Source organism: Hyaena hyaena, unplaced genomic scaffold (assembly GCF_003009895.1).
Source record: "Hyaena hyaena isolate Hyena2069 unplaced genomic scaffold, ASM300989v1 scaffold_66, whole genome shotgun sequence".
Taxonomy (NCBI): Eukaryota; Metazoa; Chordata; class Mammalia; order Carnivora; family Hyaenidae; genus Hyaena; species Hyaena hyaena.
This window is the reverse complement of record NW_024080696.1, coordinates 3,199,421-3,271,275: the sequence shown is the minus strand read 5'-3', so window position 1 is coordinate 3,271,275 and position 71,855 is coordinate 3,199,421. Positions and strand designations below refer to the sequence as shown.

At 38.7% G+C, this 71,855-nt stretch overlaps 3 protein-coding genes across 4 annotated transcripts in view; 2 read left to right on the top strand and 1 right to left on the bottom strand.

Moving 5' to 3' along the window:
* Positions 1–5,136: 5,136 nt before the first annotated feature.
* Positions 5,137–8,911, top strand: PNRC1 (proline rich nuclear receptor coactivator 1). Its single transcript, XM_039232170.1, has 2 exons — positions 5,137–5,826; positions 7,813–8,911. The coding sequence occupies exons 1-2, from the start codon at positions 5,287–5,289 to the stop codon at positions 8,254–8,256; spliced, it is 984 nt and encodes a 327-aa protein (XP_039088101.1). The 5' UTR covers positions 5,137–5,286; the 3' UTR covers positions 8,257–8,911.
* Positions 8,912–21,845: 12,934 nt separating this feature from the next.
* On the bottom strand, positions 21,846–38,573 carry SRSF12 (serine and arginine rich splicing factor 12). Of its 2 annotated transcripts, none has more exons than XM_039232180.1 (5): positions 38,385–38,573; positions 30,042–30,148; positions 28,644–28,745; positions 28,351–28,492; positions 21,846–22,401 (listed from the first exon to the last, which is right to left on the bottom strand). In XM_039232180.1, the coding sequence occupies exons 1-5, from the start codon at positions 38,447–38,449 to the stop codon at positions 22,032–22,034; spliced, it is 786 nt and encodes a 261-aa protein (XP_039088111.1). In that variant the 5' UTR covers positions 38,450–38,573; the 3' UTR covers positions 21,846–22,031. The 2 variants fall into 2 exon arrangements, with proteins under 2 accessions (XP_039088111.1, XP_039088112.1); XM_039232181.1 differs by lacking the exon at positions 38,385–38,573 and adding an exon at positions 37,936–38,292 and having other exon boundaries at positions 28,644–28,747; positions 30,044–30,148.
* A 21,413-nt stretch (positions 38,574–59,986) lies between these two features.
* The window catches only part of PM20D2 (peptidase M20 domain containing 2), a 12,133-nt gene continuing 264 nt past the window's right edge, over positions 59,987–71,855 (top strand). The window contains exons 1-7 of the mRNA XM_039232165.1: positions 59,987–60,546; positions 62,604–62,752; positions 66,112–66,254; positions 67,302–67,456; positions 69,433–69,568; positions 71,330–71,437; positions 71,651–71,855. The exon at positions 71,651–71,855 is cut by the window's right edge and continues 264 nt beyond it. Coding sequence (XP_039088096.1) covers positions 60,091–60,546; positions 62,604–62,752; positions 66,112–66,254; positions 67,302–67,456; positions 69,433–69,568; positions 71,330–71,437; positions 71,651–71,805 — 1,302 coding nt within the window. The 5' untranslated portion in view covers positions 59,987–60,090 and the 3' untranslated portion in view covers positions 71,806–71,855. The remainder of the gene's footprint in view (positions 60,547–62,603; positions 62,753–66,111; positions 66,255–67,301; positions 67,457–69,432; positions 69,569–71,329; positions 71,438–71,650) is intronic.

Below are 71,855 nucleotides of genomic sequence, written 5' to 3'. Positions count from 1 at the left end.
TGTACATAATGCAAGAAGGTTTTCAAAACTGTTTGGGAGAAGGGCTGAAGAGACAGCAGAAACATCTTAAAAGGACTTTCACTGGCCAAGATCTAAAGATTTAATCAAAAAAGGAATATGATTATACGGAATTGAAATTATGTTCATCTATGAAAGTCCAGGTTGATTCTCCAAAGGAAAAAAGTTTACAATTTAGTAAAAGGTAGTTTGGCTATAAAAGATAGTGAATGTGATACTATAGAGATATTAATTTTTTAAGTTGAATAAATACAGAGTTAGATGTGTTGGGTTATTTAAAAATCTAAAGCATATATTGGTTTCTAAAGTGCAGGCAGGCCTTTTTTCTAATTGCAAGAGTAGGGAGGGATGAACAAGAAGAAATTGGGAATCAGCCAAACAATCCTGGAAAAAAATATTAACTACAGCAAGAACAGAAAGAACTGCTCCATACCATTTGTCACACATAACAACTGGGTAGAAAAGAGATCCAACAGTTAATCAGCACTAGGGCAGAAAAATGACCAAGTAGAAAGAGAATTCCATAGCATGTTTCAAGATGATAACTTGCCAAATGTCTTAAAGATAACTAATTGCATAGATTCTCTCCCTGTCTTATGAAAGGTGAAAACTTTCAGTGAGGCTATTGATTATAACAAATTAATCAGAGAAAATTAATTTGCAACAAATGAACAATCACCTCTATATAGATTAAAAAGAAACTGGGTTCTATAAGGTGGCCAAATGATGGCACTTGGGTGGCTCAGTCGGTTAAGTATCCAACTCTTGATTTTGGCTCAGGTCATGATCTCCTGGTTCATAAGATCAAGCCCCACATCAGGCTCTGTGCTGACAGTGCTGAGGCTACTTGGGATTCTCTCTCTCCCACTGTCTATACCTCCTCTGCTCACCCACTCACTTTCTCAAAATAAATATATTTTTTAAATGCTTTAAAAAATGGTGGCCAAATGAAATTTTAAAAAATGCATCATTTCAGGAGAGTCATTAGGCTGCATTCTGTGAATGGTAAGGATTTAAAAAGTTTTATATGAGGGGTGCCTGGTTGGCTCAGTTAGGTAAGCATCCATCTTCAGCTGAGGTCATGATCTTAGGGCTCGTGAGTTCAAGCCCTGCAAAGGGCTCTGTGCTGACAGTTCAGAGCCTGGAGCCTGTTTTGGATTCTCTCTCTCTCTCTCTCTCTCTCTTCCCCTGCCCCATTTGCACTCTGTCTCTGTCTCAAAAATAAGTAAACATTAAAAAAAATTTTTTTTTAAATTTTATATGAAAGGAAAGCCAGCCAGGAGGCACAACTAAGCCTATGACCCAACTAAGATTAAGTTGGTTGAAACATCATCTGGTCTAAATTATATGCTTTTTCTTTTGGTTTTATAGGTAGAATGAAATAGTATCATGTATCTATAATATTGTACCCAATATTGCCACTAGCCCTTCTGACACCTTAATAACAATAAGGAAAAGACATCTCATCCTCCAGGTAGCTCCTGGAAAGATGGTTTTTATAAGCAGAGTGACAGCTGTATTTCAGTCACTTGCCCCTTTGCCTAGGCACCTTGTGCAAAGCAGAACCCACACAGGCCTGCTGCCCTTCTTAGGAAGGTTTAAGAAATAAATGTGGTAAAATTACTGCCACCTCAGAAAGAGGTAAGTATAGAGATAACAAAGACATTAACTTCAATCTATGGTAATAGTACTTTAGTAGCAGTATAAGCATCAATTGTGAAATTTTGTGCATATTGTTTGTATCTAAATATAAACCATATAATTATTTTCTTAAAGCTTATTTGTTTATTTTGAGAGAGAGAGAGAAAGAGAGAGAGAGAGAGAGAGGAAGGGGCAGAGAGGGAGACAGAATCCCAAGCAGGCACCATGTTGTTAGCACAGAGCCCTACATGGGGCTCGATCTTATGAACCATTAGATCATAACCTGAGCTGAAATCAAGGGTTAGATGCTTAACTGAGCCACTGAGGTGCCCCTAAACCTTATAATTCCACTTAAACTTTAGAGTATGTTGATAAGGTTTGTGATCAATGCTTAAATGTCAGAGAAATTTTTACTTGTTAAGTTTAAATGTTTTGATTTGCTGGTTGTGTTCAGTGGTTAGAGCAATATTATTTCATAGATATGAAAGATTAATAATTTGAGTTTATGCAAAGTATAAATTGGAGGGTTCTTCTTTTCACACAAGTGACACTTACCCATTTAAGATCTAAGCAAAAATAGGCAGAGGAAAAGGAAATAAAGCCACGATAAGGGGGAAAGAAAAACACTGAGAGCAGGAGGAGAGAATGATAATAATTAAGGCAGAAAAAGGGAGAGAAGGACAGAAGTAAAATGAAAAAAATAAAGGTAGATAGGAGAGAGAGTAGAGAAATTCAGAGGGCTCTGAAATGTTTATGCAGATAAACTACTTATTTCAAATATGGCTTTAGCTCTTTTTCCTGCTCTTTAATACCAGGTTTTCTTTTTCTTTTTTTTTTTTTTTGTAGGCTCCACCCCCAGTGTGGAGTCCAACTTGGAACTTGAACTCATGACCCTGAGATCAAGACCCGAGCTGAGATCAAGAGTCAGATGCTCAACCAACTGAGCCACCCAGGTACCCCCAATTGTTTATTTAAACAAAAAACAAAACAAACAAAACTTTCTCTAGATAAACTGTTGACTTAAAAATAAAACCAAGACATGCACTGGAACAAAAGTTTTCAAGAACCCTGAGAGTCCTCCCAAAACTTACTTTATCCTTGGAATGTCTTGCTACCTCCATGATTAGCGCTTTGGGCCCAGACATCTGACCTTTTCCTTTATATCATACAGCACAGATGAAAACAGGTTTGAGTACTAAATGTAGGCCTTCCTAAAGGCTAAGGATCTATAGGAATTATACACAAAGAGTGACATGACGCAAAGACTAATAATCTGGTTTACAAAACCTGGATTGCTCTCTTCTGGTAATCCAGCTCCCCGTCTCTTCATGGTGGGCACCATCTTAACACCCATCACCCACGTGGCCGCATCTGCAAGGCTACCCGTCTTAAAGTACAGAATCCAGGGTCTTACATGAGGCCTACCCTTCATGTCACAAAAGTATAAACTACATACCACATAATAACTCCACCATTCACCCAAGAGATACACCCAGACAAATTGGTGTTCTCCATCCAGGGCCTCTATGAACTGACTAGCTGTTAGCAGCCTCCTGGAAGGTAAATTATTCTCTAGGACAGTGTAATATTACCCCCAGATAAAGCCAAACCTTAGGCCTTGGGATATAGTTAAAAGAGGGCTATGCATTAGGAGTTCAATGGACTTAGTCGCTGACTCATTCTGTTACTCTTAGGTAAGTTATTTTATCTTTAGAGCTTTATTTACATCATAAGTGAAATAGAATTTATCTCTATTCTACTTTAAGGGATTGGGGTAAGAATAAAATGAGTTCGATGAAAAAGTGCTTTGAAGTATGTTCTTACAAAAACAAAAGAACAAACTACATCATTCCAGAGTCTCGGTAATCTTTCCCTGTTCTTTTCCACCAATTTTTTTCCAGGCTATTCTCCTTACCTGATCTTGAACCCGTCATTAATTTGCAGACCAGTGCATTCGAATTAAAGGCTATGAAGGATCTTTTACAACTCTGAAAGTATACTATTTTCTTTCATCCAATGAACATGAGCACTTAGTACACATCGTGTTGGAAACACAAAAATGAGTAAAATCTAGCAAAAAAAATGATAAAACCTAGCCATCAGTAATGATGGAATGTCATATGAAAAGTTTATACAGATAGTCCTTAATTTACAAGGGGGTTATACCATCTACGTACAGTTTTGGATGCATTATTCTAGACATTCTCTCTGTCCAACTTTGTTAACAGTTATAAAACATTTATTAAACACTACGAACCTGAAAAACATTGGCTAGAGGCTGTGAGGATAGAAAGATGTGTAAGATTATTGTGGTAGTCTAAAAACCTACCATCTAGTGTGGCAAGTAGTATGGACGATGTTAAAACTCTGGTCTTGCCATCCCTGGACTGGAGTCCAATTCTGCTATTAACTTACCGTACTAAGTTTGACGAATATCTTTTGCCTTTCTAAGCCAGTTACCTCGCCTACAAAAGGGGTTTAAAATATAGTACTTATTCCTTAGGGTTGTTGTGAGATTCAAATGACATAATTTATGTAAAGAACAGTTTCTGGCACAAAAGTGCTTGATAAAAGCGCCACAATTTTGTGTGTGTGTGTGTGTGTGCGCGCGCGCGCGCAGTGAGGAGAGATGATGAGCGTGAGATTTCCGTAACACACAGCTAGCAAAATACTGTCATGTTGCAGAGCTGTTTCACTTTCTCCTTTTCGAGAGGAATCCTCCTCCTTTGCTTCCTCCTCTGTCAGGCACCATTTCGGATCCTAAACCTTCAGGTAGAAAGGCAGTAACATTTCCAATGCTCAATTACGTATTTATGGGGAAATTCTTTATATATGAAGGGGCCAATTTCAATCAGTAAGTCACTCCCTTAATTCTTACTCTGGTTATCTTGGCTAATGAGCAGCATTGGTAGCTTGAGTAATGAAGAAAACGTAAGCCACATTTCTCCAAATATAATTTAAATGTGGACCGATTGTCTTATGATTGCTAAGAACGAAATCCCTATAACGTTCTTTGAAATCTCAAAAAAAAAAAATGTAATAGTGCTGGGCTTGAAATAAAAAACACTTCCCCAAGGTCAGTGGCTGAGGAGGCATTAGTGGCCTTGATGTTTCTCGACTCTGTCTCCCGCCCCTTATCTCCATTTCCCAATTCAGCCTAGATGATCTACTAGAGTCCGACCACTGCCTTCAGGGCAAGGTGCGGGGGCGAAAAAGAAGGGTGGGGGGAGGTGGGGCTGAAACGGAACTTCATTGTTCGCGGGACCGACTCTTCCCGAAAGAGCCCGTTGGCAGCGCCTGCGCAATGTGCGCTCTTTGTGCGGGGCTGCAGCAAGCTGCTTGTTTGTGTGTGTCTCTTGGAGGCGGTGGAGGGAGAGCCGGAGGGGCGTGGTCTTCTCTGTCGCATCCTGATTGGGCTCTCGCAGGAAGGTGGGCGGGCATAGGGCGGAGCTCCTGATAACAACACTAGGCGCTGAGGCAGAGGCTATTTGTTGCTGCGCCGCCACCGCCCGAACCATGATCCGCGCTCCACTCGGGTTCTCTTAGCAGCAGCCGCCGCCGCCGCCCTGTGATCGCTGGCTTCACTTCCTCCTTCTCTTCTTGCTGAGCCACTTACCTCCTAGAGCTATGACCGTCGTCTCCGTCCCACAGCGGGAGCCACTTGTTCTGGGCGGCCGTCTTGCGCCGCTGGGCTTTTCCGCCCGCGGTTACTTCGGGGCCCTCCCGATGGTGACTACGGCCCCGCCGCCTTTACCCCGGATCCCGGACCCCCGGGCACTTCCTCCCACCCTTTTCCTCCCTCACTTCCTAGGGGGAGACGGTCCCTGTCTGACCCCTCAGCCTCGCGCCCCAGCACCTCTGTCCAACTGTAGTCTAGCTACGGCGGGAGGCACCCCTCGGGCAGCGCCAAAGAAGCGGCGAAAGAAGAGGGTGCGGGCCAGCCCGGCGGGGCAGCTGCCCAGCCGCTTCCATCAGTACCAGCAGCACCGGCCGAGTCTCGAGGGTGGTCGGAGCCCCGCGACGGGCCCGAGCGGAGCGCAGGAAGTCCCGGACCAGGCCGCCAATGTGGCCCCGGGTCCTGCGGCCGCAGCCCAAACTGAGGAAGCGAGCCCTTTCCCTGGCCCGGTGCCGCCCGCGGCGCCCAGCCAACCCTCGTTCAGAAGAGAGGTAAGAGCCTCGATGAGGACTTGGGGACTGTTGGACTTACGGCCCTTAGGCGGGTCCGGCCGGGTTCTGGAATTCGGGGCCCTGCACTGAGGGGTCGGGAAGGGGGGTCCGGGGTGAGGGGCGGCTGTTGACTCGGGAGGGAAGTTTCCGTGACGCCCGCTCCGTTCTAGTCCGGGGAAGAAGGGGGAGGGGGAGGCATGCGCTGGCGCTGCTGATTGGCTCCCGGAAGCCAGCCAATGAGAAGAGCAGCTGCGCCCCAGCAACAGCCCCGATTTAGAAGCCTGGCGGCGTTCCAGGGGGTTTCGGTGTTCGCGCCCGCGGTGGGGTGGGGTGGGGTGGGGTGGGGAGGGAAGGGGCCCGCGGGAGGCTGACGTCAGCGCGCGCTACGTGCGCCGCGCTCCGGCGCTCTTGAAGGCGGCGAGGCCGGCTGGAGTCGTAGGCGACCGCTCTCGGCTCCCAGACCGTTGGTAGTTCCAAGACTAGTTGGCGGTGCGCGTGCACTGTCTCACCGAGCGGTTGTGGAATTGGGTGGGCCACAAGCAGCTCCCTTCTGTTGGGCTTGCTTTTTGCGAAGATGAGAGGTGCCGCGTGTGCGGCGCCGGCCCACCTGGGGCTCTGTCCCTCGCCCGCAGACCTGCGTAGCTGTACTTTTGTTTTTAAAAAGTCGGCAGGAGCGGTGGCAGTTCTTGCCTTTTTGAAACGATAATATTTGCATACCAGTCCATTAGATAAATGGAATTGTTATGTACACTCTATACTGTATTGGGCTTTATTATTGAAAGGTAGTTTTATGCTTGTGTCCAGGATGATGAAATTTTAGAAGTTGTAAGGTGAATTGACGTTAAGCCACCCAATCTCCGTAGTGTGAAAGCCATTTCTTTAAAACTCATTTTCTTCAAAAAGTTAGAGCCATTTTTTGTTAGAAAAATACTGTAGAGATTTGTAGCTTCTCGCTGTGCCTTTGGGAAGAAAACTCAAATTTGCCCGCCGTGATTTCTTAAATTATCTTAGATTTTGGTTTTAAAATTCCCTGGTTCTGAAATATTAGTGATGATGTAAAAGCGAGCTTTTGTATTTGTTTCCTGGTTACCAGTGATACTCCGTTATAGAACTGTTAAAACCAGGGAACGCTGTTGGCAGTTAATTGACATGGAATATTACCTTGTGCCTCAGCTTTCTATTTTTGTGTCCCGCTACCCTACTATATTTCAAGTGTTGGAATGGCAGTGATACTAATAAATTACCTTCTACTTTTCCATCGGGTAATGGCTTCCTGTAAGGATCACTTGAGTTAACGAAAGTGATTAGAATTGGTGCCGCAAAGTTATTGAAGCAGTTAAACCAGGAAGTGGCAGGCGGAAGCAATTTTATGATTATGTATTTGCTATAAGTATGTATACCTGAAAGGTAGTGATCAGTGTTTAAATTTTTGATATTTAGATTTCTGAAAGTTTGTTCTAAGAACGTGGAAGATCATGTTTCTGTGTACTTAGTAACCATTATCGAAACATTTCCTCACTTAAAATAGTTCTTATTAATCAAATTATTTTGGAATGATTTTAAAAGGACTTGTCTAAAAGGTAAATAGTAATCTGTGAACATAAGGTTTTATTTTTAACCAGATTCAGCGAAATGAAATTATGTGAAAATTTCTTTTGGCAATATCCTACTGTAAAACCTCTGGCTTTTGTCAAAGAAAGGAGTTTGCATATGTTCTTACAGTTACCGAAAGATGAATTTGGGGTTACTGGTTTTTTTCCCCCCTTGTTAGAACTCATACCCTACGTTCCATATTGGTGGCAGCAGTGATTATATTTTTAGTAATAAGCTTAGATGTGTGCTTATTTGGTAAGTGCAGTGAGCACAAACATTTAATCAGAACAGGAAACTAAAGTCCAGGAGAAAATATATTAGATACATGGTGTGAGGTTCGTGAGTAATTTTTATCATGGACTGTATTCACTTTTATGTTCCTTGTCTTTGTAGGTTTTAAAATCAAAGATGGGAAAATCGGAGAAAATTGCCATTCCCCACGGCCAGCTTGTTCATGGTATACACTTGTGTGAACAACCAAAGATAAACAGACAGAAAAGCAAATATAACTTACCACTAACCAAGATCACCTCTGCAAAAAGAAATGAAAATAACTTTTGGCAGGATTCTGTTTCATCTGATATAATTCAGAAGCAGGAAAAAAAGCCTTTTAAAAATACCGAGAACATTAAAAATACGCATTTGAAGAAATCAGCATTTCTAACAGAAGTGAACCAAAAGGAAAATTATGCTGGGGCAAAGTTTAGTGATCCACCTTCTCCTAGTGTTCTTCCAAAGCCTCCTAGTCACTGGATGGGAAGCACTATTGAAAATTTCAACCAAAATAGGGAGTTGATGGCAGTACACTTAAAAACTCTCCTAAAAGTTCAAACTTAGATCTCAGATTGCAGTATGTCTGTAAAACCGTTTTTTTTCAAAATCCCTGGACTCTTGAAAAGAAAATTGGTACAGAAATGGAAGTCTGCCCTGTAACATACAAGTGCAAAGGAGGAGTTGAAAAAATTACAAACAACTTGTATTATATTTTATATTTTGTAAATACTGTATACCATGTATTATGTGTATATTGTTCATACTTGAGAGGTACATTATAGTTTTGTTATGAAAGTATGTATTTTGCCCTACCAAATGGTAGGTGTTTTGTATATATACAGTGGAGAAATTTTAAGTGTGCTGAGGCACATGGAAGACCGATTTATTTGCACAAGGTACTGAGATTTTTTTTTAAAGAAACAGCTATCTAATCTCAAGGTGAAGATCTAAATGTGAACAGTTTATTAATGCACTACTGAAGTTTAAATCTGTGGCACAATCATTGTAAACATGGGGTTTGTCTGTGTTTCTTCTAATTGATTTTTGCCTTCTAATCTGTAATTACTGGAAAACTCCTATTCCCATTTTTACCAAACTTAATTTCTGGTTTTTGGTTTATCCATTCAAATTTAAAATACCTCTAATCTTCATGCCAACAAAATTGGTTGTAATCAAATTTTTAAATAATAATATAATTTGGCCCCCCCCTTTTATACTAGTCTTGACTCTTTTTGTGTGACCTTCATTTTTGAATGTGACTAGGAGATGGATTTTTAACTTTCCATTTTACTGGCTAAATGTCTTAGTATTATTACTAATTGTCCTTCTGATTTTTAGAGGGTCCAGTAATTCCACCCTGCTACCTCTAAGGGGAGGATTTCCCCATTTTGCAGTGGAAATTGTTGTGGTCAAAAGTAAAGCTAAGTTTATAACTTAGAATATATTTTTATACATGAACTATTTTGTAAAGTACCATTTGACCTATAATTTCAATGAAAGAAAATGACACTGTTTTGGCTTATGATATTGAATGGTGGTACATGAACCAAAGGAAGCATAATTGTTAAAGTAGGTGGAGATGTGGATGCTAGAGTTTGCTGAAATATAGTAGCTTATATATTTTTAGTTTGAATTTTAAACTTTGTTCTTTTAAGATTCTAAAAGCAGGAATTTTCCCTGTGCTGTTTTTAGTTTTACAGAGCTAAAGTTTATTTTGAATAACAGAAAAGGTTTTTGTGAGTAATTAGCCAATACTTAGACATGAAAAGGGTGTTAAGAAGGTATATGATTCTCTAAGGTGGAATAGGTGAGAGATGCTGTTGTCTTTTCAAGAAAAGATAAATGGAAGAGTCTTAGGTCTTGCACATTTTGGTTCATGCTAGAGGAGATACACTCCAGCTGTACAAAGGCAGGTGGTGTGGATAACCTTAGAATCACTGTTACTGATGAGCTGTGCCAGGAGGGTATGATAACTTGTTATATATAGCCACCACAAAATCTGAGAACTAGTTAACAGAAGTGCCTGCAGTCTTGTTTACACAGTTCATACATAATCCAGCCAACCATTCTTTGGCCCTGGCTATAAAATGCCTCATTCTTGCATGTATGTAGAAGAAAGCTTATACTTCATTATTATGTGTTATACATAGCTAGCTGTAAAAAATGCATTTAGAGAAACTAACAAAGTAACACTAAGCTTTCAATCTTGTAATTTTTTAAAAGATTTTCCGAGAAGTGTTAACACACTGGTAAAGGAAATAAGATTATTATAAAGTAGAAATAGGTTTTATACTAGAAAGCGTGAATAAAGTTGGCTAAATTACTTGAAAGTTAATAATTTTGGCATTATAGTAGAATACTATTCTGCAGCCTTAGTCTCTTCGGACTGCTGTGACAATAGGAGGGGCTGAGTATCTTATAAATTTTTCTCAATTCACTTAGCCAGAAAGTCTGAGATTAAGGCACCAGCTGATCTGGTGTCTTAAGGGCCCACCCACTTCATGGCCCGTAGATGGGAGTCTTTGGGGTTGGAGGTGCTTTCTTGGGCTCCTTTTGTAGAGGTAGTTAACCCATTCATGAGGGTTTTCACTTCCTCCAGTGTTACTGTCCCTGGTTTTGTGGGTGTATAAAGCAAATACTTGGCAGTCACCAGCTTCAGGCCTAGATTTTTACCTAGTATCCTGGTAAAGGGGGCTTGTAATTGTAAAGGAGTGAAAGGTTTATATGTGAGTGGAAATCATTCTATGAACTTCACTATAGAACGTATCTGTGAGGTATTTTATACTGAAGTTGCTTTTAGATAAGAGTACTATTTGATACTACTACTCATAAAGTGGCATATACTGCTGGTACAGTAACAAAGGACTTTTATTTGCGTTGATCTTGGTGCTAAGTATTTTAGTGTCCTTTTAGGCAGATAAAGGAAAAAGAAGGTAAAAGACTAAATTGCACTATTAAAGGTTGACAGGAATCATTCTTTTCAAACTTAAAGGTGGTTTTTAAGTTAAAATACAAATTTTAAGGTAGTTTATCTGATTTGTGAGTTAAAAGACTAGAATGTATTAGGCAAATAATGGACACTTTATTAGGACCAGAATTCAGATTTTTAGGCATCCTGTTGACCTTTGAATAACTAGGTTTAAACTGCTGGTCTACCTAGACATGGGCTTTTATAAATAACATATATAAATAGTACCATAAATATTTTTTTCTCTAGCTCACTTTATTGTAAATACAGTATATTATAGACAATATGTGCTAATGAACTCTTCCTAAGCTTCTGGTCAATAGGCTATTAATAGTTAAGTCTTAGGGAAGCCAAGATATATGTGGACTTTTAACTGCATGGGAGTTGGCACCCCTTGCCCCCGTGTTCAAGGGTCAACTGTACTATGTAATTACCCCCTTCCTTCGTAATATTTTAGTATAAATCTTGCGCATCATAGAAATGTGGAACTTAAATGGCATCCAGTCATGCCACACTTGGGGAAAACCACTTGTATTTCTTTTCCCTAGTACATGATCAAGCTAGTTAAAAAATCCATTGTTTGCTTTTGTCTTACTTGCCCTCTATCAAGGCCCTAACTCAACTTTGTTGATGAGAAGGAACAAAACCTAGGCCCTGTCCCTGTGCTTGTGCCCCTCAGCATCAGGCTCCAGAGTGAGTCTGGGAGAGGACAGCTGGCAGCCCACCCAAGACAGGGTGGAATTGTGAGAAGCTGTGGCTGTGGTAGATGGCCTAGACTCTCAGATGCCTTGTTCTTTAACTGTCATGTTCTCAAAAGCATTTAGATGTCTGAGGGAGGGCTTGAGTTGTTCTGACTCAAAGCCACCCACCTCTGCCCTATTCCTGGTTCTTCCAGACATATTTGAAGAAAACCGTATTAAATGGCATAAGAACCCAAAAAAGGGGCTGCTTCTGAGATTAAGGAGGCCTTCAAGAGGTAGTATAAAGGCAGGCACATTTTGAATGGGGACACCAAACAAGCAGTTCTAGAAAGGAAGGGAAAGGGTTTAAAGATGCAAAGGAACTTCTTGATGTTTGCATTTTCTATGAGTCTCCATTCCCGCTCACATAGATGCAAATAACTTTCACAAATAATTGGAAAATTCATTTTAGAAATTAAGACCATAGTTTTGAGGATTGCCTCAATATTTAGTCATTATTTCTTAGTTTTTTCTAGTAATGTGTTGTAAATATTAAAACCATGGGTTGGCTTAGATTTGACGTCTCTCCCGGTCTGACTCCAGAAAATGGTTCATTCTTGCACAGCTTTGATAACACATTTCTGTATAAGACTATAAAAATTCTAACAATGAAACTAGTACAGAGTCCCAGTCTTTTGGAAAATAAAACTGTCTCAGATACCCCTTCCCCCTTGTTTGACATTTCTCAGCTCCTTTGTGACTTCTGAGCAGCATGTCTGCAGTTTAATGTATGGGGGCTTACGTGAGAAGTATGTTCAGGAAACACAAGGATAAATGGCAGAACTCAGAGTTAACAATACAGGTGGCAGAGGAAGAAATGACAAATATAACTAAAATACAAGCTGCATTCCTCTTCCCTACAACAAATGGCCTGAAGGGATGAAAACAAAAAGTCAGTTTCTTTCAGAAGGTAGTGACTCATTCTGGTGAGTAGGGATTGTCTAGTTTGCAACTGGATACCTTAGAAGTAGCACTGAATTAGGCCTTAACATATTTGACATAGTATTTGACATGTTAAGGGAAGGAAAATAATTGTCAGAGTAAAAGTCTACATGGACAATGGTGTAAATAAAGATGTGGAAGGCTTGCACAGAAGATAGAGTATATTGAAGGGTGTACTGGAATAAGAACCTGAAGGGCCTTGAGTGTTGTGCTGAATAGTCTCAGCTTTATTCTGCTAGCATGGCAGAGCCATCAGGTTAATAAGCGGGAGAAAGATTTCCTGCTTTAAGAAGAAAACCGGTGTAAATATGGAGAACAGCTTGGAAAGAAAAGCTGAGGGTAAAGTATATAAGAGAAATGAGCCTTAAGGACATTATCAGAGGGAATACCAGGCATGGACTTACTTGGGTGATGTTTTGAAGGTAGAAATAAGAGTTGAGCAACTGCATGGAGGGTAAGAAAAGTTTTTAAACTGCGCAGTTAGGAAGATAAAAACTAGCAATTAGAGAACTCAAGGGGGATCTGAATTATAGAGGAAGGTAATTTTGATTTGCATGTTGAGCTCTGAAGGGTGTTTAGGATATCCACGTGGAAATACACAGCAAGTAGAAGACAGGTCAGGCCTACAAAGTACAGCTTTTGGTAACAGTGCACAGAAGCACTAATTGCAACATGAAATGGAACTGAAGTATTTTGTCTTCCTGTAGCCTTTTTTCCTTCACAAGGCTCAACACTTCTACCAGTCCTCTTGACCTCATTCTTTCTGCCTCCCATGGACTCTGAACTTCACCTAGGACAGTAAATTAGTTTGTTGGTATTCCCTCTGAAAAAGGGGTAAATGGTGGTTGGTTCTCAACCTACCTGTAAAAGTCTATGTTAGGAGACAGATTTCCGATTTAAATTCTGAATGCTGATACTGGCAGCCCACTTGATTAAGGGAGAAAATACAAAGTTTACTTCTCTTTTGTTAGTCCAAGATTTCAAGCTGGGTAAAACTGACCTTTTATAATTTATATTTTATTTTTAAAGTTTTGTTTTTGTTTATTTTGAGAGACAGAGAGCCAAGTGGTGGTGGCAGGGGGAGGGCAGGGGGGCAAGGCAGAGAGGGAAGGGAGTAGGCTCTGCACTGTCAGCACAGAATCCATGTGGGGCTCAAACAAACTGCAAGATCATGACCTGAACCGAATCCAAGGGTTGGATGCTTAACTGACTGAGCCACCCAGGTGCCCCTCTTACAATTTATTTTAAAAGTAATCTCTTGGCCCAAAATAGGGCTCAAACTCATGACCCCAAGATCAAGAGTTGCATGCTCTACCACCTGAGCAAGCCAGGCACCCCCAACATTTTATACTTCTATTACTCTTGTGCTCTACCATCTCCAAATGACCCTCCATCATACTGCTGAATACATTATCGTTTATTTAGAGGGTGGAAGGCTCCCCAATTTCCATGTTTTCTATGCCATTGATACCTGCTTCAGGTTAAGGGAAACATATTTACTTATACGTACTCGGGTATGGGAAGGCTGATAGTTTCATCATCCTCCCATATAAAAGACACTTCTGAACTAAATACATTGTAAAATCACAGGCCTGCCTTGCTGAGTATCTGATCCCTGAGCTAACGCCTCTCAAAAGTTTTGGGTTCTTTTGTACATTTCTCCTGAATCGATAAATCTTTCAAAAACCACCAAATACAATGGTTTTCAAATGGAAAGAATATGTCTGTTTTGAGATGAGATGGCATAAGTGTGTAGGTGCAAATCATGTATAACTCAGGAACTACTTGTTTTTAAATCAGAAAGGAAATTTAAGAGTACATTTTATAGAATGCTTTTTATAAACACAAAATTTAATCTTTAAAAGAAACTTTCTTTAAAGTTTTAGATAAACTTCTTTGTAGGTACGGGGTGGTTTTTTAAGAATTAGGGATAATCTTATATTAAATCTCTTGGATTACATTGTTTTGAATTAAGCGTTGACAGTTCAGATTGTTACTTTTCATATCCTTTTAATTATCTTGGAATTCAAATATGCTGAAATGTAGAAGTAATATTCCTAACACCCAGGAACTTTATTTGTCATGCTTAAAACTTGTGCTGTAATCCCAAGTAGAATTACAATTTAAGATTTATAAAAGGTGTTGGTTGCATTTACTGAGGGTTCATTGTTGAGATCTTAGAATTATTTTATTTTTTTGAGAGAGGCAAGGGAGAGGGGCAGGGGGAGACAGAGAATCTTAAGCAGGCTTCATGCCCAGTGTGGTCCTCAATCCCGTGACCCCAGGATCATGACCTGAGCCAAAACCAAGAGTAGGATGCTTAACTGAGCCAACCAGACTCCCCTTAGAATTCATTTTCTAAAGCAGAGTTTATAGTAATTTTCCCTTAGTGTACAACTGGTGACACAAATGTAAAGTTCTTTCTGTTCAAGGAATAATTTATCATGCATTAGGTGGCATTAATTCCAGTCTCTGAATTAAGTCTCGTTCTGTAATGGTAGAAACAAAAAATGGGAGGATTGGCAGAATGGAAAATTATATGCACATTTGTCAAAGGAAGCTCTATGTTCTATTCAAGTTTCATTTAATTAGATCGTGTATCTTGAATATACAATAGTTTAAAAGACATTGATAAACAATAATAACGAAAATACTTCATTCTCTAGTAATTCACACAATAGTTTTTATGGATAAGAAAGGATTCAGGAGGGGCGCCTGGGTGGCTTAGTTGGTTAAGCATCCGACTTTCGCTTAGGTCATGATCTCGCGGTTCGTGGGTTTGAGCCCCGCGTCGGGCTCTGTGTTGACTGCCAGCTCAGAGCCTGGAGCCTATTGCAGAGTCTGTGTCTGCCTCTCTTCTGAACCTCCCCTGCTCACGCTGTCTCTTTCTCTCTCTCCTAGAAATAAATAAAAATACAAAAAAAAAAAAAAAGATTCAGGAAAGTAATTTTTCTAATCTAATACATAAAGTGGCAGAAAATATGTGGTATTTCATATCTGGTGGTAAAGATAATAGATTCTAATCAAACTTCTCCATAGCTACTTCTAAATTTCAAATAGTTTATTCTAAAATTAGAAATTATCCTGATTAGTTGCCAAAACCAAATTACAACTGGGTTCTTAGCAGTTGAGAGTCTTGCAGAGGGTATGGAAGGTAGGAAACATTTCGATGACTTTTGATTGTTTCCAACATGGGAATGTCTGATTTAAATTGAACTCAAAATTGCCTTCTAGAGTGATCTTTTTTTTTTAAGGTTTTATTTCTAAGTAATTGTCACACCCAACATAGAGGTTGAACTCAACCCCCAGACCAAGAGTTGCGTGCTCCGACTGAACCAGCCAGATGCTCCAACAGTAAGATCTTTAAACAGGAAGATCTATATTATTATACTGTACTTAGTAACAGAAAAAGAGGGAGCTTTGGTTCTTCCTATCAAAACCTTGGACATCTACCATCCCAGGGGATCATTTTGCTATAAAATAAGGGTTATCAGTGGTTCAAATTATCCTTACTCTTTAAGTGATCATTTACTGCTCTCAAGTTTTAGAATGAAAGGGTTAATATCAACGATCAGATTGTCCTTTTCCATTAGCTTTCCAAAGTCCTACTCATTGTGTATTCCTTAATCATCTGTGTCTATTAAAATTCCTATAATCTGTTGCTTGAGACTACAACCTGAATTTCCAAAGAAAAATTAGGTTTATAAAGTTATCTGACCAAGGTTTTCTTATCACTTTTTAGCTAACTGAAATACTCTACTTATGAACACTTTGGCTTTCAAAATCTTACACTTAAATTCAACATAATTGGAAAAGAGATGGATATACTGTATACATATAATATATATAGCAAGCAAGTACAATTTACTGTTAATTGTAGAATTTAGGTAGTTGGTATATGGGTATTCACTGTAGAATTATTTTTTTACTGAAGTTTTATAACAAAATGTTAACAGAATTAGGGAAGATGAAGGCTACTTTACTAGTTCATTCCAACATTATATGTAAGTTAATTAATATGCCGGTAATTCTAAAAGCTTACATGTACCATACAGGACAATCTTTTGAGGTTGCAAACTGTAAATTTCCTGTTATGTTTTTCTTTGCACTTTCAAGTAGTCTGGTTAGTTGGTTATAACAACTCTAGTTAATGACTGAAACACCAAAGCCTTTGTAAATAAGAACTGAAAGATTAGAGAGAGGATAATGTATTTAAGCATTGGCTTATTTTGGAAATGTGACAGTTGACATTAATGTTAATATTGACATAAATGTTAATGCTTGAAAAAGGTTTAATTAGGGGAGGATGAAGAGGTAGATGGAAACTATATAAAGATTCTGAAGGGGCCTTATAAATGCCCATGGTTTGAGAGCAAAGCTAATGAAATTATAGTAGAACAACTTTAAGGAAATGTGTGTATGACTCCCAAAAGAGAAGAAAGGAGATGGCTGAAGGGCTGGTTAGCATTGAAGTGACTCAGGAGTCGGAGGGCAAGGGAGTGTAAAACTTTTAACTCTTGGTTGGTTCCTACTCTTTAAGCCTTTAATGCTGAATTAATACTAGTGGTGCCAATGGAAAGCTAAAAGTATTTAAAATTATTCCTTAAGAGATATAATTCCACTTTCAAAGACAGACATAATTCAGATAAAAACCATCACCTTTTAATCAAAATAAAGAGTGGACAAAGTATGGTCAACAAAACCTCTTAAAGAAAATCAGTTATATCTGACTACTAACAGGCAGCTTAGAGCTCTGTATAAAGTACTTTTCATGAGTTATTTTAGAATAAAAAATTTTCATCCATCATGATTTTAAGTGGCATTTAAAAAAACCCATTTAGGAGATTATACGGTAAGAGGGAATTACAAAGTATAAAACAATACCAAAAATGGTTCAATATAAATACCCATTAAAAATTGTACAGAAGAATATCCTAACAAAACTAGACCTTAGTATTTCTAATTCAGCTACATTTAATGTTTTAAGGCCAAAATCTGGAGGTTTATTGACAATGATGGATATCTGCTTTTCTGCAAGTTTCTTAGGAAAATCTATAAATATTTCGTTCATAATGTGTTAAAGTAAGCTTAACTAAGTCCTTCTCATTTTTAAAATGTAAGACTGCCTAGAGGGCGCCTGAGTGGCTCAGTCAGTTAAGCATCCAACTCTTGATTTTGGCTCCAGTCATGATCTTACAGTTCATGGTATCGAGCCCCATATGAGGATCTGTGCTGACAGCGCAGAGCCTGCTTGGGATTCTCTCTCTCTCCTTCTCTCTTGCTCTCTGCTCCCCCAATTGCACACCCTCTCTAAATAAATATTTAAAATATTTAAGTTTTCCCAGAAGAGTCTGACCAGTTGTATAGCTTATGTCAACTGTGAAAAGGTCTTCAACAGAATACTATTATTCTTAAACTGTAAACTATTACTCTCACAAAGCAGATACTGCCTCACCAACATAATAGGAATGATTCTTAATCCCTTCCCCTCACAAAAGCCATTAAAATTTATTTACTTAATATTAATTTACCATTAAAAGAAAGACTATCACCTGGGGCTTAGAAGACTATTTTATATTGAGATTTGTCTTGAAATTAAAGTCAACAGCATTTTAAGTCTATAGTATTAGGATAAGCTAAGAAAACTAGAATGTAGTTATTTTTTTAGAAAACAGGTGACCATAGCAAAGAATTTTGGTTTTCCTCAATCTGTGTAGCCCTTTCTAAAAAGTGCATAGTACTTCAGCATTTAGTTCATAGAAGTACACACATAAACTAGAGTAGTAGTAATTTTGCTTTTGTGTTTCAATTACACTTTAAAAAAATTTCTTTTTTGAGAGAGACAATCTTAAGCAGGCTCCACACTCAGCAAAGAGCTGGGATCATGACCTGAGCCAAATTCAAGATTGGACGTGCAACCAACCAAGCCAGCAGGTACCCCAAGATATCCTTGATTTTAATTTGTAATCTATTTACTATAAACATGTAGGTTGGATATGGTGTTTTGAATTAAATGAACCATATACTTAAAATTATCTTTTATAAAAGAGTAACCATCTACTCAACACCCATCTACCTCCACAAATTGGTACTCTTCTTAAGTTCACAGTTGGAGCATATTCCTAGAATATAAGATTCATATATCCCTTTTGCCTAAACAGAATAAAAACATTACAGTTCTGGAGAGAAAATACTACTGATGTGGTATAATAGTCTATATTTTCTATTTCAATCTTTTTCTCATAAGATTCCTTGAAGTAAAAAAAAAAAAAAAAGTATGTCATTATTGTATTGATTTAACTTGAGACAAATTGAATCAATCTGGAATATCTAACACTTCTATCAGAATACGTTTCTAAAAAACGTTCTTGATTCAATTATATTTGCTTAATTTTATAGGTATATAAGAAATACATTTTCCAGAGGGCCTAAATTGACCTCATAAACCAATGCCAAAGTTCATGATAACGATCCTAAATACCCCAATCATCAAGGGAGTGATTTAGATGCTAAGGTGTACAATCTCATTTAATACTCATCAATACTTGAAAGTGTTTCTGAGTCTAAAAGTCATGTCTCACTGAACCACTGGTCCTTAAATTCTTGGGAGTCATTGACTTGTTTGAAAATCTACAGGGGCTAGACCTAAAGCTTTGGTTCTATGATGCCAAGTTAACATCTCTCCACCAGACCATATTGTGTAAGTCAGTAAGTATATGTATGTAAACTCTACCCTCAACATGATACTTGAACTCATCACCCCAAGATCAAGAGTCACATGCTCTACCAAATGACCCAGCCAAGTGCCCATAAGTAGCATATATTTATCTACATACAAATACTCCACAAATATTCTACTGTTTGGAAAACAAATTTAATTTTTTAATTCTAAGAAAATACAATTTTAATATAGTTTAGAGGAATTGTAAAAGTATTTCTAAATACTTTTTCCTTTAAATTTTTACTATGTTTGCCTTTTGCAAAGGGATGAAAATAAAGGCAGACATCCTTATTTGTAATATAATGGTATGTCTTAGAATAGCTGTATCTCAAGTAAATATTACAAATGATATATAGTCTTGACATTAGTAATTTTCATTTAAAAATAAGTTAGCCCAGTGACAAAAGATTAAATCCTAGGCTCCAAATAAAAAAATCTGGCATATTCCACTGTTTGCAGCTGCAAAATATCAGCTGCTACTTGGAAATTATTCATGAGAAAAACAAGCTGTTGTAGTGGCCATTTTTATTTTGACATTAACTTCTCCAATCCTGAACAAATGTGGATAGGTAGTGCCCCTACACTAAACTTGAGAAGTACCTGAGTAAATATATTATCTTTAAAGGAAATGATCACAGATGTGTAAAACATTTGCTTTATTAACAATCTTACCCCTAAGTATTCTGTCTTAAATGGTCCAAGAAACAGTTGTGTAACAAAGTGAATCTTAGAATAGAGAAATACCCAGAAGACAATTTCTCAAGGAACTAGCACAAGTGTCAATTTCCACTAAGACACAGAACCCATTTTCACTTATAATCATTTATTTTCCTAATTCTATTTTCTCCTTTTCCTCTAAACCTTATCTTAGTTCAGCATATTATCTGTCACAGACTTCTTACAAAAAGCCTAACAGTGAGAAGCAGTTTGGAGTCCAGCCACCTACAACTCCAAAGTCTAATAACTGTATGATTTAGTGCATATCACTGAACCTTTCTGCATCTCACCCTCTTTATCTGCAGTGGTATTTTTCTCATACAGCTGTTGTGATGATGAGTGAATAATGTAAAACTTATAAAGCAGTGCCAAGTCAATGCTCAAAAATGTCTGAACTATTATTCCAGTTTTTCCATCAAAGCAAATAGTATCCACCTAAGAAGCCTAAATATTACAATGGAAAACCGAATCAGAGGTAAATCAAAGGATAAGCATGTTCAGAGACACTGCCATATTAAAAAATAAAAACAAGAAAAAGGAAACACTGCTGTATTAACTTTTTACTAAGATATAATTAAATGAAAAGTAAAGACACTATAATCAAATTCTACTTAGCATTTTGAATGACTGCATATATGTGTGGATAAAGCCAAACATTTAGAAATATAAAACATTACTATTAATAGTTGTCTGTTCTTCTTTGGACTATCCTTTAGATTTTCAACATTGCCATGTAATTTTATAACTAAATTTTATTACAGCTGAACACTTCAAAGAGTGTTCAAAGAGAACACTGAACACTTGAAAGAGAAACAAATTTTGCTGTGATCAGAGAAAACGTATTCAGAGAGTGCTGTACAGTATACATGAATTTATGGTACTTGTCCAAATATTACCAGCATATTATTTTGTAAAGTTGTTTCTTACATAGGGTCTAAAATGCAAAGAAAAATGGAATTTGTATTAAAAAAAAATAGAAGCAACACTGGCTTCTATATGCCAAAAATATAAGACAGATTTTTCTTACGCATTCTAGATACAAATATTAATTGTATGGACTGAGAACTTTTAATTTTCAATATAATTCAACAAAGTACACAAGTAGAACTCTATAAATATATCCCCTATAATAATCATATGCAAAACCATTTTATCACAAATACTACCAAAACCCTCTGAAAAACAAACTACAAACACATTTTTAAAGAAATTCTCAGTTTTAACAACTACAAAAGCAATATCAATAAAGTTATTTGGTTTATAAAAATGAAGGGCAGTGTAAAGTAAATCTGAATACCACAAAGCTTATAGAGGATGCAGTCTTGGATTCCTTACTACAAGTTACTAAACACTTTCAAAAATAATAGGACTTATTCTATACAATTTAAAGTCTTGAGCTAGAGCTCTAAGAAGAAAAAATTTAGTGGATGAAAAGTAGGTATGTAGAAATAATGTTATAAAATATGATTTTTATACAAAATGTACCACTACTCTTCAAATGTATAAGGCTTAATATGTGTATTTTTGGATTATGAGTGCTGTATACAATTTTTAGAGTAGTCTCCAACCATTCAAAATTCAGTATTTTTTATATGTTTTGATATTTCTGAAGTGAATGAACATGGTACAGGATGCAATTTAATGTCAACTTTATCTATGCTGTTCCACACAGTAAAAAGAAAAGCTTTTTTGAGCTCAGGAGATAGTTATCTTTTGAATTCTTGATCTCTATATAAATTCTTCTAGGAATGTCAGAATTTTATAATATGAACAAATATCCACAAGGAATTGGCCCAAGTTTAAAGAGAAGATACAACAGACACATAAGGTGTCAAATAGTTTAAGTCTTCCCTATGCAATTATACAGTCATAATTATTTTTTACATGAAAGTAAAAGTGCTTTAAAGTAAAAATCTTTTTGTAAAACCTATCAGTATTACTAATACTTAATTTCCAAGTAGAATTTTCTGTATTAGTTCCATTTTACCCATTTCTTTTGAAAAGTACCCTTTTGCCATAATATAAACAAAAAAAGGTCCATAAAATGGTGACATCAGACACATCATAATTTGTGGTATGGGCCGTTCAAATTGAGACCAAATCTTTATTAACCCAAAGCTAGAGAGATTTTATTTGTTGCACATGCCCAAATTAACTCACATTTTCTATAAGCCTTGAAGAATTTTTATTTAACATAATGAAAGGTTTAATGACTTATATTCAAGACTATATAGCACTCTTCTGCTGCTGTTCACCAGCTGTTTTTATGATGATAACTCCGAGATCTGGAATGTGATCGAAAATGAGAGTGTTTTGCTGTTTGTGCTTTAGCTTCAGAATTGGTATAACCCTTGGGAGATTTACAAGGGGATCTTGCTATGGAGTCAGAATGTCTTCCATGTGATCTTGATTTGGTTCCTGAGCTAGTCTGCTTTTGAGGTGAACTTGATTGTGATTTTCCTATTGACTTGGATCTTTTTGGTAAAGACTTAGACCTTGACCGTCCTCTAGAACCAGAATTCCTTCTTGGAGTTCTTGACTGCCTTGCTGAGGTAGACCGCCTTGGTAGTGATTTGGAGCGAGATTTAGATTGGCTATAAGAAAATCGCCTGTGTCGAGACCTGCAAATATCCAGAATGTTAAAGAGTATGTATTTCACACAAAAAACATTTAATAGGTTTAGAAACAGCAACTTCAGGAATTTATACATTTTATATAATATTAATTATAATTTTATTATTAAAATAAAAGAAACAATTTTAATTTTATTATGCATGCTTTTAGTTCAAATATAAGTACCAAGTTTGTAATATTTGTTATACTACAATCTATGACTAAAAGATTTTTACTTTGCTAGGTTTATCTTATGATACAGGTCAATTCTGAAAAAATGCCCTGCATAATAAATCTGGGTTATACAACTTCTAAGAGGTATGAAAATCTGAAGGGAAAAAAAGATGAAAAAAAAAAAGAGAGAGAGAAAGTAATTATTTTAGGTTTAACAAAAACCAAAACCAAATGTGTAGGACTTTTGAATCCCGCCACGATAAAGCAACTTGTATTAGACTAATCTTCCCATGGAAAACAGCTATATAAAGAAGCAAAACAATGTTTGTAAGACAACTGTTTAAAGGTATTAGAGAATAACCAACCAACCCTAGCAGAACTTGAGGGGTTATAAACCATGGATCTTTTACGAAGACAGTGTTCCAAATTTTGGCATGGTGGAATTGAACCCAACCAGAATATGGCTATTTGACTAAGCATAAGATACAAGTTAGGATTCAGGGGCTACTTTTTACTAAAGAGGTAAAATCTCAGAGATCAGAAAATGACAGCAAAAAAAATCTCCTAAAATTTGCCTACCAATTTTCTTCAGGTCACTGGCGGCCATGTTTTAAAAGCTGTGCACTTGGAGAATGAGACTCCGAGGTCAGCAAAAATAGCAGTTGGAAGATTCAAGAATTAAGATGAAATTCTATCAGAAACATGGTGCTGGGGAGATAGGCTGGAGTTCAAGCCCCCAAAGGTCAAAGAGCCTTGAGTAACAAACTAGGCTTTCAATTAAGAACCCAGAAGGGCCGTATCCTACAGGTAAGAGCCATGCCATAAAAATAAGTGTAAAGCTAAAATAGATCAGCCTTAACAATGCCTCAAACCAAGCCATGAAGGGACCAAGGTAACCTGCCAATACTCCACCTGCTAAAAGAAAACTTTCTTTGGAGAATGTCATCCAAAGCACTGCAAGTTTCCATCAACAATGTCCAACATCCAATAAAGAAATCCATGAGATATGTCAAAAATAGATAAAAATGGCTAAATGCTAAGGAAATAAAAGACAAAAAAAAAAAAAAGACCCAAAGTAATTTGGATATTCAGACAGGAGTTTTTAAAAATTACTATGACTAGGGGCGCCTGGGTGGCTTAGTCGGTTGGGCGTCCGACTTTCGCTTAGGTCATGATCTCGCGGTTCGTGGGTTCGAGCCCCGCGTCGGGCTCTGTGCTGACTGCCGGCTCAGAGCCTGGAGCCTGTTTCAGTCTGTGACTCCCTCTCTCTGACCCTCCCCTGCTCGCGCTGTCTCTCTCTCTCTCTCTCTCCTAGAAATAAATAAAACATTTAAAAAAGAAAAAAAAATAAAAATAAAAAAAATAAAAAAAATAAAAATTACTATGACTAATGTGTTCAAGAAAATAAGAAAAGACAGGCAAAATGTTAAAAAAAAATGGAGAAGTTCACCAGAATACTGGAATCTATAGAAAGAAACAAATGGACATTTTAGAAATGAAAATATATATCTGAAATGTAAAAGTCATTACATCAATTTAACATCAATATAGATATAGAAGAAAAAGTGAACTGAACTATAAAAGAGATTATTAGAAAAACATATATACTGAAACACAATGAGAGAAAAGGAATTTTAAGAAACCCAGAACAAAGCCTAAAAGATAGGTACTACACAGTCACACAGCCAAGGAGAAAAACTGAATGAGGCAGAAGCAATGTTTGAAGAGATAATAGCCTCGAATTTTCCTAAACTAATGAAAGGCATCAACTCACAATTTCAAGCAGCTCAGTAAACCCTGGAGAGTAAGACATCTTACTTTAAAGGAGTAACATTAAGACTGACAGCTGACTATTATATCAAGAAACAATAGAGTAATTTTTTTAAATGTTTATTTATTTATTATTTTTTTAATTTTTTAATGTTTTATTTATTTCTAGGAGAGAGAGAGAGAGACAGTGTGAGCAGGGGAGGGTCAGAGAGAGGGAGTCACAGACCGAAACAGGCTCCAGGCTCTGAGCCGGCAGTCAGCACAGAGCCTGACGCAGGGCTTGAACCCAGGAACCGCGAGATCATGACCTAAGCGAAAGTCGGACGCTTAACCGACTAAGCCACCCAGGCGCTCCAATGTTTATTTATTTTTGAAAGAAAGAGTGTGAGTGAGGGAAGGGCAGAGAGAATGAGACAGAGGATCCAAAGCAGGTTCCGTGCGGAGAGCACAGAGCCTGATGTGGGGCTCAAACTTACAAATCATGAGATCAAGACCTGAGCTGAAATCAAGAGGAAGATTCAACTGACTGAGCCACCCAGGTGCCTCACTAGTTTTGTCTTTTTTTTTTTTAATCCATATCCACTAAACACAAAATAAGAGACCTCTTTTTAGTCTAAGATAATACCCCTTATACTGTATTTACTTATAGTATGTTAGGCTTATACTGATTCATTCACACACATGCACACAGAAAATTGATCCTTATGAATATCATGAGTGCTAGGTAAGATCTACATTCTCTTTAATACAATTATACAAATGAAAAAACCTGAGGTCAGAGAAGTTAAGCAATGATTTTATGATGAGTACAAAACAAAACAGAACTGTCTTACAAGAAGATGTGGTTCTTTCTATTCCTGATACTCCATGAGGATTTGGGATAATTGATGAACACTTTTTTAAAAACAACTAAAACCTATTTTTTTAATGTTTTATTTACTTTTGAGAGTGAGAGCACAAGTGAGGGAGGGGCAGAGAGAGAATGGGAAAGAGGATCCCAAGCAGGCTCTGCACTGACAGCAGTGAGCCCAATGTGGGGCTCAAACCCACAAACCTTGAGATCATGACCTGAGCCGAAGTCAGACACTCAAAACAACTGAACCATCCGACAGACATTTTAAAATTTTCTCCAGCTAAGTGTCATACTTTACTTTCACTAGAAAGCATAAAATGATGTGAACATTCACCTTTTTTAGATTAATCAGGAGAAAAACTAGGTAATTATGTCTCTATTACATTTGGCAAACAACTGACATTCCCAATCAGTCAAATGGGCAATTTACTTCTTTTTTCTTTCATAAACTTAAGTCTTTTTCACAAAGGCCAATGAATATTATTCAGTAGGTTACAACAGTGCTGCGTTAGGCACAATATTATACCTACTTTGATCTCTGATCTGTAAATCATTCATTTTATACATACCACTTGCATCATTCTAAACTTATGATAAAATATATATGTACAGTTTCTATATATGGATAGTTATATATATAGACATAAAATATGTGTACAGTATACAGATATAAATTTCATAGTAATGTAAACTGTTGAACATTACTCCCTTATATCCTCTGTGAAATCAGAAGCAGTAGCACTGTTATCAGTGTGGCTTTCCTATATACAAGGCATGTAAAAATTTTTTTAAATCTTGATTTGCTCTATGTTTTAAGTTCCATAAATATAATTTTGTACTTGAGTACAGAAACTGTGTATCAGTCTAAATCTCAAATAATTAATCAATGGGAAAATGGCTTTCCCTTAGCCATGGATAAACTTGACTGTTCTCCATAGATGCAAAGGAAGTTTATATTCTTATACTATCAGAGAAAATACGATAAAAAGGATTAAGTTCCTGTTAGGACTATTTCTAAATATTTCTTCACCAATCTTGGTAGTGGCTCAATCCTGACTGGGTTCTCCTGAATTATAAAAGGTGCTTAGGGCTTCCTCCCTGCTTCATGCCTCCATAAGGACGGGCCAAATCAAGGTATTTGTTCACACCCAAAGAGAGATACTGAACTAATATGCAAGATTGTAGAGTTCTGACATGGCCATATTTTCCAGCAATCAGGATTCCTGGATATTAAAAAAATCATAGAATGTAGATGTAGTTCTCACTTCTTATCTTTGACTTCCACCTGGCTGGAGGGACTGGAGCCAGATCACTCCACAGTCTTGTTTTTAAATCTAGGAACCTGGGGCAAAGACTAACTTTCTAGCTCTGGTACATATACGTATACTGGGCTTTTTCTTGGCTAGGCTCTTGGAGTTGAGGAACGGAGGGCCCAGAGAGAAACTGAGCAGCCCTGGTGATCTTTCATCTGAAGTTATGTGGGCTTGTATAGAGCTTAGGTGTACTATGTGTGGCCCAGGAGGGCTCTTATTTCTCACAGAAAAAGGATATTAGTGTAAATGCTGATAATTTTTTTTTTTTATTATTATTTAAATGCTGATAATTTTTAAAAAATAATTTTTAAATGTGGGGCGCCTAGGTGGCTCAGTCCTAAGCCAAGCGTCCGACTTGGGCTTAGGTCATGATCTCACAGTTCATGGGTTCAAGCCCCGCATCAGGCTCTGTGCTGACAGCCAGCTCAGAGCCTGGAGGCTGTTTAAGATTCTGTGTCTCCCTCTCTCTGACCCTCCCCTTTTCATGCTGTCTCTCTCTCAGAAATAAAAAACGTTAAAAAAAAATTTTTTTTTAAATGTTTATCTTTGAGAGAGAGAGAGAAAAACAAGGATGAGCAGTGGAGGGGAAGAGAGAGGGAGACACAGAATCTGAAGTAGGTGCCAGGTTCCAAGCTGTCAGCATAGAGCTGGACGTGGGGCTCAAACTCATGGACCAAGAGATCATGACCTGAGTTGAAGTCGGATGCTTAACTGACTGAGCCACCCAGGCGCCCCTTGTTTTTTTTTTGTTTTTTTTTTTAATAGTAAACTCTACACTCAACATGGGTTCAAACTCATGACCCCAAGATCAAGAGCAAGAGTTGCCTGCTCCACTGACTGAACCCCAATACTGATCATTCTTAAGGAAAATTTACCTTAAAATGTTACATGCCTACGAAAAAACTACAGCATTAAAACTCAAGAAAAATACTACAATTATTTAAGAACTTAAAAATGCTAATACAATTTCAGTTATTTAAATAGCTTCACCAAGTTATTAATTTTCATTGTGATTTACTATTGTTCGAACAGAAACAAAGTCCTAGCTAGCAAAATAAATAACCTGCATATATCTTTTTCTGAAAAAACTTACTATTTTCATGTCTTCTTATAATAGTACCATACTTGTAATTTATTTTTGAAAATAATTTACCTTTTATAAATATATTGATTTATGTTAATTTTAAGTTCAACCTCCTTTCACAAGTGATTATATTTCTTATGAGTTTTTATTTATTTACTTACTTATTTTTTTATTTTTATTAAAAAAACTTTTTTTAGCGTTTATTTATTTTTGACAGAGAAAGACAGAGCATGAGTTGGGGAGGGACAGAGAGAGGGAGACACAGAATCTGAAGCAGGCTCCAGGCTCTGAGCTATCAGCAATGAGCCCGAAGCAGAGCTCAAACCCACAAACTACTAGATCATGACCTGAGTGAAGCCTGCCGCTTAACCAACTGAGCCACCCAGGCACCCAATCATCAGAACTTAAATTGTTAATTACTGTGTTCAGTTAGGAAAATTTCATTTTTTAAATTCTATTTTATTTGTCAAGTATACATTTAAAAAATTTTTTTTTCTTCAGTACATATTTCTTTTCTATTAAGAAAGATTAAAATTAAGTCTATCATGAAATAAAAACATTGGAAGGTATCCAATAAACCCAAGTTAAATTAACGATACACTTCAAATAGAGAGGAGTGTATCTTTTTTTTTTTTTTTACAGTTGACCTTTATGTATATTAAACAAAATGATTCTGAGCCAGGCCTGTTTTTGAATACTCTTTAAATGTTTTCCAGAAAAAGTAGAAAATTAAGTTTTTAATACTTTTGTATTTTGTACTCACTCTTTAAGGCTATCAGATCGTCTCCTATTTCTTCCCCATGAAGAACTTCTACTTCGAGTTCTCCGTTGGCTGGGGCTTCTTGATCGCCTATGATCACTTGGAGAACAAGGGTGACGTTCTTTTGATTTCATTTGGCCTGGTGCTAGAATATGAAATAATTTATTACCTGAAAACCTCAGTAACAACTACTCAAATAGTATTCTTTTCTGAAAGAATTTGAAATTTAAAAAAATCTGTCAGAGCTAAAACTCATTCTGCTGAATAAACAAGATCTAATGTTTAGTCACACTTACTTTTTCGATCACCTTGTGCAAACTGTATTTCAATTTGACGGCCACATACCCACTTTCTATTGAGGTTATAAAGAGCATCTTCAGCATCGCGAACATCTTCAAATATGACTAGTTGTTAAGGATACTTTGAACATCAGATATCAAGTAAAAATATTATTTTGGAAGAATTATTTACATGTGACATGAAATTAACAGGAAAAACAACTCCAAGTTATTAAGCTCACATCCCATATATATATATATATATATAATCAGAAAAAAATTCACTTTTATTATGAAAACAAATGCCCCCTTATGATTTACAAGAATCTAAGAGAACAAAAACAAACGTGCAACTACACTTCTAATATACACATTAGTGTAGCTGCAATATGCACTTATAATGTGAAAGAACATGGTATGAGAAAGAAAAATGTCCAACATTGGCTAGGATTAAAAAAAATTGTTTACGACTCACTCCTTTCTTTCATGTAAAAGATTCATCAGGTTTTAAGTATACAGAAGACTTTATTCTAAAATTACGAATACTCTTTCACTAAAAGCCTTTTTGAATATGACATTTAGGAAAAATTATTTATAAACAAAACTGCAAAGACACATGTAACCTAAAACATTACACCTTTAAAAATGATATTTACTTTTGAACCTACTATTTTAAAATACTTTTATGTTTTATTACTTGGGATATAATTATAAAAGAAACACAAAAGCAATCTGTGAACATCTGGAATTACGTATATTGGTTTGTAATACCCCACTAAACTTCCTTATCTATGTAAATTATATATTAAACCTAACTAAAATGGAAATAAACTATAGAAAATGACTACCTGTTTTTCAGGAGGTTGTTCACTAGTTTAATTTTTTAAAAATAGAAAACAAAAAAAGCTCAAGAAATGCAATACAAAATGAGACTTTGGCAATTACCTCAATGTCACTTGATCTTGAACCTTGACCTTTACTCTTTAAGGCTTGCAAGATGGACTTTATAAGAGACGCAGAACCAACAAAATCAGACTTGGCTTTGACTCTGGAACTCTGAATATATGTAGGAAAGCCGAAGTCTCAACCTGTTGTTGGCTTTGTCTTTTGCTTGATAAAGACTTCCCCTCTTCCAGGTCTTTATATCTGTGTCCACCCTCCCTCTTTACTCCTCGATGCTTGAACTTTAGGTGCCTTTTTTCTTGCCTGCTCGGTTTATGCTTGGTTTCTAGCTAACAGGTTGGTTCAAACTGGGGGGTGCTTGCCAGCTACTGTGGACTGCTTTAGATTTTCTGAGATAGAGAAATAAACACATTTAATTAGGCAATATTAATCTCATAACATAAGCTCCTGAATACACATGCATATCTGCACAGATACACAGTACATTCACATGCACACAGTAAAACAAAGGATATTGAACATAAGCAAATCCTCTTGGGCGGCGGGTGTAGAAGTCAAGTGGAATGTAAACGTCTACTATAGGGCCATATCGACCAAACTCACGGCGCAAGTCCTCAGGCCTGAAGTGTTTTAGAAATAAGGCAAAGAAATATGAATAGCTGGATTAAAATATTTTGCCTATGGAAATCCAATTGTAACCTTCAAAAGAAAGTATTATCTAGATTAGTAACTAAAATTGTCGCAACAATCACCCAAGGTTTAGAAAGGAGGAAAAAGGAAAGTAAATAAATCCTCAGGCCTCACTTGTAGAGACTCTGATTTATTTTATTTTTTTTTAATTTTTATTTATTATTTCTAGGAGAGAGAAAGAGTGAGCAGGGGAGGGTCAGAGAGAGAGGGAGTCACAGACTGAAACAGGCTCCAGCCTCTGAGCTGGCAGTCAGCACAGAGCCCGACGTGGGGCTCGAACCCACGAACCGCGAGATCATGACCTAAGCGAAAGTCGGACGCTTAACCGACTAAGTCACCCAGGCACCACAATAGAGATTCTAATTTAAAAGATCTGCATTAGGGGCTGGAAATGTGTATTTTTATAAGCACTCCAGGTGGCTGTTATGCTTAATCGGATTGGGGAAAAAAAGGACCCAGGAAAATTATTATCCATCTTTGAAAGTTACACTTATTAAAAGATATTTCAATTGTCAATATAAAGAGTTCTGTTAACTATTTCATTAAGAATGCATTCATTTGCCTCACTATAATTTCATGTGTATGCTAATTTTATTTTCAGATGACAAGGTTAGATGCTAATGAAGTCCTCAAATTATTTTATTTCTCAAGCTTTAAAATGTTTTACTATTAAACATAGCGCAAAATAACTGCCATAATCTTAAATCTGACAAGTATTTTTAAGCCTCCTATATACATTCTACTGTGATAGGTACTAAAGAAGGGACATCAAAGGAATATTTAGCTTATTCGTCTTCATGTAGCAACAACTTAACTGAAAAGACAAAATACTTAGCATCTATAGCTGACAATTATACTGCATTTATAATCCAGCTACTATTCACCTTAACTTTAACAACTTTATGGTTGTTTAAAGGTTAGGGCACAGACATATGAATTCACCTAAGGTCAGCAAGCCAGCAAATGATAGAACTAGAATCAAACTTCCACAACCTGACACCAGTCTGTGTTCTTAATCACTGCACCTACCACCTCATGGAGATCTTAGAGATTCACCCTCAAGCTATGAGCACAAAACATGGCCCAGAAGAAACAGGAGTACTTCAAAACATAATACACAGAAAGAAGACTCAATGATGACTGCAGAGCTGCTGGCTTGGGCAAATGGAAGGAAGTGTCAGTGACAAAAATTAGCTGGAAAAGAGAAGTTAGATTGTCTAGGGAGGAGAGAGGCAAAAGAAATGCTGGATTTGAGGTGATGGCAGAACATCCATAAGAGCTCTGTAAACTGGGGGCATGGCTGGCTCAGTAGACAGAGCATGCAACTCTCAATCTCAGGGTTGTGAGCCTGAGCCCTATGTTGGGTGTAGAGATCATTAAAAAAAATATTTAAGAAACAGTTCTGTAAACAACTGAAAATTATGATTAAATAATTTTACTTTTCTTTCAAGACTAAAAGTAAGTGATTAAAGCTAGAGATGTGAATTCAACTATGATTAAATGTCCACTATATACCAGACAGTGCAACTGACATCACATCCTTTATTGTATTTTGTTTCATTTAATACTTATTATAAAATGCTTATCTGCCTTCCCCGAAACTATTACCTTTAGAGGGTAGTGACAATGTCTTTTTTTTAATTCATTCAACAAATACATACTGAGCACCTACTCTGGCTAGGCTCTAGGGATGTGATGGAGAACAACATTCCTGCTGCCACAGAACAGACCACAGGGTAATGATTCTCAACCATTCCTGAGTATTGGAATCATTTGCAAAGGAGATGATATAGAAACAGGTACTCCAGCCTGATGCATTAACCCTAGTTCCAATCAGTACTTCCCCTGGTGGGCCCTAGGTAGGTTTAGTTTTTTAAAGAGTTTCACAGGAAATTCTGAGAATCAGGGTTGAGAACCACTTTTAAAGCAGGTGTCTTCACCAGTGTACCTACCTAGCACAGTTGGTTAGCACAAAGTAGACACTCAAAATATTGACTTAGCATTTAGTAATTATTGTCAAGGAGACTAAGAATGAGAGGTTACCTTGCCCAGAGGTACATACAGCCAGCAGCAAACCTAGACTTCAAATGAATGTTTTCTGAGGCAGGCAATCCCATCAACAAATGTGAATGGCTGACAGGAAAAGGATCTTAGATGGTATAATGGAGGTTGGAGCAATGTGTGTAACGGAGGCTTGGAATCCCAGAAGCCAAGGGTGACAGGAATCTGAAGGAGCAAAACTTCTCAAAAGAGCTGGCTCCCATTGTCACCACTCCCACAGCTGTTAGCTGTTGTTTTGTTCTCATTTATTTTTGTATTTTTGATGTCATTTTGAAATTCAGAAAATTAGAGAATACAATAAACACCTATGAATCCACCAAGATTTATTATATCTCAATACGTGTCATCATTTTCAGTAATTTTTTTTAGAAACGAGACATATTATTCTACCTTAGAGACAATCATATATTCATCATTCCTCTGCATAACTTTGTATTTTTACTATAAGTTAATATGTCATAATTACATGTTTTTGCATATATCAAACTTCATATAAATGGTATCAGGCTATTTGTATAATTTTACTCCTTGCCTTTTCCTCCCTTGAGATTTCTCTATGTAGTCTAGTACACTCATTTTAACTCTGTATTGATATTATCAATAAATCACAATTTACTTATCCATCTTTCTGTGGAAAAACATTTAAGATGCTGCCTGTTGGATGTATCACAATGCAACAACTGGTGGGCTGGAGAGCAGGCTTATCTTCAGCTTGACTACTTGCTCTCCAAAGTGACCAAATAAGTTTATACTCCTCAAAACATACATAAGAATTCCCATTACTCCACCTCCTCATTAACATTTTTAATTCTTATCATCCTGAAGGATATAAAGTGAATGGATATCTTACTGTTGTTTTAATTTTAATTTACCTAATGACCAGATAGGTGCAACATCTCATGTGTATGGGTCAATTATTTCCTGTTAATACCTATCAGCTGTATTTCTGGGTTAAAGAGGATGTGTATATATGTAATTTTTATGAAACTGCCACACAGGCCTGCAAAATGGCTGTACCATTTTATACGCCCACCCACAATGTATGAGTTTCAGTTCTGCCAACTTTAGTTAAGCACTTTCTATTGTCAGGGTTTTGTTGTTGTTGTTCTAGTTTTTTTTTTTAATTTTAGCCATTCAAGCAGGAGTTACGTGGAATCTCACTGTGGTTTTTTTTGGTTTAATGTTTACTCATCTTGAGAGAGAGAGAGAACATATGAGAGGAGTAGGGGAAGGGGGAGGGGGAGGGGAAGAGGAAGGGGGGAGGGGGGAGGGGAAGAGGAAGGGGGGAGGGGGGGAGAGAGAGAGGGGGAGAGAGAGAGAGAGAGAGAGAATCCCAAGCCTACTCAATCGATCGCTGTCAGCAGAGGGCCCTATGTGGGGCTTGGCCCCACAAACAGTGAAATCATGATTTGAGCCTAAATAAAGTTGAATGCTTAACCAGCTGAGCCACCCAGGCGCCCTCTCACTGTGGTTTTAATTTGCACTTCCCAAATGACAAATGATCTCAAGCACTTTTTCATGTGCTAATTTTCCTTGTGAAGTGTCTGTTGGAGCTTTTTGCCAATTTTTAATGTTTGTCTCTTTTATTATTGAGTTATAAAAGTTCTTTAAGTCCTTTGTATTGCTTTGTGTATGTTTTGTGGATATTTTCTCAGTCTGTAGCTTGCCTATTTACTCTCTTAATAGCATTGTTTAAATGAACAAGAATTCTAATTTTAAATTAAAGAAATCTAATTTTTCAATATTCTTTTCTCTCTTATGGGAATTGCTTTCTCTGTCCTGTAAGAAATTTTTGCCTATCTCCAGGTCATAAAGACATTCTTCTATGTTTTCCTCTAAAAGCTTTGTTTTGTTATCTTTTCCATTTCAACTGAGGATCCAGCTCAAATTATAATGTCAAGCAGAGGCTGCAGTTCATTTTCCCCAGTATGCATTGTCCATTTGTTGAAAAGATTTTCCTTTTTCACTGTAGACTGCTATGGTACCTTTGTCAAAAATCAGCTGGCTCTGTAAGTATAGATTCTTTATGGACTCTCTATTCTGTTCTATTCATCTATTTGTCTATCCTTAGGCCAATAATCACATTGTCTTGATTACTATATATTTTTAGTAGGTTTTATGTCAGGTAAGTCTTCCATTCAGTGATCTTTTTCTAGATTATTTTGGCTATTCTAGATCCTTTACATATCAATGTATTTTAGAATTAATTTGTCAGTTCCTTTTTCATGTATTTTTCAAGTTTATTTATTTATTTATTTATTTATTTATTTATTTTAGTAATCTCTATATCCAATGTGAGGCTCAAATTCACAACCCCAAGATCAAGAGTTGCACACTCTGACTGAGCCAGGCAGGTACCCTCAGTTTCTATTTTTCAAACAGCTTTTGATCAGGAATGCCTTGAATCTATAATATGATCAATTTGGGAGAGAACTGATAACTTAGTATTTTGTCTTTGAATCCAAGAACATGGTATATCAATTTATGTTTTCTTTAAGTTCTCCTGGCAGTGTATGGTAGTTTTTAGTGTAAAGGTTTTTATTACATGTTTTATTGTTGTTGTTCTTGTTAAATTATTTCTAAGTCTGTTTTTTGATACTTAGGCAAATTAAATTGTTTTAAAATTTTCATTATTTTCAACGGTTTGCTAATATATAGAAATAGATTTTTCCTAAGTTTATCTGGTATCCTGATAACTTACTTACTAACTCATTACTTACGATAGGTTTACATAAACATGTCACCTAAGCATAAGGACACGTTTTGCTTCTATCTTTACAATTTTTATGTCTTTTATTTCTTTTTCTTGCCTTGTTACCTGGTTAGGGCCTGCAACAAAATGATGAATTGAGGTTGGAAGAGTGGGCATCTTTGGCCTGTTCTGATCTTAGGGGGAAAGCATTCAGCCTTTACCAATAAGTATCTTATTAGCTGTAGGCTTTTCAGAGGTGCCCTTTATTGGGCTGGGGAAGTTCCCTTCTATTCCTAGTTTGTTGACACTTTTTCTCGTGAGTCTTGCTGAATTCTGTTTAATGCTTTTTCTGTATCACCATCAATATTAATATAGTCTTATACACACTGTAGCCAAAGAATGCTGCTAATTATATCCAAACGAGGTACTTGATGGTTGTTCCCCAACGTAACATGAGGTTATGCATCAAAATGAGAATGTTGTATTTGGAATTTGACATTACTCTGTTCCATCACTGTATCTGACATTTAAAAAAAAAATTATTCTCCTACATAGTGAAAAAGCAAAGATATTAATATTCTTCCTGATCCAGATCTTGTTTCACTAGTGAAAAGAAAATACAAGTTATAACAGCATGAAATGTATTTAAGAAATTTTTTTAAAGGTTTTTAACATTTTTAAAGTAATCTCTACACCCAACGTGAGACTTGAACCGACAACCATAAGGTCAAAAGCTGCATGTTCCACCGATTAAGCCAGCCAGGCACCCCTAAAATGTATTTTTAAGATTTAATCTTTAGTTCTTATGCTCAATTTCATGCCTAAAAAAATTTAAGCTAAGCCATAACACCTTTTAATGTCTTGTGCTTTATGACACATATTAAAATGGCTACTGCAAAAGAAGCATTTAAAAGAAAAATTCACAGAGCCCAATATAGGGCTTGAATTTATGAACTGTGAGATCATTACCTGAGTCGAAGTCAAGAGAGGGATGCTTAACTTTAAAAAATTTTTGAAGTTTATATTTTTTATTTTGTGTGTGTGAGAGAGAGCGAGCACATGGGAGGGGCACAAAGAAGCGTTTTAATAAAATTTGGCTTTGTTATAAAACATTTTATTAAATAAAATTTGAAAACAGGAAAAGGAAAATCACTCAAATTGATTTCTTTTCAGGGTTATTTTCTATAGTTTTTCCTTTCTTCATTTTATTAATATAATTGAAATCACACTGTATATATAATTTCATGCCCTATTTAGCATTTATACCAGTGATTTTCTTTACAGGCACACTAACGGTTAAAGGTAACTTCAAATGTGTCTGGTTGCCATATTGCTAGTTAACTTACACTGCATGCCACTCTGTACAAAAAAGCTCTTAATACAGGTTACATGTAATGATTCTACCTTCACAAAACTACTCAGCAGCTGGGATATTTTAGGTAAGAAACTTAATTTCTCCAAGCCTCAGTTTTTAATCTGTGAAATGGGATTAATAAAGAACATACATTACAGGGTTATTGTGAAAATTTAGTAAGGTAACATATGCAAAGTGTTTACAGTGTTTAACACAGTGAATACTCAACAAATATCAGTGATTATTATTCCATTAATACTAATCTAGATGACTGCCCCCAGTGGCAGTGCTAAAAAGTGGTAAAAAAAAAAAAATTGGAAATCAATAAATCTCAATTTTCAGTCTTGATTACTAATGGTGGATTATCTAGATTAGAGATCACGTGCCATGTGATGTGTTTTATTTGTCCAGCACAGCATTTAAAAAAATTTTAAGGCGTGCTGAAGCACAAAACTGCCAATACTTTCCAGCTTTTAAACCTACAAAAAGAGGAATCTCATATGATTCGATGTAATAAATGCCAGCATTTTGAAACAGAATCCACACTCAAACACAAGTTTCTGATTTCTTTAGAGAATTAGGACTATGTGGCAACAAGTGCAAATGTCTATGTAGTAGCTAGTTGGAGCCAGTAGTACCCGCTGCCACCCCCTTTACATGGCCATGTATTCTTTTCTATCCGCTACAGTCCACACCGTCCTATTGTGCCTTAGAACCCAACAACTTCACTCATTCATATTACCCTGGCTGGACACTGTTGACCACTGGAACTGGAAACCTCTCTTTTTTCTTTGTAGACACACCAGAAAGACTAGATGCTTCCTTAGCATTCAGGTGGTCTCTAACTGTGGGACTTTTTTTTTTTTTTTTTTAAACCTGCCCCAATTATAAACATTTGTTTCCTATGTATTGATAAGCGGGTTGAGAGGTGAAATAGAAACACAGGCATCTTTTAGACATTATTAAGGTATTTTAACCCACACACTATAGTTGTGACATACATAACAGTAGAGATCAAATAAAAAAATACTTAACACTTACTCCTCAAAGGTAAATTACAATGATTCCTCTAGATGGCTCTGGAGTCAAGGGCTCCAATATTTAGATGTCTGAAGCCATTAAGCCCAGTTAAATCACTAAAACTCTGAGCTTCAAATTTTCCGTATATACTATAAAGATGCTATTTCAGACCTAAAAAGGTTGAGTGGGAAGTAAATTAAGTAAACCCAGTGAAATGGAAATGTCTATTTATGCCCCTATCTCACCCTCTATCATTCTTTCTGGCTCCTCTTAAGGGAGAAAGTGCTTTATGATGAAGAAGTCATTCTTTAATATTTATGTTTAAGCACTATGTAGGCAAGAATTGTCAAGGCGGGGAGGGTGATGTGTGGACCGAGAGCATCTCACCGGACCAGGCAAGTCTAACCCAACCATATCATGGGTGTTTATATTGCATTCTGAACTTTATAGAAAAACATAAATCTCATTCACTGAAGCCATCCTTTGTATTGTGTAACAAAATGTAATCAGCATCCCTTGTAAGCAGACCACACTGAGAGAACGGAAATAGTAAGGCCCAAGGTACGCATTATTTTATAATACGTTCTCACCATCCCCAATTCCTCTTCATGTAGGACACAAGACGCGCAGCTTTAAAGGGTTACGGCGACAAAGGAGTCGAATCGCAGGCAATGGCCCGAGGGAAACACTGTCGGCCAGGGGCGGGGAGGCACCTTGGCTACCGGGAAAGCAGGAGCCTGCGCGCCGCCGGTCCTCAAGCAAGGGATGGGCACCGATCTCCCGGGCTCGGGGCCCGGTCCCAGCGGTGCGCTGCGCCGGGGCGGAACGCCGGCCGGGAGAGGGGAGGCGCTAGTCCCGGCCTGGAGTAGCCCGAGGATTCGCACCGCTCCCGGGAAGGACGCCTCCGCCGACAGCACAGGCCCGGCCAGCGGCCGGGCAGGCGCCAGGCACAGCCGGGGGGCCGCGACCCGGCTCCGCGATTCTGCCGTTACCCGGCCCCTCCCCCGCGCGCCAACCTGCGGCCGCAGCCGCCGCTCACCTGGTGGCGTCTGCGACGTTCCTGACGAACAGGGAGGTGTTGGGGGGCCTCGTGTAGCGCGACATGACCGCTTCCTCCGGTGCCTACGGGCCTGCCCGCGGCCGCCAGGCTCGCTCCGTTTCTCGCAGTTGCCGCTGCCGCCACAGCAGCTCCGCCGGCCCCCGGCGCGACCCCCTCCCCTCGGCCTCGGCCCCGCGAGCGCGCAGCCGCAGAGGCGGGCGCGGGGCGGGGGGGCGCTGCGCCGCGCGAGCTTGTCCGTGCGGACCGCGCGGGGGCGGAGCCCGAGCCGATGGGATCCGGGGAGGGGGCGGCGCGGGGTCCTGAAGATCCAGGGAGGAGGGGGCGGTGCCGGGGTCCGCCAGGATCCGGGAAGGGGCTGCGCAGGAGTCCCGGGGTGCGAAGAGATCCGGAGAGAAGACGGCGCGGGGTCCCGCAGACCGAGGGAATCTGAAAAGAAAGGGGCGGTGCAAGAGAGGATCTGGGAGGGGGCGGTGTGGCAGGGTCCCAGGTTCCGAGGAGATCTGGGGATGGGGCGGTGCCGAGGTACGCGGGGATCCCGGGAGGGGGCCAGGCTGGAGGCTGGAGTCCGAGGGGTCTGGAAAGGGAGCGGCTGGGGTCAGAGTGTGTCAGGAGGGCGGAGGCCAGCGGGGTCCTAGGAGCTGAGGCTGGGGTTAGAGGATCCGGAGAGAGGGTGTCGGAGTCGTCGGAGAGGGTGGAAGTGAAGGTTGAGTTCAACTGCTGAATAACTGGATGGCCCCTTGGGGCCCTCATCCCTACGTCCTCGGCGCAAGACCTTGGAACTTGTCCTCCAACGGTTCCTTTAGCCCCGAGCCTAATAAGGGTTTCAAAATGAGAGGATTCGAGGTTTTGTCTGTATTTTGATTCTTCACTTAGGGCACACTATTCAGCTGTGGGTACGTACATTTAGATGTTTACTGAATGCCTGCGATGCACCAGGAATGTGCTAGGTGTGGGATATAGTCCCAACCCTTACTCTAGAGAGAGGGTCCAACAATAAACAAATGAACGAATGAATACGTGATGTAGAAGAAAGCAATGAAAAGGCAGTGGCAATTAAGCAAATGTAAAGTTTCCTCCTTCCCTTGTTCCAAAAGGTAGCCCAGCCGTTTCTAGTTGCCCTCCTGCTTTCAAGTTTACTCTTGTTATCGGCACAGCCCATTACCTGACACCTTAACCAGGTAACTTGTTAATTATTTTTTTAAGTTTCTGTTTATTTAGTAATCTCTACACCCAACACGGAGCTCAAACTCATGACCCTGAGATGAAGAGTTGTGCACTCTTCCCATTGAGCCAGCCGGGCAACCCCAGGTAACTAACTTATAATTATTAATAGCACCCCTTTGTATTCTCAGTAGGAGTCGATTTTGGAGGATAAGTAATAGGGTCACCCTGCACAGCTCAGAGCTGTCTCAAAGGCTGTGAGGTCCTTTCCCAAGGTCTAGAAACGCTTCTGGAAGAGCGACCATTCATTTAAAAAGGAATTACTTTGGCACAGTAGGCACAGGGCTAGACAGGGAATATAAAAGGGGTCAGGGTTCCTATATATGGTCCAAATATAATATGGTCAGGGTTCCTAATCTCAACGGAGCTTACAATTTGGTAGGGAGGGAGAAGCTAATAACTAATAAAGACATAAGAGATGACAAGGGCTATGGTAAGAGCTGTATGCCGTGGGAGAGGGGACCTTATAGCGGTTAGCAAAAAGGGATAGAGGGTTACTGAATTTTTACCTGAAGTCTTGAGCTATTTAAAGAATGAAGAAGAGCAACCCATGCACTGGAACAGCATGTGCAAAGACTTTGAGGCAATATAGGAATGACAGGAGGCAGAAGAGCAAAAAGCTGAACAGGAAAGTGAAGCTGGAGAGCAGACTGGGTTTATAGTTAGGAAGTTTGGAATGCTGACTATATTGGTTTGCTAGGGCTGTCATAACAAGTTACTTTTAATTCAGTTGTTTAAAACAAGAGAAATTTATGGGGCATCTGGCTGGCTCAGTGAGACTGAGCTGGCTGGCTCAGTCACAACTCAGGGTTGTGAGTTCAGCCCCACAATGGGTGTAGAGATTACTTAAAAATAAAATATTTTTTAAAAAGAGAGAGAAATTTATTCTCTCACAGTTCTGGAGGTCAGAAGTCTAAAACCATGGTGTTAGTAGGACCACACTCTCTAAAGGTTCTAGGAGAGAATCCTTCCTTGCTTCTAGTCAGTCTCAGGTGCCTCCAGGCATTCCTTGGCTTGAGGCTGCATATTTCTGTTCTCTGCCTCCATCTTCACATGACCTTCTTTTCTGTTTTATAAGATTACTTGTCATTAGATTTAGGGCCCACCCAAAGAATCCAGGTTTATCTCATGTCAGGATCCTTAATTGTAGCTACAAAGACCTTTTTTTCCAAATAAGGCCATATATCAGGATTAGGGTTTGGACATTGCCTTTTCTGGGGCCACCATTCAACCCACTATACTGACCTTCTGGAGAAAAGAGGCTTGACTTTGTGGGAAATGAGTCATTAATAAACCTATTGCCTGATATATTAAGTAGGGTAAAAACTCCATTAAACTATGAATTTACTTAGTTAAAAATATATGTATTTATATGTCCATAATGTAAATAGGATTTTTTCTAGCTGAAGGCATTATACTCTGATTTTTACTTTCTTTTCCTTACCTTTGATACTGTCAGATTATTATTTTTAAAATCCTTTTTAAAATCAGAAAAGCCTGGGGCGCCTGGGTGGCCCAGTCTGTTAACATCCGACTTTGGCTCAGGTCATGACCTCCTGGTTCAGGAGTTGGAGCTCCATATCAGTGTGGTGCTGACAGCTCAGTGCTTGGAGCCTCCTTCGGATTCTGTGTCTCCCTCTCTCTATGCAAACTTCCCTGCTCACACTCTGTCTCTCTTTCTCAAAAATCAATAAGCATTTAAAAAAATAATAACAAAATAAAATTGGAAAAGCCCGAGAAAGCTCTTTGCAGTTTGAAAAAAAGCTTTTGTAGGAGTACATGAAAAGTCTTACAGTGCATGATGAGTAGGGTTTTTTTTTCTGTTCTATTGCTAGACGTATCTGAAGAAAGGGTTTTAAACTGTGAAAGGAGGATCAGTTAGAAACTTGAACTTTAAAAGTAGCTGGAATTGATTTCAAGTAAATTGTAGAAATGGTAACTGAGATGGGCATGTTAAGTAGCTTGACTGTAGTAATTATTTCACTGTGTATACATCTCAAATAATCATGTTGTACACCTTAAGTATGTATACTTTTTATTTAATAAGTTAATTTAGTTGTGGAGCCATAATTATTTATATTACATAAAAAGGTATGCATTTCCTGTTTCCAAATATAAAGTGTAAAGAAGTGTCCATAAGCTGCTTTCTAGTTGGAAGGCCTACAGAGGGACATGGTCAAGAATGGACAGTGAAAGAAGGTTATACAGTGGTAGGCTTGGGCAGTGTCTTGACCAGGTCCTCAAACCAGTTGAGACAAGTAACTGATGAAATGGTACTTTGTCTTTTCCTTGGCATTTTGGGGTACTCTTAAAGCAGTGGGGAAAAGGTTTAAGTCAAGACTAAATGCCCTGCCTGTCACCAGACTCACAAACATTTATAAATTTACCCTAAGTCCTAGAATTCAGCTAGGTGCCATTCAGTAAATCAGTCATTGCTTTCTTTACCAATGGTATCCCACAGGCTTGGGAGAGTTAATGTTCTCTCTAAATTGCCAGAGACTTCCCAAAGAGTATACCAGTGGCAAAAGCTGACAATTGTTTAATAGCTATTGCCCCTCTTACAGCAGAGTTTAATATACTTTTTTTGCAGCAACTACTGCTTTCCATTTAGTACATTTTATTGTGGTTTTTGTTTGTTTGTTTTTGACAGAGCGCAAGCCAGGGAGTGGCAGAGAGGGGGACAGAGAATCCTAAGTAGGCTCTGCACCAACAGCAGCAAGCCCCATGTGGGGCGCTATTTAATATTTTACAAAATTTAATATATTTTAAAAATTACAGTCTATCCTCATCACAAAAAAGATAATAATTATGTGACACCATAGAGGTGTTAGTGAATGATACAGTGGTAATCACCTTAAAGTATATAAAGGTATAGTACCAACACTTGTACACCTTCAACTTATACAGTATGTCAACTATACCTCAATAAAAATAAATAAAATCAATAAAAGTTACAATCTATGATTTTTCTCCATAAGAGACAGACTTCAACTGGAAAATATTTTAGGAAAATTGATAAGGTTATTTCTATTTTAGATACAATCATTTCTATATCTCACTTTTCAAAAGTAAGTAGATTTTAAACTTTTCATTGAAATCACACTTCCATAAAGAATATGGTAAGAAAAATTAAGAATCTTTTATTCAGCTTGTTAAAATTTGTCTTACTGGACAAGTCTTTAAAATCAATAATCTAGGGGCGCCTAGGTGGCTCAGTCAGTTAAGCATCTGACTTCGGCTCAGGTCATGTTCTCACAGTTCGTGGGTTCGAGCCCGTGTCAGGCTCTGTGCTGACAGCTCAGAGCCTGGAGCCTGCTTTGGATTCTGTATCTCTCTCTCTCTCTCTCTCTGCCCCTCTGCTGCTCTCTCTCTGTATCTCTCTCAAAATAAACATTAAAAAAATGTTTAGAAAAATAAAATCAAATCAATAATCAATAAGTTATGTTTAAAGTAGAGGCATATAACTTATTCCAAATGCTTATTCTTGAGCCCCATCTCTGGAGATTTCTGACAGCTAACTTGTTGTCATTTAGAATATGAGCACTTAGGACTTGCCTTCATGCTCCACCTACCTGCCCACTAAGGCAGTGGGCTCTCTTAGCTGGCTATCTCTTCTACTCTTTTTGTGACTTTGGAGCATCTATTCCAAATGATAGACAGAAGAAGCCCAACCCTCTCAACTTCAACAGCAGATTTTATGGAAACGCTTGAAAGTATAAAGACACTGTTTCTGGGTTATTAGTAAAGTTTGAAATTCAAGGCTATCCCTATTTCTAATTATCACCAATCAGCAAAAGATGCCAAGACTGGTTTATGAGACCAAGCAACATCTTTTGTTTTAAAGCAATCCTGTAGTGGATGTGGCTATGTAATATAACTAACTTCTTTTCTGCTTTTTTTTTAAATTTTTAATTTTTTTAATTTATTTCTGAGAGAGAGATAGAGGCAGCGTGAGCAAGGGAAAATCAGAGAGAGAGGGAGACACAGAATCCGAAGACAAGCTCCAGGCCCTGAGCTAGCTGTCAGACGGGGGCCTCAAATCCATGAACCATGGGATCATGAACTTAGCCAAAGTCGGACGCTTAACTGACTGAGCCACCCAGGTGCCCCTCTTCGGCTTCTTAAATGGATCAAAATAGGTTAATTATCAGGTCTGTAACTAAGGAGTCAAATCTTGAAAGACTAGTATATTTTAATCAGATTAATGAACTAGTTTTTTTTTTAAGAGTATTTGTTGCAGCATTACTCTCTTTCTCTTTTTTTTGTTTGAGAGAGCGAATGAGCATGAGCAAGGGGGAGGGGCAGAGGGAAAGAGAGAGGATCATACATAGGCTCCACACTCAGTAGAGAGTCCAGGGACCCTGACATACGGCTTGATCCTATGGCCCTGGGATGATGACCCAATCCAGAATCAAGAGTTGGATGCTCAACTGACTGAGCCGCTCAGGCGCTCCTGAACTAGTTTTGTTTTTGACTGTCAAATTGGAGAACAAGAACTGATTGAAAATTAACTTGTACTCGGGTGTGTGTGAATGTCTTGAACCCTGTACGATGAAAAGTATTTTGAAGAAACAATTTGAGGATTAATGAAGTCACCCGACAGTGACTCTCTCATGCTGGCAACTCACTCCCCACCAGATGGTGCTAGCTCTCCTCTAGTTAGAGCTGTTCTGAAAATGTACCATTACCTCAAAGGTAAAGAGTGATGTGGTGATTTGCAAAGAATGTATTCTAAACTTTCTTCTATTGCCCATGAACTTTGGTTTATAAGACATTAGTCCACACAATCCAGTTGAAAAATCTATGATTGTATCCTCTTATGAAGTTGATTTCTTCCACAGGAGCTATAGGAAATAATTTAAAAGGTCACTTATATGATAATAATGGAGGTTATTTGATTTTTTCAGAAAAAGCTTACAGGAGGACTGTCACTTTACCTAACATATTCCCTAAAATGACACTGGATCACTGAAAATGTTAGAGGTGGGCGCTTCTTCGTAACCTAATTAATTTGATAAATGTTTAGTGATGATCTTCTGTATGTTAAACATAGTACCAGGACCTGGCAACAAAAATAGAAGTTATGTTTCCTAATTCTGAAAGACTGGCCCAATATTTCCCGAACTTAAGTCATTGTTGTATATCCTATGAGATTTTTTCCATGATTTACTTCTTTACTGTAATAGGCTTACTATTTTTTCTTTAAATTAGCTTACTTTTATTTTAAAAGAATACTCTATCACCAATATTAATTTTAAAAGTTTCACAAAGAGTAGTCATTACAAAGTATCATTAAATTTTTAAAAAATGTTTATTAGTTTTTGAGAGAGAGAGAGCAGAGAAAGGGCAGAGAGAGAGGGAAACACAGAATCTGAAGCAGGCTCCAGGCTCTGAGCCTGGAGACGGGGAGAGCCCGACACGGGGCTCGAACTCACAAACCATAAGATCATGGCCTGAGCCAAAATTGGATGCTTAAACTACGGAGCCACCCAGGCGCCCCACAAAATATCATTTAAAAAAATGTAAGTTCTAGCCAATTACCTTTGTCTACAAAGGTTCCAGACTGAGGCCTGCTCTCTCTTAAAAAGGAAAATTAATCACACAATAGAGAGATGTTAGAGCCACACTAGCACCAAACTAAAACTATTTCCCTAATGTAGAGTATTAAAGGGGGACCAGCTCTCACCCTATGCAAGTCAATATTCAAAGACACATCAGTGTAACACATAAAACCATCTGTAGCAATACCGCCAGTGGTAAGTTGTCCTACATTTTGTGAGACACTCTAGCTAGAGAGAGATGCACATGTAAACAAATCAGTATAATACAGTTTCATTAGTGGTACACAAAGACTTCAGAGTACTATGTAGAACAAGATGGATACATTAGTTCTCTGTGGAGAAGGGAGGCTGCAAGTTATGATAGAGAAAATTGATGTTTGAGCTATTGAAGGGTGAGTATAAAGTCACTAAAGGACAGAAACAAAAAACAGGACATTTCAGAGGAAGTGAACTACCTGAGCATAGGCACAGTGTGGTGGGAGTAGTGTGGTATACTGAACGGAGGGGGCAGGAGGTGGTGGGGGGAAGAGGAAGAGTGGTAAAGAAGTTGGAATAGAGATTAGGAAATCAAATTTTGAGAGGCTCTGTGTGTGTGTGTGTGTGTGTGTGTGTGTGTGCATGTGCGCAAGCAGCAATATCTTAATTCTTTTGGTTATGGGGCTCCATCAAATGCTTTTAAATAGGGGATTAAGAAAATCATATCGGTGTTTTATAAGGATGATTCTGACAGAGATGCATAGGATGAATTGCAGGGAGTAGTGAAACAGAGCCTGATGCAAGCAGATCCGTTAAAAGTCTCTTGCATGTTATGTATTATCTCCTGCAAACAATATTTCTTAAATCAGAGAAAGACAAATTCCACTTAGATGTGGAATCTAAAAAAAGAATGGAGCTTATACGTACAGAGAACAGACTGGTGGTTTACAGAGACTAGGGATGGTGATTAGGCAAAATGGGTGAAGAGGGTCAAAAGGTACAAGTCTCCATTTATAAGAAAATGTACTGCATGGGGACTATAATTAACAATACCATATTGTATATTGAAAGTCACTATGAGAGTAGGTCTTAAAAGTGTTCATAACAGGAAAACAAAAATTTGTAACTATGTGTGGTGATAGATATTGACTATACTTATTGTGATCATTTCATCATATCTATACACCTGTCAAATCATTATGTTATACACCTAAAACTAATACAATGTTGTACATCAATTATATCTCAATTAAAAATATATACGCCCTGTGTAACCAACACTCTAATCTAAATATAGAACAGTTTCATCACCCCCAGAAATTTCCCTCATTCTCCCTTCCAGTAACCTTCTTCTCCAAAGATGATCACCACTTTTATTTCTATCGACGTATAAGCAGAACTCTGTTCTAGCTTCAGTGCCCTGGAAAGCCTTCAAGCCACTGTAGAGCTTGGCTCCAGGTGTCGTTGGGAAACCACAAGTGGTGGTGGTAGAACTGGGGCTGGATAATGGGAGTCTAGACCCTGCCCTCTGTGGTCTCCAGCTGGAGTAAGTGGCATGTGCATCTGTCATTGGCCTTTTGTGGGGGGAGGGTCTCATGTTTGTTTAGACTTACCCGGTTGGCTAGAAACTGACTTTATGTGAAATGGAGAATGCAGCTTGCACAAACACTGGCCGAAAAGTTCACAAACACCAGCTGCAGTAATTCAAGATAGTGTCAACTCCTTGACAATCTTGGCTCCTTTCAAAAAGGGAATGTAGGAGTTGAGTCATCTTTGGGGAGCACCTATGGAAAGCTGAAGAGAACAAACTTTAACCTGAAGGAGGAACTAATTCTCTTAATAAAAGAACTTAATGAAGAAGATCTAGACACTCAAGGCCAGAAGAGATGATGGCTGAAGTTATAAGAATGATCTGGTCACTGAGCTAGGAGTCACCACATCTCAATAAACTTTTACAACAGCTCCCTCATTATCCCTCCAAAGAATGGGCTTGGTCTGAAAGGAGAGCTACTTTTTCCCACCACGTTCACCCAGCTGTGCTCCAATACGAGGTTCATTACTACCCCTGATTCAAGGGCATAGTTTCTGTGGAGATCTCCTTTTTCTTCCCATCTCCTGAGAAACATTTATGGAGCCCCCCTCTTGGGCTGGAATTTCTCTTCCACCTCTGAATCCTTAAAATAGCTCTTTTGTATATGTGCTGCTGAAGCGAGCACATTAAAATAGCTCTTTTGAAGTGAATCAAAATTTCAAATGAACCAACTATGGGAACCAACATTATGAAACTAGAGACTTTTAAAATGATGTCTCTTCAAAAAGAATTTTAATCTCATTCATCAGTATTTTATTTTATTTTATTTATTTGAGAGAGAGCATGCAGGTGAATGAGATGGGAGAGAGGAAGAGGGAGAGAGAGAGAATCTTAAGCAGGCTCCATGCTCAATGTGGTGCAAAGGTATGGGTAGAGAGGTGCCTATATGGAACCTGATCCCATGACCCTGGGATTTTGACCTGAACCACCCAGGTGCCCTATCATTCATCAGCATTTTATTTATTTATTTATTTATTTATTTATTTATTTATTTAGAGAAAGAGAACAGGGGAGAGGGGAAGAGGGAGAGAGAAAGAATCCCCTGGGATTTTGATCTGAACCACCCAGGTGCCCCATCATTCATCAGCATTTTATTTATTTATTTATTTATTTATTTATTTATTTAGAGAAAGAGAACAGGGGAGAGGGGAAGAGGGAGAGAGAAAGAATCCCAAGCAGGCTTCACACCTAGTGCAGTGCCTGACCTGAGGCTCAATCTCACAATTCTGGGATCATGATATGAGCTGAAATCAAGAGTTGGCCGCTCAACAAAATGAGTTACCCAGGTGCCCCCAACAGCATTTTAAATGCTACTTCAAGGAAGTGCCTGGGTGGTTCAATGGGTTGGGCATTGGACTGGATTTTGGCTTAGGTCATGATCCCAGGGTCATGGGATCAAGCCCCATATTGGGCTCTGTGCTGAGCATGGAGCCTGCTTGGGATTCTCTTTCTCTCTCTCTCTCCTTCTCCCCTGCTCACACTCTCTGTCTTTCTCTCTCTAAAATAGAATAAATAAAAATAAATTTTAAAAAATGCTACTTAAAGAACCATACCTGTGCTCAAAGTAACATCCAATAGAACTTTAGTTCTCAGAACACTGTTTCATAAATATTTCTGTATAATTTTATAAAGTTATTTTTACTTTCTTTTTCTCTATCCATCAATACAATCAGTATTGTATTTTATTTAGTTATATATGCAGTTTATCAATAGTGTACAATAGTGTATAATTTCAAGTGGATTCTAGGGTTCTTCACAGGATCCCAGGCAAGATTGATCCCTAGCTGTGTCTGGTGATTCAATAACACACATTTTATCGACTTGTCCTTTTTGCCTGTATCACTCCCCTGTTTTCTGGGATTATCTTCCAAATAAGTCACCTGCACTTATGAGTCCCTGGCTCTACTTCAGGAGAATCTAAGCAAAGACATTGGAATGTACATCCAGTCATACTATACATATAAGTAGACCCTCTTGCCTTCTAACACCAAGGTTGTAGTTAATGTGGACATTGCCATCAATAAATGAAGCTTAGTCACATCTATCTGAATGTCAGTCCTTGTCAGAGAGCATGCAATAAGGACAATATCATCCCCAGATGGTGGATACCTCTCGTCCATGAATTCTCTAGACCTCTCCCATGCTGTGCCTTCTCACGTTCCTGAACATATAAATTATATTAAATCAATGAGATTGAGCTGCTCCTTGCTTAGTCCATTGTTTCTCTGTATTACCCAGAAAAGTTTTGGAATCTTTGGTCATAGATGTCCCTCAGTAGTGGTGCAGTCTCGATCAGTGTCTGTTAGCAAGCTAGTAATTCGTTTTCAGTAGAAAAGTTGCGAGCAGCTACACTGGGTAATTTAGGAGCTAGGAGCCTGGAGTAGTTCTGCACTTAGAGCTAGGTGCACCCCATCAATCTTGGAGTGTACGATAAATATCAACACAGAGCATTGTCCATCAGAGAACACTGAGCACGAACACAGTCTTTTTTTTTTTTTTTTTTTTTTTAAATCACCTGCAGCCTCTCAGGCCAACATATGCCCTTGAACTGAGAGTTTCAGAACTAGAACAGGTGTCTACTAGCAGTATCTCTAGGATTCTTGGTCACAGGCCTTTAGACTGGCAATAGGGTCGAGTTGGTAGAGACATTCTTAAAAGTCTAGTGATTCTTGGCTCTCTGTTCTTATTTAAGAGAAAAACACCAAAAAATTGATTGGAAGCTTGGCCAGGGTGTGTTAATAGATGGCTTCACTATACTAATACTTAGGTCTTACTTTGTACATACCCAAGTATTAGCAACTGCAGGGTTTTTTTTCCCTCCTGGGCCAGGTTTTTTTTATTTGTTTTGTTGTTGTTCTATTTTTCAGGAGAGAGTCCCCTTTTATCCTCCTGCAGAAGGTGCAAGCGTGGCTGTTATTATTCTAGGAGCTGAGTAGGGGCAGGGCACTAAGGTTCTCACAACTCAATACATGGAATTTAACTTAACCTCCCTATTTTACCATTTGTCTTACTTCCCTGAAATATCCCTGAGTCTAGAGCTCTGTTTTAACTTTTACAGTGAGAATACCTATCTTCTTCTGCTGGGATGGGAAAGGTTTAGGCGCCTGGCTATGCAGTGTTAGAGCTGGTATCTGGAGATCTAGCTGGTCCTTACATGGGCTTACAACTAATCTTGTCACTTCAAAGTGCCAGGTGCCTCAGCATCCCTCTAAAGGGTGGGCTTGGTCTCAAAGCCGATACAATTAGATACTCTTTTAGGTGGGGTTCTCTAGAAGCAGAGCCTGCTATGGGGATTCTTGAGCAAGTGATTTATCAAGGGCCAGCTCTCAGGAAATTGTTGGGGAGTGACGGATGCAGGATAAAGCCAGAGAAGCTAAGCAAAGTTGTGGTTTCCAAAGATATCTAGCCTTGGCCACATCTGCTGGGGAGCTCTAGAGTGTGTATTATGCTGCTGTGAGGCAGGGCTTTTATGCCCCAGCATCTGTCAGGCATGGAGGTGGGGCAGCATCCCGGCATCTCTAGAGAGGGTGGCTGCCCTAAGCTGTGGACAATCAGATTGCTACAACAGGGTACAGATGTAAGTCCTTAGTCGTCAATACCTGCAGCAGCTGGGATGGGTGCACTGGCTTGCTGAAGGGAGTTAGATCAGAGACGAATTACTATTACTATGGGTACAGAAGCAAAGAAGAGGAAATAGTTAAAATTTTTTAAAGTTGGGGTGTCTGGCTGGCTCAGTCATTAGAGTATGAGACTCTTGATCTCAGGGTAGTGAGTTTGAGCCTCATGTTGGTCATAGAGATTACTTCAAAAAAGAAAATTCTTCAAATGTTTTAAAGTTCATCAGTATTGTAAATATTAGAAAATCCAGAAGAAAAATAATACAGGTGCATGGACCCTCTCTATGCTACTATTTATCCTTTTTGACTTTACACCATAGATAACCTTGATCTCCCTCTCTCTTTTTAAGTTATCTCTATGCGCAGCATGGGGCCTAAACTCAAAACCCCAAGATCAAGAGTCACATGCGCCACTGACTTGAATCACCCAGGCACACTGATCTGTTCTTCATATGACAGTGGTTTGTAACATTTTCTATAAGCAGCATAGAAGGATAATTTAGTTTTGCATGATTGGTTGAAATTTGTTTTTTATTATTGATAATTTGGAAATTTTTTTTAAATTTTTTTTCTTTTTTTTTTTAATGTTTTATTTATTTATTTCTAGGAGAGAGAGAGACAGCGTGAACAGGGGAGGGTCAGAGAGAGGGAGTCACAGACTCTGAAACAGGCTCCAGGCTCCGAGCTGGCAGGCAGCACAGAGCCCGACTCGGGGCTCGAACCCACGAACCGCGAGATCATGACCTGAGCGAAAGTCGGACGCTTAACCGACTAAGCCTCCCGGGCGCCCCTTTTTTTTTAAATTTTTAATGTTTAGTTTTGAGAGAGAGGGAGACAGTGTGAATGGGGGAGGGGCAGAGAGAAGAGAAACGGAATCCAAAGCAGGCTCCAGGCTCTGAGCTGTCAGCACAGAGCCTGATATGGGGCTCAAACTCACAGACTGCAAGATCATGACATTCATCTAAGTCTCATGATTAAATGAGCCACTCAGGCACCCCTGGATGAGTTTTTTAGCTTCATATTTCATGACTAGTAATGACTAGTAATGACTATAACCTCATGCAGAATTTTTAGAATTACTGTCAAATGTAGTAAAGCCTCATATGAGCTGTAATATTTAAAGACATTTCAAGTTTTCTTGGGCAGTGATAAACCTTAATTTTTTTAATAGGCCACATTCATCAATCAATTTGCCTGCCATATCCTATCTCAAATGAATATGAGCTTCATGTTATCCTTATTGATGCCAGTATTTTGTATTAAATCAGTAATCAATGGAGTCTTCTTCCAATGAGTGATATGTCATCAGCCTTTGTCAAGAGCAGATGCATCAGGTATGCTGAGACAAAATCCAGTACTTTGCAATTTCTATAGAATGCATTATTCCATAGACAGATGTACTCACTATGTATAGTCCTGCTAAGTTTGTACACTACAAACAGTAATTTTGATAAATTCTATTATGTAAATTCTCTTTCAAAAAAGGGGGGGAGAAACTGTGATACATTTATAATTGTATACACTGCATTGTTGAGTGTCTCATTAACAGGATAGTACTTCCTTTTTGACAGGAAGATGAAAATATACTCTTGTCTTCCTAACAATTTTACATATCTAATGTTTGGAAGAATTTCCAATAAACTGACTTTTACCTCCATTTATTTCAAACCTTGTTTTTTCTCCTTTACCCACTTACTTATGGTGCTGTCCACTGGAGGATAAGGTCACACTGCAATATGAACTCTGGCCCTGCACCTTCATGTGACAGGCTGCCTGGTGAGTTGGCACAGCAGACAGAAATGGAAGCCATTTCTATACCTGGGCAACTAGCAGTACTTTCCCTTACACAGAAGTGACTGCAGTACACATAATTATATTCCACTAAACCGAAACCAAATGTATGCTTAGTTCAACTTCCCATTAAATGGATCCCAAAATGTTTATGGCGATTTCAATGTGACATGACCAAGGGAAAGTTTCAGAGGGAAAGTCAGAACAGAAAGAGATAGTGGTCTTAAGTGACTGTGATTGAAATATCTCCTTCAAATTTTGTTTAAACATATGACCACGTGAAACCATTTCTAAGCCCTTTTTGGGCCTTGAAGCTTAGATTCTATTAAGCTTCATGATATATCTGCCTCTGGATAGGACAGGTGGAAATAACGCCTATCCACGAACATTTAGTTTATTTATGCTGTTGTAACAATGGCAGTAGGAAAAAAAAAAACACTGTGTTCCAAATGTTCTTTTTAAAAAAATATTTATTTATTTTTGGGAGACAGACAGAGTACAAACAGGGGAAGAGGCAGAGAGAGAGAGGGAGACACACAATCGAAGCAGGCTCTAGGCTCTGAGCTGTCAGCACAGAGCCAACGCAGGGCTTGAACCCATGAAGCGTAGGATCATGACCTGGATGGAAGTCAGATGCTTAACTGACTGAGCCCCCCAGGTGCCCCCCAAATGTTCTTGAGATTCAGGAACACCCTTTTATTCACAAATCCAACCCTTCTGCTTGACCTTAATCACTGGTTGTTGCATAAATTCTTCCCAGATTTCATTTCTGTTTCTTGCTCTTGTGGCTACAGGAATTTTGAACTATGATGTCTCACCCTTTTTGTTAGATCTGTGTTTCCAAGAATCTTGGTGACCAAGACACATCCTTTTTTTTTTTTTAATGTTTTATTTATTTCTGACAGAGAGAGAGAGAGACAGCGTGAGCAAGGGAGGGTCAGAGAGAGAGGGAGATACAGAATCTGAAACAGGCTCCAGGCTCTGAGCTGTCAGCACAGAGCCTGACGCGGGGCTCAAACCCACGAACCGCGAGATCATGACCTAAGCGAAAGTCGGACGCTTAACCGACTAAGCCACCCAGGCGCCCCAACGTGAACTTTTTTAAATGGAGAGATACAAGGGGAAGGCTTTCCCTGGGTTCAGATATCCAAAGGACATGTTGAGGGACCAGGGTGCCAAGATCATCTTGGGACCTTCATCCCCGAATGCTTAGAGTACACTCTGATGAGCTGATGGTGAGCTCGTGGATCACTTTGGGGGTCAGAGAGTCAGTGCACTGACACCCACTGCTTGGATTTGCCAGGTTCTTTTTCTTTTATCTCTCCTGACTCGAAAGATAATTATTAAACTTAAGAATTAGGAACATCCTTTCCCACTGGTATGTGTCAAAGTACATGTACACAGATGAACTGACTCATCCTGGTACAGTGAACAGGTGGCTGATGTTTGTCTTGAAGAACCTTGGTTTGAAGGTTCTGCTGAATAAATAAACCCTTGGGCGGTCCTGTGGGCAGGGTACCAGAGGCAGCTGGAGCAGCCATGGAGGCAGTGGTACACGGGAGGGGAGAGATAAGGCACTGTCAGAGGGAGAGCGACTTGGGGGGGGAAGAGCGAAGCTGAAAGAGTCTAAGGAAATTTTACACTGTGGGGTATGATGTGATGCTGTCTTTCTCTCCCTTCAAAGCATTCAGTAAAAACTGTAATCATCACCAGTGGTTTGCACTTGAATTTAATGTAGCAGTCTGGCCTAAAGATGAAAAAAGAACAAACATAGGAGCCACAAAGGGGGCCCCAGCCACAAACAGACTACATTTGTAACACACACATAACACATGTAGGTACACACAGAGAGAGACAGAGAGGAGAGAGAGAGGGGAGTCTGCAAGCACAAGTACCTCCATGGTAATTGTTTTTATTCCATGGCAATAATCATACGAATGAGATTGTGAATCATAAATAATTTTTATTATTTTTGTGTTTTGCTGACTTTTCTGATTTTTATGGTGAACAGGTAAAAAAAAATAATGCTAATATTTTAATAACATCAGCTGACATTTTTGAGTGCTTGCAGGACTATATGTCAGGCACTGTTCTAGTGTGTACGCATACTAGATATGTACAAAGAAATAAACAAAATGTCATTTGAAAAGAAGACGTCAGGGGCGCCTAGGTGGTTCAGCTGATTAAGTGTCTGACTTTGGCTCAGGTCATGATCTCGCGGTTGGTTAGTCCGAGCCCAGGGTGGAGCTCTATGCTGTCAGTACAGAGTCCACTTTCACATCCTCTGTCTCCCTCTCTCAGTCCCTCTCCCGCTCATGCGTGCTTCTTTCTCAAAAATAAACATTAAAAAAAATATTTTTAAGAAAATAAAAGATCAAAAGGAAAACAGGGATGGAAAGAAACAACCAGAATCTGGAGTGTTCTGTGTCCTTTCTTCTCCCATTCTGTGATCAACTAAATCAAACCAAAAAGCATGGCTTACTGCCAAACCGTGCTTTAAAAATAAAATGTTTTATTGAAGCAGATAAGTAGAATGATTAAAGGATAGGATCCTGGAGCTGGGGGAGTATCTTTATTCTAGAATGGGTCTTACACATAACTGAGTCCAATTTAATTTACAGGGTGGCCTGAGCAGACACAGATAAAGTGTCAGGGCCAGGATGAGATCCATGTCCCTTGATGGTACGTTAACACAAGACACACAATTTAGAGGCATGTTTTAAAAATGTAAAATTAACGATAATTTGTTACCATGACCACTCATATTTAAATGTTTTCAGCCATTACTTAAATTAAGCTAGGATCTATGCTTAGAGTTTATTAGAGTCCCTGAAAACCTTTTAACTTGGAAATTACCATGCTATGGGAGAAATATGTACAACCCTTTGAAGGTTTTTGGGTTCTTGCAGGCAATTCTTTGTTGTTTTCTTTTTAAATAAACTACTTTGTTCATATATAACTGACATACAAGATGCCATACATATTTAATGTATACAATTTGATGATTTGGGATATAAGTGTATACCCATGAAACCATCAACACAATCTATGGCATAAACATACCCATCACCTCCAAAACTTTCCTGCTGCCCGCTTTTTTATGTGTGTGTGTGTGATAAGAACACTTAACATGAGACCTATTCTCTTAGCAAATTTTTAGTATTGTCAACTATTGGCACTATGTTATATAGGAGACCTCTGGGATTTAGTCATCTTGCATAATTGAAACTACCCTTGCATAATTTTGTACCTTTGACCACTTCTGTCCAGCCATTAAGTCTTCTAGTTTTGCTCTAGTTTCAATTTAACTAATTGTCAGTGGCTTATTTTGTGTCATGTTAACAAACAGAAAATATTTTAAAATATTAACTAGTAAGAAAGACTTAACTTGGCTTTCCTATCTTTTCTGGTCAGCCAAAGGTTTCTAGAAGCCTTCCCTTATTTTAGTCTCACATCTTGCAGCAAAACAGGAGGGGAAAGGCGATTTATGCAGAAGCCCCTTAGGAATATTGTTAACTGTTTTCTCCTTATCAGTTTTATTGGAAATGTTTAGTTTGCTTCCTGTTTCATCTACCAGTATACCTCTAATTTGCTAGATGTTATTTGTTAATTAAAACAAATTTTTAAAAATTTTATTTATTATTTATGAGAGACAGTACGAGTAGAGGAAGGGCAGAAAGAGAGGGTAACAATCCGAAGCAGGCTCCAGGTTCTGAGTTGTCCAACACAGGGCTCAAACTCACGAACAGTGAGGTCATTACCTGAAACGAAGTTGGAAGCATAACTGACTGAACCACCCAGACACCCCTATTTATTAATTTTTTAGATCACATATTTTTTAAAATTTATTGATGACTCTTCATTACCACATCTTTTATAAAACATCTTGAGTATTTTAAGCACCCTATGACCATTTTCACCATCCATTCCTGCTAGCGACTTTCAAATAATGAGCACCAAAATGACCAAGACGTTTGAGAAGTGAATCCTTAATAAAGGTAATTAGTAACCATGGTACGCACATGGCGAAGTTACACTCCCGGCTTAAGAGAGGAATTCCACAAAGGACCCTCATGCACTGCGGTCGGTCCAAGCTCTAAATGTTTTATCAATAGGAGCAGGGGGAGCAATAGCAGTTCTCTCCATTTTTCTGAACCATATAACCTTAGGAGAGAAGTGTTCTCACCCAGCACAAGCCAGTCTATGTCTCTGCAGTGTGACAGTACACACGCCCTAGGGAATCAGGGCAGAGGAGAAGCCTCCTCTGAGACAACCTCACTGTCCTCATTTCCAGGAACTGTAATGGTCAGCAGAGCAGCTAATCTCACTGCCAGGAGGGATGGAAGCCAAAGGGAGCCTCAAATAACTGTGTACCAGGATGTTCCGGGCTTTGAAATAGCTGCCTTCACCTCATGGGCCATTTGAAGAAATCTATACAAACTTGAAAACAAGTTGTAATAGAATCTTACCCAACAGAAGCAAGATTCGGCCAGACATTCTTGCTCCTTCCCTTTGTTTTTGCTTTCCAGAGTTTCCTCCTCAGCTTTAAATTTTTTCCTCCCCAGTCACTCACTCCCCAGATACTTTAATTCTCCTCTGGATAAAATTATTATGCATAGTAGATACTGGAAATGCACTTTCCCTAGTTATTCAACTTAGTGCCATTGCTGGTCTCCTGGGTGGAGGCCTCCATGTCCCCTTGGCATATCTAACGCACATCCACCAGCTCAGCCCTCACGCTCACACTACCCCTATTTTGTTTAATGACTTTACTATCCACATACTTGCTCACACTACAAACCTCAGTTATCTTTCTTCCTTCTCTCCATCATGCTCCCCCCCCCAGACACATTCAGTCAGGCACCAAGACCTGTCACTTATGCCTGTGGAATGTTTCTGGAATCCTGGGGTTTCGCAGACACCAGTTAGCTTGTCTCAGACCAAAGTCTGTTTCCAATTTAACTTCTACGTAGTCATTAATTATTCTTCCAGAACAAATATCCAGTTTTATCTCTCCCCTGCTTAATAACATCCAGTAGTTACCCACTGTTTGGATAAAATTTTATTTAACAGTGTGTACACAGTTCCTCCATGTTCTTCACCTCAGTCAAAGTTCACCTTTTCTGCTGAATTCTTAGCTCACTACTTTCTGCCAAAATGATATCCAGCTTTTCCAATATCTTAGCCCAGAAGTGATTTTGTAATGTGCTGTCTAGTTTGAGTTGCATGTTTACATCAACTAGAGAGTTCTCTGGAGATAACTGTAAGTATTGCAGGTGGAAAATGGCAGGGGATAGGGGAGTATGGTTAGGGCCATGTGATATTGTGAATGACCCGTATCCTAGAGTGGCACCGTATTTTGCTTACTCTGCATGCTGCCAGTGGTAGCCTCAAATCACCCTGTGCCAGAGTTCGGTTCTGGCAGAAATTGTGCAGATTCCAAAAATTGTTTTTGTTGAATGTTTATTTTTGAGAGAGAGAGAGAGCAAACAAGCAGGGTAGGGGCCAAAAGAGGGGGAAAAGAGGATCTGAAGTGGGCTCTGTGCTACCAGCAGACATTCCGAGGCAGGGCTCAAACTCACAAACCTCGTGGTTGTGGCCCCCGCTGAAGTCAGACACTTAACCGACTAAGCCACCCAGGTGCCCCCAGGTTCCAAATACTGTTAAAATGAAAAGAAAGTCTGTAAGATTCCCATGCACATTGGGAGCTAATTCCTTTACACTATATTTTTTAAGGTTTTACTATAAGTTTTATTTATTTTCTGGTGAAATATCTGTACTCTCTCATGGATGAAATCAGTTTAGCGCCTTTGATTCCTTTTTTCTCCCAGAACTTATGGGGAGGATGCACATCAACAAATTATCATAATTTATTAAATAAAGGGGTACAAAACACCATGAGCAAGGAATATAGAGTGCCGTCAGTGGAAACCCAACACACTCATGCATATGTGTGCACACACAAGATCAGAACGTAAAATGAATCTATCTTTTCTCCAGCTCAAGTGACAGCTTTGTTAATTCATGATCAACAATATAAATAGCAGCTTCTAGATAGAATTTATATGTATGCTTTTTCTGTTGTTTATAGCCGTCTGCTAAGAACAAGCAATGGGTTTGATGTCAATAGGCAGAGTGGCTACAGTATATTTATTCAAAATAAGTGATTGTTATGGGTTCTGATGTAAACCCTACAGTATATGGGCAACAGTATATTTATTCAAAATAAGTGATTGTTATGGGTTCTGATGTAAATAGACAATGCATCTGTAAAGGTACAGATGCATTTATGCTTTTGGATGTCCGCTTATGTAAGCAATAAAATATGGTGGCTAAAAAAGCAGGCCACTGGGAGCCAGACTGGCTCCTGTTCCATCCTGGGTCCAGTATTTACTAGCTGTGTAATCTTGGACACTGCATCTGTAAAGACAAATAATCACGTTAACAACCTCATAGGTTGTTATGAGGATTAAATAAGTTAAAACCTGTAAAGCACATGGCACATGTTAAGTGCCTGCCACAGGGTAAGCGCTCTATAAATGTCCCTTATTTGTTTTGCTCACACAAAGCAATAATATTATATTTCATAGATAAAGGTGGGGTTTTTGTCAGAAGTATACCACGGTATGACTTACTAAGTGCAGACAAGGGGGTCCAGGAATTTAATACCACATTTGTGACCTTCAGGGCTGAGATTTAGTTAGGGTGGTAACTGAGAATGACTGTATTTTCAGAGTTCAAATAGGACATTTACTCTGGTATTGTTAGCATATGAAATAGTTAAAACAGGAGTAGAGCCGTTATGTGTGCAGCTTCCAGTAGACTTATTTTCAAAAAATTCATTTTTCTAATTATATAAATATATTGTGTCCCATTTAACCGAACTGTGACAAAGTAAGGGACGGGGTCGTAGAGCATGAAAAGCTGATGGAAGCTTTCAAGATGCAGAACACCTTAGAATATCAACAACAGTTTGTTTTTTCTTCAACAAACAACAGTTTGTTTTTGTGTTTCATTCTGGAGGAAAACAAGAGTATGGTATCTTGAATTTCTTCACTGGGTAATTTAAAACCCAGTTATATTGTGCATAGCAGCTGCACACATCATGAGTTCAGCATCAGTTTCATAGCTGTTACTATGTTCAAATCAAAAACCCACGTCAACAAAATGGTATGAATATTGACTACCATAAATCTTTTTATTAACTCTTTTAGTTTGGGCTTTAAACAAACCTTCCTTTTAAAATTCTTAGTTCTTATCTACTCAGATAGACTCTAATAGCTAATTACATATCCAGTCCTTACTATACTCCAGGTGCTTTTCTAGACACTAGTGTCTTTCTTATAAGAAAACTTTTAGATAACACAGCAACCGCAAGAAGTACTGAACAATTTAATAGATTATCTATAGCCTAGTGTTCTTTGTATAGCATTTATATTGATATCTAGTTTTATGAACTAAAAACCTTGCGTAACTTTTAACTAGTATTTTAGAAAGGAGAGTGGCGTTTTTCAAGGACTATGTTCCACTTGGTCTCTGATGCCAATTAACTAAATAAAACGTTCTCATTCTGCTGCTGTGGGAAACAAGCAACAACAGAAAAGTGATAATGACCTGAAAGCATAATTCAGTCTTAAGCACTGCCAAGGAGATGAAAGAGGGACGAGTCCCAGAACACCTCTTCCTCCTAGCGCTCCCCGCCCGGGGCGGAGCCCTTGCCAGCCGAATGTGGTGCGAACCTCGGACCGGCGGGGCGCTGGAGGCGGGGCCCCGGAGCTGTTCCCCCCGGGAGCCTTGGAGCCGAGCTGTGGGCCCCTCCCCGATTATCGCGGACGCCGGGCGCGTGCACGGGAGCACAGGGCAGCTTAAAGGGAGCTAGCGAGCGGCCGGTCGAGCGCAGCGGTGGCGGACTCCCGGCTGCTGGAGCGATGAGACCCGGCGAGGAGCGGCCCGTGGAGGGGGGCGCCTGCGCCAGCGTCTACGAGCTGGAGCTGCTGAAGCTGCGCGCCGCGGAGCGCATTGACGAGGCGGCGGAGCGCCTGGGGGCCCTGAGCCGCGCGATCTGGAGCGAGCCCGAGCTGGCCTACGAGGAGCACCGGGCCCACGACGTGCTGACGCGCTTCTTCGAGCGCGAGCCTCCGGCCGCTTCGTGGGTCGTGCAGCCGCACTACCAGCTGGCCACGGCCTTCCGCGCGGAGTGGGAGCCGCCGGGGGGCCGCGCGGCGCCGCGCCCGCTGCAGCTGGGCTTCCTCTGCGAGTACGACGCGCTGCCCGGCATCGGGCACGCCTGCGGCCACAACCTGATCGCCGAGGTCGGGGCGGCGGCCGCGCTGGGCGTAAAGGGGGCCCTGGAGGGGCTCCCCGGGCCGCCTCCGCCAGTGAAGGTGAGGTGGGGCCCTGGCGCGCGATTTTCATCGCCTGCCCAGATCGGGTCGGACCCGGGGACGGTGGGACCCGGGGACAGCGGCACCCGGAGCTTCCCGTGCGCATCCGCCCCCTGGGAGACCCGGCCTCGCCTTTGTCAGAAGGCAGAACTCACGGATCAAAGTCAGTAGTTCTCGAGGTGCCGACTCAGCGACTTTATGCAGATTTTTGTTTTCTGCAGTTGTAAACGATTGAGTAGACTCTCCCTAAGGAAAGAACTTAGGACCAAGCCTGGTTTTCGTTGTGATTTATTTTTGGTAACAGAAGTAACCGCGATTTGCTGACGAGGTTGCTCAGTCTCTGGAAGTAGTTATTGTAGGGAAACCTCCAGCCCCTGTGTAGTAGGCTCCAAAACCCCTTTTGTTTGCGACAGTCGTAGGAGCTGTTGTGATTCGAATCGTTGGTATTTGGATAGGGATTTTTCAGTCATTACAACCGCCAAACCTTTCCTCAAAAAGTGGGGAAGTGAATGAATTTTTACTACATAGATGAGTTCATCCTTAAGTTTTAATATTTATTTCCTGATTTTAAGAAATTTCTCCTTTACTTGGGGGAAATTGTCATTTATGTTTGTTGTAGGGCAAGTATAATCTGGTGTTACTGTGTTTTTTCGGATGCTGTATTTTTCATTCTGCTAGCTAAAATTCAACACTTGTAATAAGGGCAAGGCTGATGTTTTATTTTCATATTCTGTAGCCCATTTTTTTCCAATGTCAGAAACTTTCCCTTTTTATCTTAACAGTTGCATCTTTTGTGGCTTTTCCCCTTCAACTGCCTTCTCTTTTCTGTTTCTGGGGGCTTGTTTTTGCATCTGGGTAGGTTTTTGTTTTTTGGTGGGGGCGGGTGTCCATTGTTATTGCATGAAACACGGGAGAGATTTAACTTTAACCAGATTTATGAAAGATTCAGAGACGTCAGCAAGATTTAACTTGAAGTCATCAAATTTAAGGAGTCAAGGGTTCAGAGTAAAAAGCAGGTTAATTTACGAGTTTGAGTGCTTTATAATTTACAAAGAAGGCTGACTTTGGGAAACGTACACATTTGAATGGTAATGCACAGTTTAAGTAAGGTCTTCTCTGAAAATGGAATTTATGTTGATTCCCTTAACAAGCCAATACTTTTTCCAACTTGTTTCATTATATTCCTCTATATGATCTTTGACAGCGTGTTAGATGTTTATAATTTTTCTTTGCTTTTAAAAATTGATTGAAGAAGTTAAGCTTAAATATCAAAGTAAAATGTTTATTCTGTAAAGTTCTCTTTTGTTTAATTAGGTGTTTGGTGACCAGTAAATCTGCCTGGTTGAACTGGTGGAATCGAATTAGTAAGTTTGTGTAATAGTCGGCTGTTTCTAACTGTGGTGTTAAGGTTTACTTAATGCTCTTTATAAAGGTTCAGTGAGTTAAGATCTTTTAATGAGTTAGCTCACTAAGGAAATCAGAGTTCAGGTCTGAGGATCAGAACTTCTAACCCGTGCTCTGCCTGGAGACTGCAGTGTGTCCTGAGAGAAAACACTTCACTCCATGCCTCGAAACCCCCATCCTTGACCTCCCTGAAAGGATGACACACATCGCTCACCTACCTCACAGGGTTGTTGTGGGGATAACTAATAAGCAACTGGAAATTCCTAACCAGTAAAGTGTTTATGAATAATTATATACATTACTAAAAGACTGAGTCAAAAAGAAGCTTTAAGAAGTCTTAAAGAATTTTGAGGAATTCAGTATGTGGTATTTATCTTTTTTCATCTTTGCCTTTAGTGATATAGGAAAAGTTTCCTATAGCTTTGGTGCATATTTTGTGCCAAATTGGTATAATAATGTAAATTTAAATTTGTGGTTAACTTAGCACCGTAGATTTATACCCACTATATTACTTAAGTGTCAGAGTGCACCTGTCTCCATAGTTCAAGGACTTTAATTAGGTTGTGAATACCTATGCAAGGGACCCTGTTTGATATTTTCCTGCGAGGATTTTGTTGTTGTCGTCTTGCTCTGACACGGGTGTATCCTTCTAGGTGGTTGTCCTGGGAACCCCTGCAGAAGAAGATGGTGGTGGCAAAATTGATTTAATTGAAGCAGGGGCTTTTAAAAATTTTGATGTTGTTTTTATGGCCCACCCATCCCAAGAGAATGCTGCTTATCTACCTGATGTGGCTGAACATGAGTGAGTAATCAAGTTGAAATAAGCTCCTTAGTGGAAGACAGACTATTAAAATATTTCTATGTCCTAATTAGAGACTAAAACCCCATATTTATATATTGAAAAGTAAGTTGAAAAATGATGTGATGCCTTACTTGATTTCCATTGAATAACATTTGGTAAGCCTCTTCTATTTGAGATGGTGTTTATAATTGGACTATTAAAATAGTGCATGGGGCAGCCAGGTGGCTCAGTTGGATAAGTGTCCCAACTCTTGATTTTGGCTCAGGTTATGACCTCATGGTTGTGAGTCTGAGCTCCGCATCGGGCTCCATGCTGAGTGTGCACCCTGCGTGGGATCCTCTGTGCCCCTTCTCTGTGTACATGCATGCTCTCTATGTCCATATTGACCACCTTTCCTGCATCTTGTCCCTTCTTGAGAGGCATATATCCTTCCAGGACTTTTTGAGCATATTTATAAACCTAAATAGGTACACATATAAATTGAATTTTAAAGGAGGATTTTCTTCCCCCTTAAATATTCTGCTAAATACATTGTTGGTCTGGCTCTTGCTTTTGATTTTGTTAAGTTTATTTATTTATCTTGAAAAACAGGGAGGGTGCGAGCGGGTATGTGTGCAAGGTAGGGGCAGAGAGAGAGAGACTATCCCAAGCAGGCTCTACACTCAGCATAGAGCCCAAAGCCAGGCTCAATCCCACAAACTGTGAGATCATGACCTGAGCTGAAATCAAGAGTCAGATGGAATAAATCACACTTGATCCTGATAAATAATGGTTTTAACGTACTGTTGAATTTGATTTGCTAGATCTTGTTGAGAATTTTTGCATCTGGGTTCATCAGGGATGTTGGCCTATAATGCTCCTTTTTAGTGTTATCTTCAGTTTTGGAATCAAGGTAATGCTGGCTTCATAGAATGAGTTGGGAAGTTTTCCTTCCATTTCTGTGTTTGGGAACAGTTTGAGAAGAATAGGTATTAACTCTTCTTTAAATGTCTGGTAGAAATTCCCTGGGAAGGCATCTGGCCCAGCACTCTTGTTGTTGGGAGATTTATGGTAACTGATTGAATTTCTTTGCTGATGATGGGCCTGTTCAGATTTCCTATTTCTTCCTGTTTTGGTAGTGTGTGAGTTTCTAGGAATTTGTCCATTTCTTCCAGATTGTCCAGTTTGTTGCCATATAATTTTTCATAGTATTTTTTATAATCATATTTCTGTGGTGTTGGTTGTGATCTCTCCTCTTTCATTTGTGATTTTATTTATTTGGATTCTTTGCTTTTTTTCTTATCAATTTTGGCCAGGGGTTTATTAATTTTGTTTATTCTTTCAAAGAACGAGGGGCACCTGGGTGATTCAGTTGGTTTAGTGTCCGACTTCAGCGAGGTCATGATCTCACAGTTTGTGAGTTTGGAGCCCCGCTTTGGGCTTTGTGCTGACAGCTCAGAGCCTGGAGCCTGCTTCATATTCTGTGTCAAAGAACCAGCTCTTAGTTTCATTGATCTGTTCTGGGTTTTTTTGTTTTGTTTTGTTTTTTGGGGGTTTTGGGGTTTTTTTTTCTGCTTGTTTGTGTATCATCTATTTCTACTCTAGACTTTATTATTTCCCTTCTTCTGCTGGCTTTAGGCTTTATTCGCTGTTCCTTTTCTAGCTTCTTTAGGTGTGAGGTTACATTGTGTATTTGGGACCTTTCTTGCTTCTTGAGATAGGCCTGAGTTGCAATATACTTTCCTCTTAGAGGGAGACCAACCATAAAAGACTCTTAAATACAGAGAAGAAACTGAGGGCTACTAGAGTGGAGGTGGAATGGGGGGGGGGGAGGCTAAATGGGTGATGGGCATTAAGGAAGGCACTTGTTATGATGAGCACTGGGTGTTGTATGTAAGTGTTGCATCACTAAATTCTACTCCTGAAACCAATACTACACTGTCTATTAATTAACATGAATTTAAATTAGAAAAATAAATAAAAAATAAAATATGCTCTCTAAAATGTTTTGAAATATGCTAAAACACTATGCTGAAAAAAATAACCATTAACATTTCTTTTTCTGTAGTTTGTTGTGTTTTGGGGGGTTTTTTATTGTTGTTTTTTTAAAGTTAATTTATTTTTGAGAGATAGAGACAGAGTATGAGCAGGGGAGGGGCAGAGAGAGAGGAAGACACAGAATTCAAAGCAGGCTCGAGGCTCTAAGCTGTCAGCACAGAGCCCCATGTGGGGCTCAAACTCATGAACTGTGAGATCATGACCTGAGCTGAAGTTGGAGGCTCAACTGACTGAAGGTGCCCAGGTGCCCCTATTATGTTTTAATCATACATATATTTGAACCCTGGAAGAACTGGTGCTGGAGCCATTTTCATAAAGGTCATCCTTTTCCATTTTATATTTATCACCAGTTAAAATTCCAGTTTTAAGGTGATGGTGATAAGATATATATCAAGGAACTAACAAATATCCTAAAATCTTAAAAATATATTTGGATGCTTTTAACTTGTTTTTGTTTTGCCAACAGAATGTTTGAAATTCATCAAGGACTATGAGCATACCAAGGATTCTTAAATCTAGTATATTAAAAAAATAAATCTAGAATAGTTTTTTAGTAATTTAAATGTGGATACTATTAGTTAGGCTTAAAAAGTGTTGCCTATACAAGTCCTCTTTATAAATAGCTATTTAATATGCAATCCTTTCTTTAACCCTTAATTTTTAAATTGTATCTGAGCAGTTAGATTGGCATGAGAACTCTCTGGAAGTGCAATAACAATAATTGATAAAATTTTGAGGTATTAGTGATGCAGGTGTTTTGGAACACTAATAAATGTTGGTCAGAAACAACTGACTTAATGCTAGAATATCTTATAATATTGTGAGTATAATCTGGTATTCAGTGGTTGTCTTAATTAATTTCAGAGTGTCACCTGTTTCTTTTTCTTCACCTGCTCCTCCAAGACAGAATTATCTGAGTTTTGCAGACCTTTTCCATAGAGTTATTACGACGTGGTGTGAATGACAGGAGCCCTCTTTTTTCTAATTCCAGTGCCTAATACAGAATTGCATGTTTGTTTGAACTGAGCTGTGTACAAATTTAATTTCTACAGGGGGTTGGTTGAGCAAAGTTCTCTTTTTCTCTCTATTTCTTTTTCTCTTTTTTTTTGAATGCTTTCTTTGTGTCACTCACTGTATTACATAATAGTAAACTATAACTAAGGTATATAAATTGCTATGTTATTTCTACAAATGATTTGCAAATAAAAATTCCAGCGGTGTGACTTAATTCTGAATAGTTGTTGGGTAATTCTAATTACAGTACCTGGATTTTCTTTGGTGACTTTGCAAAGAGTAATTCCAAATGATGTTTTGTTTCTTAGCGTGATTGTGAAATACTATGGAAAAGCATCTCATGCTGCTGCATATCCCTGGGAAGGAGTAAATGCATTAGATGCTGCCGTTCTCGCCTACAACAACCTGTCTGTGTTGAGACAGCAATTGAAACCAACCTGGAGAGTTCACGGTATGAATGTCAAGTATTTTGTGTAATGGATGGTGCTTAATATATTTCAGTGCAATGTAATTCGTATGTAATTATTAAAAATTGTAAACATTTTAGGGGCGCCTGGGTGGCTCAGTTGGTTAAGTGTCCAACTTTGGCTCAGGAAATGATCTCACAGCTTGTGGGTTCGAGCCCCATGTCGAGCTCTGTGCTGACTGCTAGCTCAGAGCCTGGAGCCTTTTTCAGATTCTGTGTCTTCCTCTCTCTCTGGCCCTCCCCTGCTCATGCTGTCTCTATCTCTCTCTCAAAAATAAATAAAAAACATTTTAAAAAATAAATAAAAGTAAATTTGTTTGTAATTGAACTTTTACCAATTTCCTTAGTTTTCCTAAGAGAAATATGTAAAATAATAATTTTTAAAGCAAGTCAAATAAATTTAGATTTTTATATATCTATTTCAGTTATTATTTTGAATGGATAAGTATTTCTTCTCAGTGTAATTCCAAATAAATGCATTTGTTTTGACAGTTAATAGTGCTTAGTGATCTTTGACCTGCATTGGTTTCTTCCTGGCATAAAAATTATATTCCCAGAGCCAAATGCCATTGAAAATATTCATAGGATTCTAGAAATACAAGGGTAATTATAACCTTATACCATTTTTTTCTTTTAAGTCAAAAGTTTATCAGAATGTATAACTATTATTTATTAAGCCTACTGAACTAAAACTCTTTCGGAAATCTAAAGATTGTTATAAAAATTTCTATCAGTTTCTTTTTAGTCATGCAATGTAATTTCTCCACATTATTTAATTCCTTTGAATTAAGTATGTATAGACAGTTTTTTCCTTTAACCAGAAATTATTACCCTATATATAGAAACTTTTTTACAAAAAAAAAAGAAAAACTTTTGTACAGCACATCAAAATCTTTGATCGGTATATCTGTGAAGCTAATAAATTTAAATTGTTTTTCTTCTTGAATATATTGACTGAGAACTTTACGGATGTATTTAAACTTAAAGAAATGGTCTTCAAGCTTAATTTCAGTAATTTGGTTCCTTTTATAGGCATAATAAAAAGCGGTGGTGTAAAACCCAATATCATTCCTTCTTATTCTGAATTAATCTATTACTTCCGTGCACCCTCAATGAAAGAACTTCCAGTTTTGACCAAAAAGGCAGAAGATTGCTTCAGAGCTGCAGCTTTGGCTACTGGATGTACAGTAAGAACTTCTAAGAGTTAATCTAAGTTATAATCAGAGGTATATGTGGGGTTGTTAAGTTGGAGTATTGTTAAATTAGATTAGAACCTAACTTGCCCCTTTTTCATTTGGCAATGTTTTGAGTATTTAATATCAATTGACTGATGGGTGATGTGAAAAGTCTTTAATTTGTATTTATCTTACTCAGTGCCCACATAGAAAGGACTATAGTCATCTTATTGCACTGTAATTAGAATCATTCTTGATAATGCTGAGCTAACATCCCTGCCTTTTTGCAAGTTACAGCCTTTCTTATTGGCAGTTGTGTTTTCAGAATTGCTCAGTATAGTTTCTATCAAGGAAACTTTATGGCAAAATCAGCAAAAGGTATTTTGGGTGTAATTATTAGATATGTGCTGTAACGATATAAATACTTATGGCTTGCTGGAATGAAAGTTAAAATAGACACAAAAGTTAGTGAAGAAGAAGTATTGTTCATTTAAAACACAAAGTCAGTGACATTTCTGTACCAATCTCGTAGGGTATATAGCAGAATGAGAAGTCTCAGAATTACATCAGTCTTGCCTGGGGTGGAGCTTGTAGTCTACTGGGAGAGACAAGATCTGAATCTGTGCCTCTCAGCCTCCTGATTTTTTAACTTTTGGAAATATTATTTAATAACTTTGGGCCTCCATTTTCTCTTGAAAAAGGGAGATAATAATATAATCTATCTCTGGATTCTTGTGAAAATTAAAGAGTTAGGACCTAGACCTCATACTTAACTACCTTATTTGTTTCTGCTCTCATTAGACTAGAGATATATGATTTATTCAGATAGTAATAGTGTCTCACAGTAGCAGTGATTCTCAGACAGCATATATGTTAACTGTCCAGAGAGTAAAAAGTTAATCTTTATCCCTTATTTATAATTATAAATATAAATATTGATAGAATAAATACATGAACTATTATCATTAACTCAGTATCTGAAGGTATAATATTCTCTTAGAATAAGGTTCATATTTATTGGATTTTAATCTATATTTTAAATAGTCTCATAATAAGTTTTTATATTTTGGCTGACTTGTAATATATGACTCTGTTGTCATTATTTATTCTTTTTTTTTTTAAGTTTATTTTGAGTCAGACACTTAACCGACTGAGCCACCCAGGTGCCCTGGGTGTCATTATTTCTAACTTAGATGTTGCTAAAAGTAGAAGAAATGTCAGCTCTGCCATTTTATAATTGACTTTTACTGATGTTATGACAATTGCCTTTAGTTTGCAGAACATTACCCATTTTGATTTAATCAAAACTAAATCTATAAATTCTCCTAACTGGGTACCTATAAACTGCTTATAAACACTGAAATGTTGAAGTTAATAAATGAGGACATGGGGTTCATGGTGGCTTAGATGGCAGAGCACGCAACTCTTGATCTTAGGATTGTGAGTTCGAGCCCCACATTGGGTGTAGAGATTACTTTTAAAAATAAACAAATAATAAGTGAAGACCGTAGCCAACCCTTCTTCACCATAAACCTTCTGCCTCTCTTAGGGTACCTTTTGGACCAGTCATTGGTATCAGTGTTGGCTTATATTTTGAATATGAATAAAGCTTAATTTTTTTCTTTAAGAGATTGCAGCCTAGAGCAGTGTTCCTCAGTGCCTGTTTTTTTGGATCACCTGCATCAGAATTACTTGGGGGTGCCACTTAAAATGGAGATTCCTGGGTTCCCCCCACACTTTATTTAAGTTACTGAAGTTGAGACTTACTGGCTGGCAGGGTGAGATGATGTCATGTGGTTTGGTGCATATGTAACATGAAGGGGATAGGGTCTGAGAGAAGTCTTATTACAGATTTTTTTAAGGTAAAATATTTAAGAGAATTTATATCTGTAAGGGAAAGCGTACCCTCTTATACCTCTTGCTGGTTAGAAAAATAGATAGTGAATTTGAGTTTTTTATTTCAGAATTTGTTTTATAATTTTTTTTAGGTAGAAATTAAAGGTGGAGCACATGATTATTACAATGTTCTTCCCAATAAGAGCCTATGGAAAGCTTATATTGAAAATGGAAAAAAACTGGGAATAGAATTTATTTCCGAAGATGCAATGTTGAATGGCCCTTCAGGTAATCAGGTTCTCTCTATATACTATATTGTGCTGTTTGAGGAAGGAAAATACCATCTTTGGTTAAATGGTTTTGTTTACCAGCTTTGGAGGTAGAGAGGTATTGCTCTTATTTTAACAATATTTTTCACAAACTTAATGTTTAGGGGAGAGAAACTAAAGAACTCTTCAGTGAATGTAAAGTGTTAAATAAGCAGATTTGCTTTTAGAAATAGCCAACATACTTTTTCCTTTGTATTCTAAATATTTCTAGTGTTTAAATTTGCATGGTTCTAATTTTTAAGTAAGCTGCATAAAGGAGAAATAGAATTTTAATTCATTGTCAGTCCTCAGTAAGCAGGCTAGCAAGCAGTTATGAGGAGGCATGCCAGTTGCTGAGGAGTAACTATTATGGTTGTTTACTAAACAACTTAGATTTTAAATAATTGTATTGAGGGCTATTTTAGATATTTTTCCCATTTTATTTTTATTTAAAAAAATTTTTTAATATCCATTTATTTTTGAGAGAGAGAGAGAGAGAGAGAGGGGACATGCAAGCAGGGGAGGGACAAAGAGAGAGGGAGACACAGAATCTGAAGCAGGCTCCCGACATGGGGCTCAAACCCACAAACCGTGCGATCATGACCTGAGCCAAAGTCAGATGCTTAACCGACTGAGCCACCCAGGTGCCCCAGATTTTTTCTTTTTTAAAAGGTTCATTACTAATATGTTTGCATGTCAGAGATGTATCTCCTAAAATATAACAATAGATACTGATGAGGTGAACTCAAAAGGACTTGGCCAAGGCAATGGGGTATTTATGTCATTTACTGAGATAAGGATTTCTTTCTTTCTTTTTTTTTTTAATGTTTTTATTTGTTTCTAGAAGAGAGAGAGAGAGACAGCGTGAGCAGGGGAGGGTCAGAGAGAGAGGGAGTCACAGACTCTGAAACAGGCTCCAGGCTCTGAGCTGGCAGTCAGCACAGAGCCCTACGCGGGGCTCGAACCCACTAACCGTGAGATCATGACCTAAGCGAAAGTCGGACGCTTAACTGACTAAGCCACCCACGCGCCCCGGATTTCTTTCTTTTTTTAATAGTTAATTTATTTTTGAGACCGAGAAAGACAGAGTAGGAGTGGGGGAGAGGCAGAGAGAGAGGGAGGCACAGAATCTGAAACAGGCTCCAGGCTCTGAGCTGGCAGTCAGCACGGAGCCCGATGCGGGGCTTGAACCCACGAACCGTGAGATCATGACCTGAGCTGAAGTCGGACGCTTAACTGACTGAGCCACCCAGGCACTCCGAGATAAGGATTTCAACAGAAAGCAGGTTGGGGTATGGTATATTGGTATATATTATTAGTATGTTAAGTTTGAGGTGCTTACGGGGTTTCTAAGGGGAACTGTTCAGTAGCCTATTGAATTTAGAACCCCTAAAAGATGTCTAGGTTGGAGATATAGGAGTTGTCAGTATCTGAAAAGTAATTGAAAACATAGAAGTGTGTGAGGTTGCCCAGGTACACTGAGAAGAAGCCCAAAGGTGACACCCTGGGGGTTGCCAGCACTCAGGAAACAGTCAAAGGAACCAATTTAGAGGAGACAGATAGTGGCCAGAGAAAAGGTCAGACAATCAGGAGAAAGAAGTCATGGAAGCCAAAGGAGTAGAGAGTTTCTAGAAGGAAAGGAGTGGTAAATCATTCCTGGTGCTGTAGAGATTGGATGAGTATAGTCTGTCATCTATTCAACTAACAATTAGAAATTCATGGATTATCTTACCTTTCCAAGGATCTACTGATTTTGGAAATGTTACTTTTGTGGTTCCTGGGATTCATCCATATTTTTACATTGGATCTAATGCCTTGAATCATACAGAACAATATACTGAAGCTGCAGGTACGTGTTATTAGAAGTGAATGTGCTGGCATGTGCTCTCTTTTTGTGGTACTAGTTCCATGTTATTTCATGAGCTGACTTCGCCTCAGAAAATACTGTATTGTGGTGAGCATTTGGAGAGGCGGTTTAAATATTAAGAGCTAACCTGAAAACCAGTATATAAATTTTTAATAAATAAGGAGGTTTCTTTCATTTATTTTCTCCACCTTTTAGGGTCACAAGAAGCCCAGTTCTACACTTTGCGTACGGCCAAAGCTCTGGCAATGACTGCGTTGGATGTTATTTTTAAACCAGAGTTGCTGGAGAGAATCAAAGAGGACTTTAAGTTGAAACTTCAAGAAGAAGAGTTTTTAAATACAGTAGAATAAAAGATCTAGGAGCCACTTACAGATCACTAAGAAGTACTGATTTTTTTCTT

Coding starts and splice junctions, on each gene's coding strand:
- PNRC1 (XM_039232170.1), top strand. CDS start 5,287: ATGACCGTCGTCTCCGTCCCACAGCGGGAGCCACTTGTTCTGGGCGGC. Junction 5,827..7,812: donor AACCCTCGTTCAGAAGAGAG/GTAAGAGCCTCG, acceptor TTGTCTTTGTAG/GTTTTAAAATCAAAGATGGG.
- SRSF12 (XM_039232180.1), bottom strand. CDS start 38,449: ATGTCGCGCTACACGAGGCCCCCCAACACCTCCCTGTTCGTCAGGAAC. Junction 28,746..30,041: donor AGGATTTGCTTATGTTCAAT/ATCCTTTGTTTT, acceptor AACTAGTCATAT/TTGAAGATGTTCGCGATGCT. Junction 28,493..28,643: donor TGCACAAGGTGATCGAAAAA/GTAAGTGTGACT, acceptor TTCATATTCTAG/CACCAGGCCAAATGAAATCA.